Below are 69,262 nucleotides of genomic sequence, written 5' to 3'. Positions count from 1 at the left end.
ATGGCTGGGGCGTTGTCGGTGACGAGTTCAGTGATTGGACCCCATCTGCAAATTAGCTCTTCAAAGATAAATGATGCGACAATCTTCGCAGATTCCTTGCAGAGCATCTGCCATTCTGGATATGCAGTGAGCGCACAGCGAGCATGAATGATTTGGTCAAACGCGCCAGCCCTCGGCATCATCATAATGTCAATGTGTACCCTTCAGAATATTCCTCCGGGTATCGCAACTATCGGCAGGATGTGCAACTTCTGGGTCTGTTGGATCTGGCACTCGTGACAGCTCCTGTTATACCATTTGATGTCTTCAGTCATTAGCAGCCACCAAAATCTGAGAAGAAGACGGATTTGGATTGTAAATACTCCCTTGTGCCCAAGGTCATCATGTGCCTCTTTGAGTAGCTGATACCGCTTTGCTTTGGGGACAACAAGCTGATGCTTCCCCTGCATATGTTTCCTCCATAATCTGCTGTTGAAGATGAAATACTGTTGAGATGCACTGACGAAAGTCTTGAATTCTTCATCCGAGAGTTCTGAGGGTCGTTCTCGGTCCTCTATGAATTTCTGAATTTTCAAGATTCTCGCATCTTGTGCTTTAGCAATCTCAGAGCGCAGGATGCGGATATTGTCGGACCCATCTTTAGTGGTACCTAAAAATGCAGAAAGGACAGGGGGTGGGTTAGCGGGTTTGGTACGGACATGGTGTACGGGTAGTGCGGGTTGTCAGAGTCTATCTGTGCAACAGCATAAGTGCGGTCATTGAGAATTTCCATGGAAAATGAGTATGAGCAGTCAAGCTAGTCCTCATGATCGTCACTTTCATCCAAATATTTGGGTGCACGAGGTCTCCTTGAGAGTCCATTAACACCTGCATGCTTCGCTGCGGGAACATGAATTAGCAAGAATCAGAATAAGAGAATGCCAGCGTGGCAAATTCCTGGGTTCTCCGGAATAGTCTTGTATGAGCCATCAGCTCGCTGATGCCGGGTTTTTACCAATTTGGTGGGGACATTGTCAATAAACGGAGAAGTATATTCTGGTATCTTGTGCTGTAAAATGAACACTGTATCCCCTTGGTATACTTGGACTGTGTTAGTGTGGCCTTGTGGCAGCATAGTTAACCGATGGGGTCCGAGTGGGGTTCCGAAGGTTGTCAGGTCGTGCAAGTCTTCATGCAAGGCTCACTGATCATAACCTGAGTACAGATCTATCATACCATATACCGCGTATCCTGTGAAGGACTTGGCGAGGTGCTCAATAAATGGTGGGACTGAGGAGTCTCATATGGTTACCACATTGAGCAGCTGCAAGTTGTGAACTAGATGTAGGGACTTTCTGTCTTTCTTGACAACACAGAACCAGCGAGAACGGTATGTGGCAGTGGGCAGTTTGTAGACTCTGAAGTCAATTTTCTCCTTAATGATTCAGATAACTTCGCTGATGGTTGCGGGTGGAATAGGGATGTTGCACTGAGACCATGGGGTATGCGGAATTGTCGGAATTTTGTACGGCAGAAAGTAGGTTTTGTTGAGACGTCCATGTTTGCTCGCATCCCAAGTGAATGCCATTTCATGTACTCTAACGAGCCAATGCACAAGCTTCAGTTCTTCGGGCCATAACCAGTTTGCTGGGTCTAAGTCTAGGTTGTCGGATCTCTCTTGCGTGTAGTAGATGCCCAGAACAAAGTCGGGTGGAAAGAATGGCAGTGTAGGCATGCCAGCCAAAGGATCGTCGGGTAATTTTCTTATAACTCTATATTCGGGGTGCATAGCCGTTTGTACAGTTTGGACTTTCTTCGCGACTGGCTTATAGACCAGTGCGTGCTTGGTCTTGTCGAATAAATATACACTGTTGAAGGCACGGACAGATGAGCGGTTAATGACTGAACAGGTTGTTACAAGATAATTATAATGCGCCAAAGGGCATGCAATAAAAGGAATGTACGGGGTATCAGTGCTCCATGAGAGCGAGGTTTGCATGGATAGTGCAAGGCGGTGATTAGTTTCAGAACATAAATAATAAGGAATGATGGAAGATGCGACAGTTCGTAAGTCTCCCCGCGATAGCGGATCATCGGTTCTTAAAAACCCTTCGGACTCGGATGGTCCACACACAACATATTGTGCCTACACTTAGCGCACTTTCTAGCCCAAGGGTCCATAGGTATCCTGATAATTTTGCCAGTGTTTGGATCAGTGAGCATGACATCCTGATTGCCGTTAGGAAGGTCAGTTGTTAGACAACTGGTTAACGTGAAGAATGGTCTGCTGAGTAGTATGTCGAAATTGGCTGTTGGGACGATCTGAACCTGGAACATCATATCTCCCATTCTGAAAGCGATTGCCAAACTGCTTGCAGCATTACAATGACTTTGGCGCCTTGATTAAGGACACAGGAGAGTACCCAGCCCGCTCTCGTAGCACCTCAGATACATCGCAGGGCTTTAAAATGGTCAGCGATGATACGACTGTCATCGGCTTGCTTCATATGCTCGTCACAGTCCTTCAGGAATTGCTCCATCTGAGGAAGGCTACTGAGCTCGTTTACCAGTACTGCACCAACCGTGACTCATTTAGACATTGTAAGGTCTTTTATCGCCTTCTGGATATCCGGTGAAGCTGCGATGATGTCCTTTATCGGCAAACTTACGTCTGTATTCAGAATCTTATCAACAACCCTCTTTGCTGCATCCTTATCTTCTAGCGGGAATGCTTAGCAATATTGCGGTGCTTGCGATGATGATGTGGCGCGTACTCTTGGTTCGCTAGTCGGATCCTTTCTAAGTGTTCGAACTCTTTCTCATCTTCCGGTGGCTCGCTGCGGGCATACATGAATGTGGATGAGTCAATTTCTGCATCTATCTCAATGTCCGGAGCTGCACAGCAATATAGCCCAGCCTGGACCTGAATAGTGTTAGCTCCTGTTGCTGGCGATTGACTGGCGAACATGTCAATTCATTGCTTCATTGATCCATCCTCTCTTCTGCCGGAGATCCTACTACCATCTGGCATGAATACCTTACCGTCTGTCTCAATTATTCTTCTGCTTGTAATGTACTCTCAGCGATGACTGCAGTACCGAGCGATGTGGTTCTGACCACTGCAGAAATAACACTCGTATTGCACGTTCTGCAACTTATATTCCTGTTTCACAACAACACCACTGGAAGGCTGCGTCATCAGAACCATACTTGTGGACATGCGGGGAGCTTGGCTAGTTGTCCGAAGAGGTACACTGGTGGCGACTACTTCCACTTCATATACCTTATCCATTGGGTATGGTTTGTCGGGGTGATGCAAGGTCATCATAATTCCTAAGTGCCTGTGGATTTTAGTGCTTGCGGTATCGTGAATACCCTCTAGGAACAAGCGGTCTTGTTTGAGCTTGGCAAGCTTCTTCTTTACCATTAAGAACTTTGACACTTTTAGAAAGCTCCGGTAGTATGTACCGAATTTGTTGTGAGTCCGGATTGGAATATGAGCTTGTTCTGTGCTGTTTGCTGGTCCATCTCAAAAATGAACAGATGGTGTTCTATGACCCCAAGGATGATGCTGAGAAAGTCCTTGAGCGCGCAAAAGTGAAAGATACTTGCCTCACTGGATGGTTCAAAGCCAATGCCAATGAGAACTTGGTAGCAGCTGGAGCCCACGACAGCCTCTATCAGGATTTCCTCTCAAAATTTGTTTGGAGCAAAGGTACATGGAAGATATGGGAGTGAGGAATGGTGATTGGAAGAATGTACGCTGCTGTGCCCAGCTCTGGAGAGTGCTTCTATCTGAGATTGCTTTTGACTGTAGTGAAAGGTATGATGTCTAAGACAATTTTTATCAATCAAGCTCACCATAATTTCAAGGGGCTACCTCCTTTGAACACCTTCGGACACATGATGGGACTCTCTATGAGACTTTCAAGGAAGCGTGTCAGCACAGGGGTCTGCTTGATGACAATTATGAATGGATCCAGTGCTTGTGGGATGCCTCTCATATGTACACAGGAAATCTCATGCACAATCTCTTTGCCATCATCCTGCTGCACTGCAACCCTACCAGCCCTGATGATCTTTGGAACCACTTCAAGGAAAATCTCTGCAATGATCTGCGTCACTGCCTCACTCACGCACTGTTCAACATCCCTGACCCCACAGAGGAACAGGTACACGACTATGGTCTTCATCTCATTGATGGCATGCTCTGCAAAAATGGCAAGTCTTTGGAAGCAATTTCTCAAATGCCAGTAGCTCGAATGGCAGAAAGATGGAGGGCCATGGAGGGCAACCAGCTCATTGCTGAGCAGTGTCAGTATGACACACAGGAGCTTCAGCAGATAGTGGATGAAGGAGTCCCTTTGCTTAATGTCAAGCAGAGGGTGGTCTATAATGCTATGGTCAAGGATGCCATGAATTGTAATCAGCAAAGACCCGGACACACATACTTTGTCCATAGTGCAGGGAGATGCGGCAAGACGTATCTCTGCAAACTCATCACTTCAAAACTCTGTGCTGAAGGAAAGATTGTCCTCTGTGTGGCCTCCTCTGGAATTGCTTCCCTCCTCCTACCAGGCAGACGTATGGCTCATTTGTGATTCAAAATTCCCATTCCCATTAACGAGGACAGCACATCCAATATCAAAAAAGGAGATGTCATCCATGAGCTTCTCAAGGAAACCTCCCTCATCATCTGCGATGAAATTCCAATGCTCCACCATCATATTCTGGAGTGCCTTGACTGCACATTGCGTGATCTTCTAAACAAAGAGGCTTATTTTGGGGGAATAACCGTGCTCTTTGGTGGGGACTTTAGACAGACCTTGCTGGTGGTGACCCATAGATCCAGGGAGCAGATAGTGAGCGCTACCCTTTGCAGATTTTAACTCTGGCAAAAGCTTCGTATCTTCCACCTCAAGAGAAATATGCGGCTTGGTCAAGACCCCGCCTCTGATGAATTTGCAAGGTGGCTCCTTGAGATTGGAGCTGGCGAGGGCACAAATGAAGACGGAACTGTGACCCTCCCTATTCATATGTGCTGCCCCAACAATGATGTCCAGTCTCTCATCAATGCCCTATACTCTCCAGTTCTGCTCCCTGGGCAGCCTGCAGTGGATGATTCCTTCTTCCTAGAATGCGCCATCCTCTCCGCAAAGAACACTGATGTGGATGAGATCAACACTACCATTCTTGAATCATTCCCTAGAGATAAAGCGGTCTTCACCAGCGCAGACTCGGTTAGCGAGAGGGAATATGATTACATCCCCACAGAGTTCCTTCATACCCTCACCCCATCAGGCTTCCCTTTGCACAAATTGGAGGTCAAAAAAGGTGTTCCCCTGATGCTGTTGCGCAACTTGAACCCCTCCGAGGGCCTCTATAATGGAACTCACATGATCCTGCTGTCTTGGACCGTTCACATCCTCAAGTGTCGCATTCTTGGAGATGGAGTCAATGAAGCTTGCCAAGATGATCGGGACACGGTTCTAATCCCTCGCATGACCCTGGATGCCACATCTGAAGATAATCCCATTCCTCTCAAGTGTCGTCATTTCCCCGTTCGTGTCGCATTTGCTATGACCATCAACAAGGCGCAAGGTCAAAGCGTCAAGTGGGTTGGGCTTAATTTGTGGACTCCCGTGTTCAGCCATGGACAGCTCTATGTTGCATTATCTCGCTGCACTCACCCAGATAGAGTGTTTGCTATCTTTCCTGAGAATGAAGAGGGCTCAAAGACAACAAATGTAGTGTATACAGAAGTGCTTAGAAGAATTACGATTCATGTTGGATGATCGATGTACATATGATGTACTTTTATATAGAGAACCGACTTGGATGTGATGTATCATGTAGTTTTAGTTGTGTCGAAATGCTGCTCAAAAATGTCATTGTTTTTAAAATCCACTATGATCATTAGTAAGGCAAAGTGCTGCAGGCACCTCGCAAAGGAGCGTGAAGCGCTCCCTTGCCTTGCTGTGCCTTTGGCACAGCAAGTATTCAAGGTCAAGACTTAAGACACCCAAAGTAGGATGAAGCCAAAGACCAGGAAGCCACAAAAGAGTGCAAAGTGCTCTTTTTTTGCTTCCTGTGCCAAAGGCAGAATGGGTGTGTGCTAGTTACTGATCCCCTAATAGGACTCATCCCCCAGATTTTGTTCCAGGTATCTGTCTCACATAAGCATGAGCAGATAAGCTAAACTTTGATCCTGCAAATTGGCTATGGCCAGAGGAGGCTAAGCTAGTATGCTGGCTAGTCTGCACGCATGAACTCACATTTGCTTGGGAAGCATCAGAGCGTGGCTGCCTTGACGAAAGGTCTTTCCCACCTTACAAGATACCAACAGTTCTGCACGTGCCATGGTCGCAGCGCAATATACCAGTCCCGCCATTGACAAGGGACAAAGTCACGTGCATCATCAAAGAGAAGATCGCATCAGATGTATACGAGCACTCAACGGCCGCATATCACTTGCAATGGTTTTGCGATTCCAAAGCACATGCTACCATTTATCTACAACATCGCAGTAAAGTCCATTGAGACACAATACAAACTCGCAGATGGTACTTATGAGACCATCCCCGACAATCCCAGAATCCATTGCTTCATCTAAGAGCACCTCAAAGTTATAAACCACATCTTGCAATGGCTTCACAACGTCAGCATCACAGTTAGCGCAACATTTGTTCTCGCTGTGCCGAGTGCAGTTATCATCAGACATAAGTGTACCTTCGAGGGTCGCATACCTGAAGACACCAAAGTCCAGAAGATATGAGATTGGCCAGAGCCTACCAACCAGTCACAAGTCTGTGGTTTCTTGGGAACCTGTGGTGTTTTATGCATTCACTAACAAATCTCACCAGGAAAGATGTCCTTTTTGTCTTCAGACCAGAGGAGCATGAATCATATCAGACACTCAAGGACTCAGTATTAGAGTCTCCTGCTCTTCGTCGCCTCAATTACGAGAGTGAGTGCGAGGTCGTCCTTGCCATTGACACATTCAACATTGCGATTGGCTTCATTCTGTTGCAAGTAGGCACAGATGGCAAGTGATATCCTAATTGTTTCAGAAGCATAGTGCTGAACGAGGTGGAAAGCCGCTACTCACAAGCAAAGTTAGAGCTCTACGGACTCTTTCACACAGTTTGCATATTCATCTTTGGAGTCGAGAATCTCATTATTGAAGTCAACACTAAGTATATCAAAGGTATGATCAACAACCCTGATTTGCAGCCTAATGTGACCATCAATTGATGGATCACAGGTATTTTATTATTTTCATTTAAACTTGTTCATTTTTCTGTGACCAAGCATAAAGGCATTGATTGTCTCTCAAGGAGGCCACTTGCTGATGAGGATCCTCTCGAGGAGGACGATGACCATGAAGATTTGATTGATTGCACATACTCATTCGGAGTTGCGCTACTCAATGATAGAACCCATCATGTCGTGAGTAGTTGCATGGAACTTGTTCGCCGCATGCATCTTTAGACCTCACACAAGAAGAGCAACCAGACCTGATCATCCCTTGCTCAGAGGCCACACAAGTGCTTGACACATTGCTTGTCTTAACCAAAGAGTTTCTTATCTCACGCGAAAGACCCACTGACCTTTCAGATCACGAATTTGCAGTGTTCATAAATTATGCTGCACATTTCTTCATCCTCAAGGGCAATCTCTGGCGTAGAGAACCCCATGGAAAGCACCAGCTAGTAGCTCCACTGTGCAAGTGATATCACCTTCTTAAGGAAGCACACAATGATCTCAGCCATAAATGTGTCTATACCATGTGCATTGAAGATGAGGAATCTAAACTGTGAAGTAAGTTGGTGCTAAGCTAAGCAAACACAGCTAGTCCCGGGTGCAAGTGAAATCATTGACCCAAGGGCAGCTAACTGGTAAAGGGAAACCTCTCTTTGTAGAAAGAGGGACACCAAACAACTAATAGGGTACTACGACTATGGATGCACAAAGTGTGAGACTAAAACAATGCGATGAGCGAAAGGCGGAGACGTGCAATGATGTGCGAGTATGAAAGGTGAAGGGCGAGGTACACAATGCAAAGGTAATGCATGCGAGTGAAGGTGAGAGACTAGCGAGTGAGAGAAACAAAGGGAATACGAGGCGAGACTAATGTTAACACCCCAACTAAGGTTGGCTGATGCTAAGACGAAGGCGGAGAACCAAAGTGCGCGACTTTAGATAGTCACTTGCAAACAACGAGTAAAATTCCTTGTATCTAAGGACACAGAGAAAGTGGGCAGAAAATCAACCCAGTACATAAGTAATAGAGGGGTATAAGTAAAGTAGCTAAGCGGCGCTAGGCACACAGGTCCGATGTGACAAGCCAAACAAGTTATAAATAGTACGCGAAGTATGTAATAGGGTCTCAGTTACACGTGAAGTGCAGAGCTGAGTATTAGCGATGGAAACCAATTAGACGAAAAGGAAATATGATGGGAAAACACACCAATGAACTACTAAGGACATGGAATGGACAGGCGGACGGGTGCATGGACAATGTGAGTGCAGATATGCGAAATGCGCAAACCCATGAGGCTGCGCATGAAACCTGCGAAATAAAATATAAGTGCACTAATGCACTAGATGTATCCTATGGATTAGAGCTGGAGTTTGTAGGGAAAGTGGGAGAATTTGGAGGGAAGTGCCTGTGGAGACATGAGGCTCTACAGTGTGTGGTTGCTACTACACTTTTGGTGGCCACGCATTATCGAAGACATCAAGTGGTACACGTGAACATGCCACAAGTGTCAAGTCCACCAAATGCGAAAGCTCTATATCCTGCTGAAGTTGAGGAATCTAAACTGTGGTGAAAGTTGGTGCTAAGCTAAGCAAACACAGATAGACCCAGGCGTAGGGAACTGCGCGGGTATGGGTAACCTGCACGGGTCACGGGTAGGGGTACCGCTGGGGTACGGGTACGGGTCTGAGGTCATGATACCCCTACCCCTACCCATACCCGCGCTGCGGGTATCAGTCACAATGGGCGCCAAACGGATGCCAAACAGGTGCTAGTAAAATTCAACTACATAAATACGAAACTATACAGCTGCCAACTGTCAAACTCTAAAGACAAATATAAAATCATACCACGCCACCCGTGAACCTTCGTCACCCACTAGTGCTGCCCATCATGCAGCTCAACTTTGCAGCCACAGCGAAACACATCATCAAAATGACTGGAAAGGCGAGAGCTGCTCTAGAAGAAAAGAATTTAAAAATGTCATCAAAGAAGTGGAAAAACGATGCTGGTGGAGATAGCGTGAACACACACCTTAAGAAGGCAAAAAATAACCTGCAGGCTGGTAATACTCCCACCAGCAGTGTAGGGTCTGCAGATGAAGATGAGCTGGTCAAAAAAAATAGCTCACAGCTTCACAGACAGTGTCCATGTCTCCATGTCCAGACTCAGTCTCGAGTCGGCATGCCCTGGTGCACACCGAGGAGGAAGAGAACGCAATGAATGAAGACAAAACTGAGACCGGTAGCACTGTATCACAGGCTGAGGTGGAAGCCGACGAGACTGCGGAAGATGAGCTTGGTATGTGCAGAAGCCTTGATGTGAACATTACATTAATTGAGTACCAAACAGCACGCTCAATGAAGGACTGGAACTCACCAGTCTACGTGTTCTTCAATCCGACACCACAGATTACTGAACTTGATGGGCGCCATGCACATAACTTCAAGTGCCAAGCTAGGAATTGCAAGACCAAAGTGTGACGATACCTTGACAAAGGTGATGCATGCTCCACCAGTAACATGCGGAAGCATGTGCGTTCGTGCTGGGGCGATGAAGTGTTGAAAGCTGCGGATGAGGCCAACGATGCCAACGAGGTGCGCGAAAATATAGTTGGTAGTTTCCTGCGAAACAAATCGATCACTGCGTCATTCAAGCGTAAGGGTAAAGGGAAAGTTACATACTCACACCGTCAACATACACGTGCAGAAACACAGTACAAACAAAGTCTTATCTGAGTCTTGGACTGAAACATCTGCCTTCAGGGCCGAAATAGTGAGCTGGGTGTCCGAGAGCCTGCGTCCATTCGATATCGTCAAGGACCGTGCATTTCAGTCGCTGATGAAGACAGGGAGACTGGAATATTACATACCTTCTGCCTCCACTGTTTCGAGTGACGTGCAACAAGTATTTGTGCGAACTCGACAGCGTGTTGCTACAATGTTACAGGTAAGTATTTATCATTAATAAAAAAAATGAATATTCAAAACACACCAGGAATATGACAGTAAAATAAACTTTACTACTGATGGTTGGTCATCGCCCAACCATCGTGCGTTGGTCGCATTTTCAGCGCACTTTGAGCACGAGGGGGAACCACTAAGCATCCCATTAGACGTTGTTGAAGTGGGGAAGGTAAAAAAAACTCACCTATATAGATATATATGAGCTGAGAGCTTCATAGTCACATACCGGCGAGGAGCTTGTGGAGGTGTTTGCAAAAGTGCTAGAAGAATTCGGTATATCAGAAAAGCTATTGATCTGAAGAAAAATTGAACAAACTTACATGCAACTAAAACCGCATTGCACAGATCCTGAGCGTCACTTGCAATAATGCATCTAACAATGACACCATGATTCGTGAACTGAGCAGTAAGGTACTGGAATTCGGTGGACCAACCACTCACACTAGGTGTTTCCTGCACACTGTGAACCTGGTGGCCAAATCGTTGATCTGGGAATTTGATGTGAAGAAAGGAGAGGCCGACCAAGCATTGGCGCATAGTACTGACAGTACTGACATAGAGCTGGAAGAACTTAGCACAGATATGGAAGAGGACACAGGGACGATGTACGAGTCATTGTTTCCGGTGCCGACAGATACAGTTATTTTGTCACTTCCAAGTATTATGGGTACAAATGTTGCACTGAGCATGTCAGGTTCAGTAGCAATGATATCCTGAAAAGAATGTTCAATACAAGGAAGTAATATCCAATATAAAGACACATACCGCTTGCTGCCAGGCCCAGTCATCTGACATGAAGTCTTGGTAACAGTGTTCGTCTTTACTGACCAAATATTCATGGAAAGGGTGATAATCAAAATCATTCACATAGTCGGGGTTAGCAAGGATGTTGCATGCAACTTCACAAGGGTTGCGATAACAAACATCAAATTGTTGATTCATCCATGAAGGCACATCCGGTATATCAAGTTTCTCTCTGGAATACTGAATTTTGAAGGACTGCCAGTTGACACCACCAATTGGAATATTATTGATGGTCTTGTAGAGGTCCTTATGATCCACAAAAGGCAGCATATCGCCATGTTTGAGGAGTGACGTAGCCCAGAGATCAAGAAGAGTGTTTATATTGGGCACGGACATTTGTGCATGGCTGTACAGGAATTCAGCTGTCTCAAATTCAGTACGGTTCTGGAAGGGTGACCAGTCATCAGGTAACTGTTCTGTGAGAGGCAGTGGTGGAGTAGTGTTAGATGAGCTATAAGAATAAGGCATGCTCACCATTCAAACCAGTGTGATAGTTGTGGTACAAGTTCTTGTCCATGCCATAGAATTTGGTGTCTACTTCAGGAGCTGGTGGTACAGATAAATGGCAGGCATCTTCAGAAGGTGCTGTCAGATAAAACACACTGACATTGAGACTGAGACTCACCACCAATATCACCATCAACTTGCCCTGGTGGTGGTGGAGATGACAGGTGCAGTGTATCTTTAATAAGTAGTGTTAGAGCTGTTGTGGGTCGGGTATCACTGATGGGACTCACCAGCATTCGTGCCATAATCTTCTTCTTGTGCTGGCAGCACCAGAGATGAGCGATTTGAACCGTGATCTTGAGAAATCAGGGTCAGAATAAAGACATTAATCACTGAGTGAAACAGATGCTGGACTCTCCATCAATGTCTATGTCTTGTGACCCAGCTCCCTTTGTAGTATTTGCACTGCTCAGAATTGGGTGCATTGCAGTGTGGTGCCTTGTGTGTCCACTGAGGGATTTGAAGTACTTATTACATCCAGGACAGCCACAAGGAAATTGATATAAAATATGTTTCCTTCGAGTGTACTGAGTAGAGCATGGTGGCATGCTAGAGTGCAGAATGAAGAAAGAACATTAGTGGAGGACTGAATGCAAACCTTGCTCTTACAGTAACTTAATTAGGACTAGAGGTAGGGTAGTATCATCAAAAATTGAGCCGCTGCCTACAGAAGTTCGAGAATGTAAGAGAAATGTCAGCAAATGTGCGTTAATCCACGGGACCAGTACCTTGCAATTTTTTGTGCCCCAGTTATTTGCTCTACCTCGTCTATTCCTCTCATCAACTCCAATAGTCAACCATGGCGCCTAAAGCCTCACAAGAAGTGTCCACTCGTCGAACTCGTCCAGCAAATGCAAATACTCATCCTGGCAGGCCTGTTTTAGAGCTGAAGCTGAGGAGTGACTCCAGAATGCAAAGAGAAAACCACGTACCAAGAGCTCGAAGGTCACTGATGACCCACATGTGAATGAAAGCCCTGAAGAGAAGAGCACACAGATTCAGAAAGCTGCTGAACGAATTGCTGTTATTGAGGATACTATGGAGGCTCTTGAAGCCTAAGTGCAGGGAGGAATCAAGGCAAAGCCTGTTCATCCTCGTCCTGTAGGCAAAGGCAAGAAAACATCTAGCCCAGATATTACTAATGGTATGATGAACATTACATTGAGAATAGAAACTGATATTGACACTCACCAGATAAAACCACTTCTGTTGATCCAGAGGATACTCTACTGAGCGATGGAGAAAGTGAAGTTGTTGATGGGAAGAAAAAGAAAGAGAAGGTGCCAAAAACATTGCTGAAGGAAGCCATCAAGAATGCCTGCAAGACTGATCACTTTGATTCTGATGCACATGCCTTGAGTGATAAGAAAGGCAACAACATGCCTTTGTCGTGAGTCCATATTATTTATCAAAACAATGTTTTCACTCAGTGAATCAACACTTCTTTGTATAAATCAGGCGGTTTCAAGTACAACTAAAAAACTCTCTCTTGGTGGTCTTATCAACAGCTGGGCTAACGATGTACCAGCTGAACTGAAGTCCACTATATTAAGTTCCAGATTAAATACCTTTTCTGCTTCTCATGCTGCAACCACTCCACCCTCATTGGTATTATCTACTAGTACCAAGACCAGTTCCAGGGCCAAACCTGCGCACATCAATCAAAAGCAGTCAATTAGCACAACTGAGTCCAATGATGTCCTCATGGTCAGCGACAATAGTCTTGATGACCCTGAGGCTCTTGAACATCTTCCAGCTGTACTGTCTAGGAAGAAAGGGAAACAGCTGATTAAAGTAAGTCATTCTTCCCATCAGTTCAAGGACTCATTTAAATTTCAGAAGTCTACTCTAATTGTTCCCACCAGTGAGAGTGACTCTGAGCCTGAGCAGATCATGTTTTCTGCTCAGCCTGGTAGTATCAAGCGTAAGGCTGATAATGTTGGGGATTTTGTTGATGAGACTGCATCTGAGGCCACTGATGATTCTAGCTTTTCGGCTGATGATTCACAAGCAAGCCTCTTGCCCAAGGTTACATCAATTCCAGCCATTGAGAAGGGCCATGTTTCTCGCAAAACTACATCAGTACATGTATTTTTTTCATCTTGTGTGATGAACTGATTCACCATGTGTATCTCAGACATCTACTGTTGTATCTCAGGGTGCTACCCCTCCACCATCCAAAAAGTTGAAGAAAGAAAGCTTTGAGGTTACCAACTGCAGTGATCTTGTGCCTCTGCCCTCAACCCAAGTTCCAGCGGGTTATTACGACAATGACATACCTCCTCCCAACACCCAAGTCCCTCCGGCCTCACAGAAGGCTACTGTTACAATAACATTTACTCTGCTTATTCATCATCGCCGGATACGGCTATCTCACCTCTCCCAATTCCGACATCTAGAGCGTAGCTCTACAGATCCTCATCTCATGGCCGCCGCATCTGGAACCGGCCTAGACTTGCATCTAGAGGCATCTTGCCTCGTGTTTGATTATCATTGTGCACAGCACGATTCTCTTCTATTCTTTGATTGTATCTTGGACACCATCATGCGCAGCATGATTCCTTTATCTTCTATTGATTATCTTGATTGTTGCATCGTTACTATCAACATGCCAGAGCATGAACACTTACTTACTTAGATGCCTATCTCTGACTCATACTTATGGAAACCCGTCCTTGATAGATAGGCTTGCCCTGAACTACTCTTAGGATACATATAAATACCTTACATGTACCTAGATAGTTCTGCACTTTAATCTACTTGGTCTTACCTTGAAACCTGGTTCACTCTGAACACAGCTAGGTACCTTCGGGTACTTAGTTCCCCTTTTGGTGTATACACTAGTAATCCTCTCTAGTGTATAACCAAACTCTGAACCATTGTCGCCTAGACGGTTTACTGCCAACCTGCTTCCTTGACAGAAGAGGCTCCGCCAGTCGACTGTGGGACTAGTCTCGTTATCAGGCTAGCAGACGCGAAGCTCTCTACTTAGACATCCCTCATTATCAGGGATTAAAGAGGAGATCTATCCAAGTCATAACAGCTACTGCAAATTATATAGGACTTTTCTATATAGGTTGGGGTTATGAAGGGGTTATTTTAGGTCTTTTCATAATATATGCCTCCAATGGAACTGGTTTCATTGGAGGGACTAGGTATATTCGTATATCAACTAGTTGGCATGCCTCCAATGGAACTGGTTCCATTGGAGGGAGTAGGTATATTCATACATCAACTAGTTGGTATGCCTCCAATGGAACTGGTTCTATTGGAGGGACTAGGTATATTCATACATCAACTAGTTGGTATGCCTCCAATGGAACTGGTTCCATTGGAGGGAGTAGTTATATTTGTATATCAACTAGTTGGCATGCCTCCAATGGAACTGGTTCCATTGGAGGGAGTAGGTATATTCGTATATCAACTAGTTGTATGCCTCCAATGGAACTGGTTCCATTGGAGGGACTAGGTATATTCATACATCAACTAGTTGGCATGCCTCCAATGGAACTGGTTCCATTGGAGGGACTAGGTATATTCATAAATCAACTATTTGCATGCCTCCAATGAAACTGGTTCCATTGGAGGGAGTAGGTATATTCATAAATCAACTATTTGCATGCCTCCAATGGAACTGGTTCCATTGGAGGGAGTAGGTATATTCATAAGTTAGAGGTTGTGTGGTATCTACATACCTCAAATATACCTAACTGCCTCCAATAAAACCAGTTCCATTGGAGGTATGCAATGCAATTAGTTGATATATGAATAAACCTACTCCCTCCAATGGAATCAGTTCCATTGGAGGCATACCAACTAGTTGATATATGAATATACCTAGTCCCTCCAATGGAACTGGTTCCATTGGAGGCATACCAACTAGTTGATATACGAATATACCTACTCCCTCCAATGGAACCAGTTCCATTGGAGGCATACCAACTAGTTGATATACGAATATACCTAGTCCCTCCAATAGAACCAGTTCCATTGGAGGCATGCCAACTAGTTGATATACAAATATAACTACTCCCTCCAATGGAACCAGTTCCATTGGAGGCATACCAACTAGTTGATGTATGAATATACCTAGTCCCTCCAATAGAACCAGTTCCATTGGAGGCATGCCAACTAGTTGATATACGAATATACCTAGTCCCTCACTTCCTGCAATACCAACACACTCTTCCTCGACCACCCAGGAACAAGATCATCAAAAATAACAAAAATTAATAAAAACCGGGCTGACCCATGCATGAACATCTGGCGAGGAAGTATGTTGAGGAAATGCTGTTAAACAGCTGCTACTCTGCTTTGGCTTCCGCCGACACCTATTCACAAATCTAAAGTTGCTGGCGACACTGTCTACTAATTGTGGCGGTGCTTATGCTGTTACCTTTTCTGCATCAAACACCAGCTCAGCAAACTGGATTTTGCCGATTTCATAAAAGGGTGGGTAGGTCAAGACAATGAGCAGTACGCATGCCTCCTTACATCGATCCTCATGTCATCAATGTGGTATTTTATGTAACTGGGTTGCCGCCAGACATATAAGTACAATGACTAGTATGTTATATGGAAGCTATGATTCATATTCCTCCTGACTGGGCCTTGGCCACAACCCATATTGCTAGTGAATATGTCTCTCGCCAGTTCCTAGCACTGATCGGTGGACGGCCCAATGCTATTCCCCCACTCAAACTAGATTTTGTCATGCTCATGGCATGCTCAAAACTGGCTAGTACCCTCGCCGATGCCTATCGGAACCCTGGTATGACTCTTTTGGCAGCGCCTTATGTGATCTTTAATCTCATCAATATTAGTCACTATCAATTTAGATGTAGTCAGGTATGCAGATGTTCTGCACATGATGGAAAAAGGCATCAACCCTGCTCACGAAGACAGGCTTCTTGCCCGGATGTTCATGATTTTGTGGATATCCCACAAGCAGGCTACTCCAGGTACTGCTCCATGGTCAATACTTTGTAGAAGTAGTATGGAAATTGAATTCTGCTTAATAGAACCGGCACTTCACTGAAGGCTATGTGCAGAGCTGGCCAGGGCAGGCACCACCAAAATAAATGGACATGGCAGGCACTGCCGCAATGAATGGGAGAAGATTAGCAGGTGTTTCACTTCACTTCTACAACACCCCTCACCAGGTGATTCCTCACCAGATATTCTTATATGTAGGCTTTGGTAACTGATCACTGTATTGTGTAATCAGAGAAAAGGGGAAATTACAAGTATTCAGGTATCTACATTTCTTCACCAGGCTGTGCCTCTGCCTGGTCAACTTCATCCAACAAGGATTCCACCACAGGAAGAACCCTCTCATGAACCTGTGCAAGGTGATGCAGGCTAATTAGATCTTTGAAGATCCTTGTTAACACGTCTCTGCTTTCACAGAACGCCATGAGCATCATCCTATTGCTCTCCAACACTTCATCCGGCTTGGGATCCCAGACATCATCTCCTGGGCCCAAGGCGCTGCCAACCATCATCTGTGCCAGATGATCAACTAAGAGATATTAGCATGTGCCATGCTGTGTCAATGAAATACACTTACATTCTTCCCCACAAAGGCGATTCAGAACATCTATTGCTGCACGCTCGGCGTCACCGACCAAAGATTTCAGTGTGGGCCAGTCCAGATGCCCGCTGGTGTGGGGCAATACAAGAGATATGGATGGTCCTGGTGCTGCATCTGGGATTGCAGGCAGCGATCCAACACACAGCAAGGCAACATATGGTGAAGGTTGCGGTACACGAATGAGCTCTGATTGCCACTCCCCAATGGGGGAGGGAGGCTCACATTCAAACCGGAATGCTGTACAAGATGGTCAATACTAACTAAAAGGAGATTATGTTACTTACATCTATTATTGATATCATAACCAACATGCCTTGTATCTTCCTGGGCCGGCACCAGTCCTTGTGGTCGGCGGGGTGACTGCCATTGGGACATTGAAGCCAAGGTTGAATGGCTTTGTTGTTGGCGGTGACGGAGCTAGTGCCGGGGTACCCATGGACTGCACCAGAAGATTGAAGCCCAGATTGAATGGCTTGGGGGCTGGCTGTGCGGATAGAGGCAGGGCGAACCCCAAGTTAAATGGTTTCGGGGTGGGGAGCGCCGGGGATGAGGGCGGTATGGCGGCAGGAATGCTCAAGTTCATGCCAAAGTTGAACCATGGTGTAGGAGGTGCTGCAGATGGAGCTGCGCCAATATCAAGATCCATGCCAAAGTTAAATCTTGGCGCCATCGGTGGCTGTGCAATAGGCAGAGACATGCTGAAATTGAAACCTGAGGGTGTCAGGATGGTGCATTGCTGAAGTTGGGAAGATCAACTCACGTGGGCCACCGACATTCACCAGCATTCCAGCTTCACTGCTATAGGAAGATTCGTCCATTTCCATGGGTGATTCAAATTGTACTTTTGCTTGGTATGGGCGATTGGAAGGATGGGACATGTGATGTTTGACAAGAATGGAGAATTGGAGGGCTTTATCCAACTGATTATATATCTGATCTGGTTGTGGATCGCAGAAGTTGAAATTGTGGCACCTGAACAATGGATTGACTAACTGGCAACCCCCGGACCACGTGATTCTCAAACATGCTTGCTGTGTGTTCGGTGCTAAGAAGCGACTGACTTCAAATTTTGTATAGATATATATTATCAATGCCGTTCTCTCCCATCTTGCAATTATTTTCCACACCATGCCCACCGCTGAATTTTCTAACACTGCCATGGGCGATGCTGCAGAGCAGATTATGAAAGTTGTACAGAAGGCGGCAAAGCTGAGGGATGGTCATCCCGATTACCTCAAGCTGGCTGTGGAAATTGGATATCTGATGGTCAGTGTTCTTTTAATAGCAATGTAGGGTCATGTGTTGACTACAAGTAGTCTACGGTATTTGCCACCCATGGTATGTCTGCAACGACCATCCCGCTGATTGTCCTTTCAGCAGCCATGGAGATGCTGGAGCACCTGGATTCGGCGAAACAATCATTTGCCAGTGCACCTGTATGGGCCAAGATCCAAACTGATGATCCCCAAATCCAACAACATCCTTTGAGGGAGAAGGCACAAAGCATTACCGCTACCAGGCCGCAACCTAATGTGGTGGTGAAAGCAGCCACCGGCATTGCCGGTATGGCGGCCACGGTGAAGGTGAAGCCTAGGCCGAAGCCAGCAAAGCCAATGCCAAAGAAGACAAAAGTGGCGCATGGGTCCCATGAGTCTCAGGCAAATGACGCAGGCCATACTCAAGGGAAGTCACCGCCGGCATATACCTCCTCCCAGAAAGGCAACTTCCTTTGCATGTCTTGCCACTGCTGCAGAGGTGGTGGAAGATTGTATGATCTGACTGGTAAAAAGGTGGCGGCGGGTCAGCACCACATCATTGATTTAGGCAAGCACAAACCAATGCCGGAGGTGGTTGTTCTCTGTCCTTATTGCACATCACTACTTGCTCTCCATCATGAGAGAAAGACTGATCGTCCTCCCCTTCATCCAAGCTTTCCTCAAGGACAGCATGGGCCTTGCTGCGGCAACTGATCCAGTGGATGACTTGCTGATGACTCTTCACTGGCGGCACCCTGTGATGGTCGGATATTACTGCTTCTTCCCCATCATCAGATGATGGATACTCCTCCCTCTCATCCAAGCTTTTCTTACTCTCCAGTAAGTGTTTTGAGGCTTCCATGGCCTTTGGGGCATTATGAGCCTTGTTGTGGCGGCCGCTCAACTGGCGAATGACTTTCTGATAAGACTTGGCTGGCGGCTCCATATCGCCATCAGTATCTTTCCAAGCTTTGAAACAGAAGGTGGGACAAAGCTTCTTTTGCTGCTGACCATACCAGAAATTTAACAGAGTAGTAGCACTGGCTTTGTCCATCTTGGACGGTTCCACAACCTGTATGTCTGCCGGCCAGTAGGTGCCATTGAAGAAATCTGATTGATTCTTGATCAAATCACTCCAGGGCACTGCCGCCTTGACTTTCTCTGTTCCCATGCACATCCCTGTGAAACCTTTAGAATGGTCAATGTTAGGAATGGGATTTCCACCTACTGTAATGCCTGGTCAAGAATGACCGAATGACATGCTGCTTTTCGCCCCGTTTCAAACCCATAGTTTCAGGGAGCATAGGCAACCCATCATTGTCTTCCTCAAGGTCAAGGAGCTTACGAGGCACTCATTTCTTGGATGTGACGACCTGTGGAACATTATCATCTTGGACATCTGATAATTGCTCATTGTTAGGACAACAATGAGGACCAGAAGCAGGGCATCTCACCAAATTGTTCCCCAGCATATTGCTGCTATTCCGGCATAAATATCTCATCCCACTTCCTTGTCTTCATGAAGCTTTCGGCGCCGCCAAATTGATCATTGTGGTCATGTCTATGATCAGACATTAGACCTTCGGTCAACAAGAGTCCAAGATGACACTCATGCTCCTAACATCAGTTTGCCTTTGCTGTCCTGCCATGCTAACATCACAAAGACCCTCATCCTGGCCTGTTTGAACATTTCAGTTGCAAAATGCTCTATCATATCAGCACCTTTGGTTTCGCTCAGATTGTCCTGGACTTCAGGAGGAGCAGCTTCATTGTTCCACTTATCTGCAAGAACATTTGCCTCAGCCTTCTCCTCAGTCGACAGACTAGCGAGCACAGTCTTGGTAGCCTCTGGCCACTTGGCAATCATGGCCTCACTCACAGGCATCTCTCCAGTCTCCTCTTGGATACGAGCCTTGTTTTACTCAATTAAAACTTGGTGAACTGTCCATTTCTTGTCATATTTAATGAGAGGCTTTGGGGCTTTCCGATGACATTGGTTGTACAACCACTCCTTGTATGTCTATTGTAATAAATGAATAGCCAGCAAACAGATAGATCATACATTATTTCATACCTTTTTTCGAGCTTTCAATAAGGCTTTGTCCCAAGTGGGAGCTTGAAGGCAGGCTTCCTTGTGTATAGCCTTCAAAATGTGGTACCGTTGTTTACCTTTGACAGACCTCCAGTCCTCTAGGTGGGCCTGGAGGACTGCAATTTCTGCCTTGATCAGAGGGAGCTTGGTCTGCTGGGGCATGATGACAGGAGATTTACTCCTGGCCATGTTACAATGAAATGGATGGTCAGAGAGTTGAAAATTGTCAGTCCTAGACCCTTACTCGGCTCTTTCAGTGCCTTCATGTTATGTACATCTAGCTACGTGATCCACCTGCATACAGACCTGTATTTGTTCTTCTTGTGCAGCATATGATTGAAGTTTTCATAAAGTTTTTAAGCAACACATTACATTAGCTGGGCACCAGAGTAGGATAATCCTGGATGGAGGAGCTAGCATGAACAAGCACTGGGTAGTTTTTACTGGCATGTTTCATATTGTATACTATATATGTTACAATGCATCAATTTCCATAATGTCCAGCTAAAGTTGTTGGTGTTTGTCTTAATCTAGTAGTGAACAAATCCCTAGCTTCAATCATACTCATCTTCAAAATCATGAGGTCCTTGGTAACTTTTTTCTGGACAACCTGGAATGTGGGACTTCATCAATGAATTATTATAATGAGCTCAGGAGGATGACCACATCTGTCTTTCTTCATCTTGTGCTGGTGAGACCATTCATTGTTTGGCGGCGGTGTGTTGATATTTTGGCAGGACCAGTTACCGGGAGTTAATGAGGGTGGCTAGGCAGTGGCGGCAGCTCAAGCTATTGAAATGGAATGGTTTCGGCCATGAGTCCAAAGATAAGAAACCTGGAGATCTTGCTCTTTTCTGTCCAGCATGTCCCCAGCCAGGCATCAATGTCACATTGCCCCCTGAGGACTAGCAAGATGAAACCAACTCTAAATCTGACCTCCCAAAGCCTAGTTGGCTCTATTCCAGATTCCTGGTCATGGATGGCAACTTCAAAGCGGAGCACCTGTACGCGGCGAATCCCATGGATGAAGTCGCCCTCATGGATGGTTGTGCCTTCATAGTTAGCGATGGAACCTACAAGGCGCATCTCACACAGGCAAAGGATGCCATTCAACAGTCCGAATGCAACAATAATTGTGTTGTAAATCAAGCAAATGCCTCCCGGCACAGACTAGAAGCAACTGGGATCGGTGGTTGTGCATGTGCAAGGCATGGTTGCTTTGTTCCACATGCAATGGTCGATTTTCAGAAGGGAGAAAGGTATGCACATTGACCTTGCCATTGAGACACTGGCAAACAAAGACCAGGCACATGAACATGGACTATGCTTTGTGCGAGGCATTGAAACACAATGCCAGCAGCATTCGGCGTGCACTAACATTCTATGATGTTAACTGCCAGTATCACAAGTATCTCAGAGATCGGGTATCTGACAGCCCATTCTTAGAGCTTGACAAAGCACTGGAAATTGTGCCGGAGATAGGTCTCTGGCATGTGCATGGCCACCAAGATACCTGCTATGTATGATATGCCTCCAACTTTATCACCGGCGCCGCACAAATTGACGGCGAGATCATGGAGACATTGTGGGCTCCATTGAATATCATCTCTTCTTTGGCGAGGGGAATGGGCACACCTCACCAGAAGGAATGCCTGGACTATCAAATGAATGATTGCAATTTCATGAAGATAATCAGGATGAGTGGGTGTCTTATGTCTGGCAATCATAATGGACTCACTGACAAAGTGCAGGCAAGACCCTTTGCCGAAAATTCAGGCAAGCCTTGAAAGGAGTTGCTGAGACACCACCACATTCCAGAAGCTCAATGAGAGCACTGATGCGGCAAAAGTGACACAGTGGGAAGACCAGGACAGACATGCACAGCAAAGCCGCATTGTCAATCCAAAGGCTATGGACATATATGAGGTCCAACTACAAAGAGGTATACAGCAATATTTACTATTTACTTATTTTCATAACACTGACTGCCAGCTAGCACCAACACGAAAGGAACAAGAACTGTAGTTGTTAGTAGCTAATGGTCGGCGTCCTGGGGCGGCATCCCACCGAAAGCCAGCAGTTGGATATTGCTCGCCGATGGGAGAGACTCCAGGGAGAAATTAATCGGTGGTTGGCACAGTGTCTCAGGTTCCTTGGTGATGGGATAGGGGATGGCAATATCCAGGTGATGGAGGATGAGCTGTTCATGCTTGAGGAAGAAGAAATTGATGAGACGGCAGATAAATTCAGATTATTCGAGCCCAAAAAGACCGTCCTACCCATGCCATCGATCCTTGGCCCAGCACGGTGCTCTGAACTTGGTGCCGCAGATATGATTCATCAAGAACTGGCACTTTGGGAGGGACAGGAAAATGATGCCCTGCACAATATCAGAGTGCATCTGGCAGACTAAGTGGTTATCTTCCATACCACCATCAGAATGGCGAAGTCCCAAGCCATGTCTACCAGAGCTTGGGCTCAAGTGCATTCAGTTGACAGGGCAGTGAGTATCAATGCAAGCATTTACTCAAAGTGCTGGACACATCTGGCTAACCTCAGCGCTGCCGATGAATTATTGGAGAGATATCGCCCACTGCTAAAGGAGCATCTGAAGGTTATCACAGTAGTAGCTGATCCAAATGCAAGAGGACAGAGAAATAAGACATTGGCCTGGTTCTGGTCAATGGATGTGGAGGGGGATTCTGGTAACAGTAATTGGCTTAATGAATGTGAGTTAATTGTGCAGTTGGAATGCACAGTGCTGACATTATACAAAGTTTACCGTGTACATTGGCTTCGTGCCAAGGCATTAAAAGACTGGTAGGAGGAAGAGCACCTCCTAGTGCAGCATGAGATGAATTGGACATGTGATTTCATTATGCATAAATCAGAGGAGTGGAGACGGTTGGGTGACCTCACCAAGGACAAAGTTGGACACCAAGTGTATGCGGCACAGCAGTGCAAAATGTATAAACATTTGTATCAGGATGCCATGGATGCATTCAACAAATCAAAAGATCCTACCAACATAAAGGCAATGTTATCCAAGGTAGAATAGCTGTAGAATAGTTATTACTGTATGATCTTGTACTATACAATCACACTGTCATCACCGGCACAATGTGTACCGCCGCACCCTTGGTAGCACTGGATAGTAAGTCTGGTGCTGGCTTTCTAATTACTACAATACATGGTAATTGGGGGCACTTTATAGGGCTTACTCTCCCTCCTTCTTCAAGCATTTTACCAGCCGCTGTCTTAATAACAGAGGGTCTTATATAAAGTCGTGTAAATGTAATGACACCACAATTACACTTTGGATAAGACTGCTTGCCAGTCCTCGATTAACACGGTCTATGACTTTTCCTATTTCGTGGTAGATAACGTGTGAGTTCTTGGGAGGCTCGCTAAACTAATCTTTTTATAAAGATCAACCTAGCCGGAGCTTTACTTTTCTTTATTGAAACTCAAATCTCTTGTCTAGGAATAAGCTTCTAGACACGTAATTTGGTTTCTGGAATGTATTTGCCTAGGAAATCTCCTTCTAGGCTCTGGACTTGGATACTGGAACTAGTGAGACATGGTCTCAAATATACGAAATATGACCAAGATCGCTTGGTCTATGGACACCTGACTGTGAGACAATGGCCTCAAATATACGATATATGTTCAAGATCGCTTGAACAAAGGGGACTATAACTTGACCAAGATCGCTTGGTCTATGAGACTACTAGTGAGACGTGGTCTCAACAATATGATAGATGACTAAGATTGCTTAGTCAAAGGGCACAGAGCAATGAGACAAAGGGGTCTCAAAGACAATATATATGACCAAGAACGCTTGGTCTATGGCACTAATAAGTTTCTAAGGTAAGAAACTTATAATCTCAAGGGAATTCTTTTCCCTGCACTTGTCTCACTTCAAAGGGACTAACTTTGCAAGTGAAATATCTGAGAGGCAGATTGCTACAAATGGGAGATCATATTTTTTTGGGGGAGAATGGGCTCTCCTTATATACATTTTGTGTGGGAAAGTAACCTAGGTTCACAAACAATAAAAAATAAGGAGGACCAATCAAAATATTGGGTCAAACCCAATAAAAGAATAAAATACAAGTGAAAGATGGAGCTATGACATCATTGTGGAGCAGAACATTCTGGAATGTGGAGTAATGACATCATAATGACATCAAGCGTGACATCATTGTGGAGCAAAAGATTCCAGAACCTTCCATGAGTGAGTCAGAGTGAGTCATTGTGGAGCAGAATATTCTAGAAGGAAATGACATCATGGATGATGTCATTGTGGAGTAGAATAATCTAGAGCTTGATGACATAATATCTTTCAACAGAATACCTGCAGGAGTATCTGTGGAGTCTTATGACATCATAATGACATCATACCCTATGGGTACAATTTTATGAAGTGTCAGGTGAGTCAAAGCATCCTAATGAAAAAGTAAAGTAAAGAAACACTAGAGAAAAGTAGGTAGCAAAAAATAAGACAGTTGGCAGGAATTGAAACGCAGTCAAAATAATACAGTTGGCAGGAATTGAAACACGGTCTTTTTGGATAGGTTTTTTTATAGGCTTTGTACTTTTCTCTATGGTTTTCTCTAGCCAAAGTGAATAAGCCAAAGGCAAGGCTATACCTTAACCTTCATTTCCCTTCTCACATCAACTAGGTCTGAATGTGATTCCCATCTCACATTAGACTTTTTCCGTCAAAACATATTTAGATCATGAAACTTGGGGAAAACTGGAAATATGGACCATGGTTTGAAACCAAGGTATGGGTTGACTAGTCTGAGGACTAAGCTAACAGACTTTATCTTTTGAGGGTCACCTAGTATTCATGTCCATGCATGATTCCCACATCATGCAGGACACCGCTCTGTTGCGGCGATGGCAGCGCGTACATCCTGACCCAATGCAGTCTCCATCCTCATCAATGATGCCGCAACCAGCCGCGCCTCAACAACCTTATTTTCTAACAGTGCCACTATGTGCTCCCCTTCTTGTCTCATGCCAGCCTGGATGTTGGCCAACTGCTGTGCGACCGGTGTTGACCTTGAATCCACCAATGTTGCCGGTGTCACAAGCAACTGGCCCTCTGGCTGCATTGAAATTGTGAGATTTTCTAAGGATGAGCAGAAACAAAACTTACCAATTGTTCAAAGTGGGAATTGACCATTGCCCTAATCTGACAGAAGTTGGGGAGGTTCGTTGTAAAAGTATTGTAGTCGGTGGTGTGAAATTCTTTGGTCCACCATGTGTTACGACTTGGATGGTATCTGTTGGCGATGCTCAAACAGAGCGTGTGTCGTCAACGGTCGAGGACGTCCTTGGGCTAGCCCAAGATTAGGGGTCTTACTTGGCGACGTGTCGGCAAGTAAGATTTGACGCCTATGTCTGAATCGGGTAGCTTACGTCAAGCAGATGCTAGACGATGAGCTGTATCTGCCAAGACTTACGACACCCAAAGGTTAATCGTAAGGATCGTCGTTAATTAGAAGGACAGAAGTCCGACTAGTTAACAGGGGCTTTGCTTGTCGACGAGGTCGATGAGCAAAGATCGAGACTATAGGCTTATCCGTGATGAGCAGATAAGAAGATAGAATATAGACTGCTGGCTAGGCAGAAAGGATCACTCTGGTGAGAGTAGGAGGTCAAGAACCAAGTAGATTCAAGTTAGGGGATATGGTACATGGTAGCGAGTTTATATAGAGGACAGGAGACATATTAGTGGGTGATAACTCGTACTACCGGGAGAGGCAATCGGTAAAGGGTATAACCATAACAGGAAGGCACATTCGGTTGAGGTAGAATGTGCTAGATAAGAAAATGAGTCAGAGATTGAAAATAAGAAGTGAAACGCGCAGGGGCACGATCGTGCAACTGCGGATCTAAGTATAAGTCGCATGTGCGACTGTGCACCGAGTCAGAGATCAAGAAAGGAAAAAGGGGATGCGTCGTGCATCAGATCATAAGTTACCGTCCGGACGGTAAGGGCAAAGGGACTGTCCACAGGATCAGTCAGGTGGTGGAACGGAGCATGGGTATGCTTCGTCAGCGAAAGGATCCGGCCAGATGTACTGGCTCTGCTGGAGCGACAAGTAGAGTGCGAACGGGAATGCAAGGATGACGAGGATAACGAGGGTGAGGTCGGGATAAGGGTATGATGCGAGGGCTGATACGAGGAGGATGAGGAGAAAAATGGTAGGGGCCCAAGCGTCTAGATGTTCTTGTAACACCATGCCAGTGGATATGTGTTGACGACACAGCCAGATACCCATGTGCCGGCAGCTTCATGAATGTATCGTAGAACTCTTGATAGGTCAGGAGCTCCACCTGGCTCATGCCCAGCATGCCTATGAAAAACCAGAGGTTCCTGGAGAGCAGTGGGCTGATGCCCATGCCTTCACAATAGTTTACCCAAGGTGAAATAAACACCTGTTTGGTCAATTATCAGTATGTCATTGTCCAGCGAAAGAACTTACATCTCCTTTCTACATGAGATACTTTGTCACAATGTATCGCACTTTGGACGATGTGACAAGGTTGCTTTGGCCGAGGGTTATGCGAATGGCGAGCAATCGGGATGCGGCGAATTCAAAGATGTTACAAGAACATCTAGACACTTGGGCCCCTACCATTTTTCTCCTAATCCTCCTCGTATCAGCCCTCGCGTCATACCCTTACCCCGACCTTACCCTTGTCATCCTTGTCATTCTCGCATTCCCTTTCGCTCTCTACCTGTCGCTTCAGCAAAGCCAGTACATCTGGCCGGATCCTTTCGCTGACGAAGCATACCCATGCATGCTCCGTTCCACCACCTGACTGATCCTGTGGACAGTCCCTTTGCCCTTACCGTCCGGACGGTAACTTATGATCTGATGCACGACGCATCCCCTTTTTCCTTTCTTGATCTCTGACTCAGTGCGCAGTCGCACATGCGACTTATACTTAGATCCGCAGTTGCACGATAGACTGTGGCCGCCAACTGGAGCATGGAAAGCGTCCTCGACGCACCATGAGTGCAAGGAGCTCAAGCACCGCTCCCAAACCCAAGCACCAATGCGCTAAATCCAAATCCAAGACCATCATCAGTAGTGATGATGACATGGAATTGGACAATGCAGCAGGGGCAGTGCCACAGCCAGCACCAGCACCAGCAAAGGTGAGTTGTTTCTTTTCTCTTGAGCTTTTCTGAAGCTTTCATCAGCCGATCAAAGGTGTCCTCAAGAAGACAAGGGAATGTGTTTCCACCCTGTCTCTAAAAAAGGCGAAAGCTACCTGGAGGTAGATGAACTGGAGGAGCCCATGAGTGCAGCTCCGGCGCCAAAGATGGGGACACCATATGTCCAGATCCCGGTGAGTCAAAAACAATTGTTATTTTTCACCATCTGATTTTGTACAGCCTGCTGCAAAGGGCAGTGGCAAGGCTACCGGTCCAGCCAGTGGACTTCAAGAGGATGTCAACGCTGACTCCACCTCGCCGGTCTGGTTGCCTGGTTGTGGCAGCTGTGTTCAGCGGGTGCTGATCTGCCACCAAGGCTACAACACTAACCATGACCCGCTGGCGGTGTGTGCCCACTGCCACCAACAAAGAGCAGGAGACCTGCTGCAAGGTCTAAGTCACGCCGCAGGACATCCATGGTGAATGTCACTGTTGTCACTGATGGTAAGTTCTTTTTTCATCTTTTGTGAATCAACTGACTTGTATAGATGAAGCTGGTACCTCAGGCAATGTTGCTGCCACTACCGCCGAGCCCACCGCCGTCGCCGCCCCTTCCACCACCACCGCCCCCGCCCCTACCGCCACCCCTGCCATTACCACCGCCACTCCTACCATCACACATGTTCCTGTGCCAGACAGCCAAACTGTGCTGGCGCTCAAAGAGGAACTGGCGGTGTTGCAAACAATGGTGGTCTCTTTGGTGGAAAGGGTGAGTACCGGCGAGAAGCTGCTTGAGGTGGCCAACCGTCGCCTGGCTGAGCAGGAGGTCAATGCCAAGCTGCTTGCCGACCAGGTGGCTGCACTCCAGCAGGAGGTGAATCCTGCTGCTAAGTCCCTGACAGCAGAGCCTCTGCCTGTTGTCATCAGGACAGATGCTGCAGAGGCGCCGGCTGCTGCCACCGCCCAGCCGGAGGATCAGTTGACAGCCGTTGCCATTGCCATGGATGAGGTGCTGGCAAATGTAGATTTCCACAGTGAGGCACCACCACAAGATGCTGGCGCTGGACATGAATGATTGTTGGTAGCATGGACTAAATTTTTCTGTTTTGGTATGGACTAATTACTGTATTTGTAGGATATGTAGTTGTAAAAATAAATAGTCACCTTGTAGTTGGCCGATACCATATTGTTTATTCAAGTTCATTGTAAGACATTTACTCAATACATCATTTGCCCCACTGGGTGTTGCAGTAGCATTTCAGCATTAGTGCCAAGGTTGTATAGCATTCTGCAGTGATGTTCAGATGACCACCACTTCGGTGGGAAATGCACGTGATTGTCATCCTGCGCCGGTATGCACCACCATGTATGGTAAGCACTATTGTGGCGTTCATATTGTATGGCATGGTTAATTACCATCCTGCTTTGGCATTCAGAAAACAATGCATGTGGAGGAACAAGATGTCTGGTGTGATGGCGGCAAAATTGAGTAGAATGTACACTAAAAATCTGTCCGGCATGACTGGCAGTACATTTGCTGAAGGGTATGCTATTGGCATTACATTTGCGGAAGGCTATGTTGTATTAATGTGAGCATAGGCGGTGAATTCTCCCTATAAATACCAGGGGAATACCATCAGGCAAGCATATTTGGCAGGATACAATGCCCAATGTCAATGTACCACAACCAGTGGATTCCTGATATCATTTGCCAAACCTATTTGTTCAGGATACAACTGCCAATGCTGATAAATGTCGCCGGTACTCATTGCTAATATTCACCCATCCAGCCCACATCCTTGTAGATACTTGCCGGAGAGAAAATGTCCTGCCCCTAACCCATTTTCCGGTATTGATTTCCTAGCATCCACTCACTGATCCAACCATGGGCCATATGGGCCCAGCCCTAACTGGTGGGTACAACACATCTATGGGCCCACCGATGGACTTAGGTGACATTCTAAAGTGGGTCCATAGTGGGTTGGCCCTATACGTAGGGAGCATTGTCAACCTGAGCTGTTCTATAGTATAGGGTAAAGTCACTGAAGGGGCTCTCCAATGGAACCTGTTCCATTGGAGGCACTAGGTATGTTAGTACATTCACAGGTTGCTAACTAACCAATGGAACCAGTTCCATTGGAGGGGGGGACTAGGTTAGTTGGTGCATTCACAAGTTGCATGCCTCCAATGGAACCTGTTCCATTGGAGGGGGGCACTAGGTTAGTTGGTACATTCACAAGTTGCATGCCTCCAATGGAACATGTTCCATTGGAGGCACTAGGTATATTAGTACATTCACAAGTTGCTAACTAACTAATGGAACCACTTCCATTGGAGGCACTAGGTTTATTGGTATATTAATAAGTTGTATGCCTTCAATGGAAACAAGTTCTATTGGAGGCACCAGATATATATTATATTAGACAGGTGGGCTGAGAGTGTTCTATAATATAGATAGTTGGGCCTGAGTGAATGATCATTGTAGACATGACAGGCAAGAACATATAGTACCAACTACTGAGTAGCTAATTCAAGTGAATCTTAATGAGTTCCTGCAGTAGCAGGTGCTCTCTTGACATGAACTTTAATTGCACTAGAGTTGTCTTGCAAAATGTGGAAACCGGCATGCGAAGCTTCTGTTGCCCTATGAGAAGCCAGGTTCTGACTACCAAAATTGTCGACAAACAAATATCTGATATCCAGCACACCTCCAGGGATCTGGTCTGATCCTCACTATCTCTACCCCCTTTAACACCAATATCTGGGCATTCAGTATTAGCTTCTGATTTCCCAAGATCAACTTCATCATATGAATAGTTCTTCTCCTTCTCTATGTGTAGGGCCAACCCACTGTGGGCCCATCTTAGAATATCAGCCTAAGTCCATGGATGGGCCCATAGATGTATTGTACTCACCTGTTAGGGCCGGGCCCATTTTTTATTAGCCTCTATGTTTAGGAGGAGGCCTAGTTAGGGTTAGTTAGGGTTAGTTAGTTGACTGAATTGAAGGATGGACCCATGGTTAATAAGAATCACATCAGGAAACCTACAATTCTGCTGAATATCCTGATTTTTCTGTATTACTTCAGTACCAATCAGCACACATCAGTTGTGCAGATATATCAGATTAGTAGACCAACAAAATTACAGAGTGTCCAGGGATGTCAGACTTCAAAAGAAAGTTATGCAGTCATTCAATTCAGAACATCAGCTTTTCTGATATCAGTAACAATCAGTAACAATCAGCACATATCAGTTGTGCAGACACATCAGATTATCAGACCAAAAAAATTACAGAACATCCAGGGATGTCAGACTTTCAGAAAAAAAAGTTAGTCAGTTATTCAGCAATATCAGCTTGACTAGCCTCTAGATTATCAGAAGGCACAGATATACAATTCTGCAGTGTATACAATTTCCTATCACTTAGTACTCAGTAGATCTCAGTGACTGACCAGTGCCAGAAATTTCAGGTTGTCTAAATTAAGAATCAATGAATGACAGTTTGCAGACCAAATGACACCATATATAGTATGTCAGGCGCAAGCACAGACGTCTGCACTAGCACCCTATTGCCTAATTAGAAAATGCCCGCTCACCACACACTACAATCAGCTCAACATTTAACATGTTTGTTAGTTATCTGATGGTGTACAATACTGATTCTTGAATAGTTATATTAGATATATATATATATTAAAATAAGCTCTATTGTATTGGGTTATATGCATACAATATATATACTACATTATTACACTAATGTGGATGTACCATAGTGTTGCAGGGACTTAGTGAAATTTTGCATTTTTGATGATATAAGCAGTCATGTGATGTTGGTTGAAGTTAGGTGGGAAAGCTTATGTAATCAAAAATGTGTTCAATGGTTCAAGTCTTTTGACATTGTTCAAGTCTTCTTGCCTTCTTCTCTTTCTCTTCTTTCAATTTTTTTCTTTCCCCACCCTTACTCTTAGGCTCTGTACAGACACAGTATTCAATATTCAACATTCACTGTCATGTGACAGCACCTTATTCATCCAGATGATCCCAGATTTTTGCCTCAATGACCAAGATAGTGCACAGTCCGACAAGCATCATTGACAATGGACTGTGGCTAGCAACAGATGGATGATCTCCATCGTCATCAGTTTCTTTTGCTTATTCCTTGCCTCGTTGCTCAAATATTAGCTCTATACTACCAACTCTTTCTCACTCCATGCACCAGTGTCCCATACCATACATCCGCCTTGACAGGTCATGCATGAGTTCTTGAGCTCCTCACAGGCCATCCAGACAGGATTAGACACAGTCTAGGGGTGAACCTAGAAGTATATGAAGAACTACTGCAAGTTGTATAGGCTAATGGATTTGTTCAATCTTGCAATGACATTTCAGTCGAAAAACAACAGGCCATTTTTATATATATGTGTGTGACTGGTCTCTCAACCTGGCATGTTGGTGAGCATTTCCAACGGTCCTCTGACACAATCTCAAGGTAAAATCTTCCTCTCAAAGACTCTGATTCAATCAGTATATACTAATTTTTATTATATATGTAGATACTTCAAGTGTATGCTGATGTTTTTCTCAGAAGACCCTTTCTACTCCTCCCAAGTTAAATTTCCGATGATAAATTCCCCCATCCCTTTGTCAATACAAAATGACCCTCACTTTCACTTTTTTGACAAATGTACTGGTGCAGTCAATGGTACACACATTCAGGCATTTACAACATCTACTGACCAAGTCTTCATGCATAACTGGAAGGGTTTTATATCTCAGAATTGTTTGTTTATATGTGATTTTGATTCTTTGTTCATTTATTCACTTTGTGGCTGTGATGGCTCGTCCACTGATGTGGCACTTTGGAACGATGCATGCCAACATGACCTATGGATACCAGGAGGAAGATACCTGCTTGCAGATGCAGGGTTTGGTACTTGTGACACATTATTGGTTCCATATTGTGGTGCGCACTATCACCTCAAAGAATGGCGTCAGGCATCTCTCACATTAGTTCTTTCTTTCATTTTTGATATTGCATTTGACGTGTATTCAAGCCCACAGAATGCTAAAAAACTTTTCAACCTTCGCCATGCTTCACTGTGCAACATAATTGAACACATATTTGAGGTGGTGAAACATCAGTGGCACATCTTACAACTCCCTCCGGAGTACAGCATGGACATTTAGGCGTGCTTACCATTGGCCCTGTGTGCCTTGCACAATTTCATCTGTTGCCGCAACCCCAATTTTGGTCAAGATATCAACTTAGATGGTGAGATGTTAGATATTACTAGTGATGATGATATGAATGATGGTGTGCACTGGATGCCTGAGGAATTGCAGGGGAATCCGGCTGATGGGCCAGCAGATGGTAGAGAGATGGGAAGAGCTGATCAGTGTCGTAATGAAATACCGGCTGCCATGTGGGTAGATTACTTAGAAGAATGAGCTTGGCATGGACTTAAATTAATTGCATGTCCAAGGTCAGTGGAGGAAGGATGGTCTGATACAGCAGTATGGATGCTAGGCTCGGAGGGTGTGGTAAGATTGTTAATTATACAAGGTAAGACATCTGCAATTGACATCAGCACTGCGCTACCCTCCTGCTGGGCCAGTGGAGATGCTTGATGAATGTTGATCTCATCAGTAGCAGAAACGAGTTGCATTAAACTCATGGTATTGGGAATGTGACTTGGAAGATTCGGCGGAGGGGGCATCATGAGAGTGTTGGAAGATGGCTCAGAGGGTACAACAGAGGCCATCAGGCTGGCCTGTGGCTGACACTTAACAAATTTTCCTCCTGCAGTACTTGGCCTATGGGGCATGATCTGGTCAATTATATTAAAGTGTAAGAACCCATTTGTTTTGAATGGTTTCACAGAGAGACTGTTCTGGTATTGCAGGTACTTTAATGGGAGTTCTATAGTTAAAAATTGGTGACTTACCTTGACATATTTCTCCCAAATGTTCTCATGTGCATCTGTAATTCCTGCTCCAAGCTCATCACTCCATGAAAAGGCTGATGTTTTCTTGATGTTAATAACAGCATTGTAAGAACTCTTTAACTATCAAGACATCAGTAAGCTGCAGCCAGAAATGGATGATTGTGATAGTGCTTACATTGGTCTACTTTGTCTTGCAAACACTTGCAGTCTTTGCCCCTCCACGTTGATTGGGAAATGCTTCATTCATATCGTCAACGGCTTCTTGAAAGGTCATTTTTTGAAGCTCATAGTGTCACCAGCCTGAGCCTTATGGGTGAGGAGGTACTGTAGAAATCTTGCTTTTTCTTCGTGAGTCCAATGTGCAGGGGCTTTATGAGTTCTTTCTGATCTTGATAATACATCTTTCTCATTGACAGGTTCCTGCAATTGGAGGGAATGAGTAGACGATACAGAGGCACCACTGATAGACATGGTGGTATGTTTCAATGTAGTAAATCTGCCAGTGGTACAATTTGATGTAACGGCCTTTCGAGTCGATCTACCCATACATTTTCCCTGTGTGCCCCCATTGAGGCTGATCGATAGTGATAGGTATTAAGGAATCTGGGATCATCCAGATAAACAAGGTGCTGTCACATGACAGTAAATGTTGAATATTGAATATTGAATACTGTGTCCTTATAGAGCCTTAGGTCAGGCTTCTGGATATTCAAGTTGGGATATATTGGTGTTGATGTGAGTGTTGGTGTGGATGGGACTTTGTAATTGGTGCAGTGGTGAGTCACTTATCCCCTCTCCTATTCTCTCCTCTAAAGACTGACCCTGTTCACTTCTAGCCTATATATTTTCGCATTTTTGGTTCTTTTGGTGAATCACTTATTTCCTCTCCTCTCCTCTCCTCTAAAGACTGACTTTCTGCTCACTTCTAGCCTATATATTTTCGCATTTTTGGTGTTTTTGGTGAGTCTCTCCTCTCCTCTCCTCTCCTTCAAAGACTGACTCCCTGCTCATTTCTAGCCTATCTATTTTCGCATTTTTTAGTCTTTTCAGTATGTCTCTTCTATCTCTAACCTCTTTTTGGCCTCTATTTTCGCATTTTTATCTATTTTAGTGTCTCTCTTAGTCAGTAGTATAGATGCCAATGTAGTAGTTACTTTGAATATGATTTTTGTATTTTTGATATTTTTGATATTTTGACCATATGTGCAATGTCCTGATGTTATGTGATGTGCTGTGGGGCTGTTATACAAACTAAACTACATATCTGATGTATTTCAACTGCTGTGTGGTGGCAGCAGTTTTACCCTTGAGGTGAGCAATGTTCATCTGGAGGCTGGCAGCAAGGTCTTGAAGAGTGACATTCCTGGCAATCAAATGCACTGAGTCTTGCATCACCTCAAATGTCATTCCCTCCAGCACCTATCACCTGAATTGCCAATGTCCATTGGTTGCTGAGGAGCAGTGGAAAAAGGCGATGAACTCCGGATTTGTCAATGATGACCATGTTGTTTTCTTTAGGCTGGAACTCTGTTCCCGACACAGATGGTAGATCTTTAGGCTTAAGCTGGTCCGCGGGTTCATCTCCTTTAAACAGATCCCACCTATCTGCAAGTGCAGTACATTTTGCCATCATGGAGCCCCTTCAGTGACAAATTCTGTATTATACGGATCACCCGACCTACATAATATCCCATATAAGACGGGCCAGCGGACTATGGGCCGATGTTATGTATATCCCCGATGTTGACGGATGGGCCAGGAGGAATATTATTTCCAATGGAGATGGGTGGGCCCATCTATGCTGATATTATATATATCCTCGAAGATGTCGGATGGGCCAATGTAATGGTTCATTGTATAGATGGGTGGGCCGAGGGAGTGGTGGAATATGTATTATATAGACGGGTGGGCCAATGTAAGGGTTTATTGTATAGATGGGTGGGCCGACATACTGGAATTATTTTGTAGACGGATGGGCCGAGGGAGTGGTGGAATATTCATTATATAGACGGGTGGGCCAATAGAGGGGGATGTTATATAGACAGGTGGGCCGAGGTAGTGAGATATCTGTCTGACATTCATGGATTACCGAGTTTCAGATAAAAACCAAATCCCATTGTGCAACATCCATTCTGGACACCCGAACACCCCAAGCTCAAGACTGGAAACTGGAAACTGGTAAAAATGTGTGAAATTTCTATTTCCTTACACCAAACACATGAACACCTGAACACCCAAAGCCTGAGGCTTAAAAGTCCAGTTATCAAATCACTGAGTGCCGAGTCCTGATAGACCCGAAGCCAGAGACCCAAAATCCGAAGCCCAGAACCCAAAAACATGTATGCAAAATGTCCATTTTTCATTCATTGCACAAATCACTGAGTGTCAAGTGACAAAACCTGAAACTCGAGACCCAGTACACAAATCACCAAGTACCAAGTGCCGAGGGCCAAACAGCAAAGTCTGAAACTTAAAAACATGTATATAACATATCCATGTTTCAGTCATTGCACAAATCACCGAGTGTCGAGTGCCAAAACCCAAAACTCGACACCCAGTACACAAATCACCAAGTGCTGAGTGCTGAGTGCTGAGTGCCAAGGCCTGAACCCTGATGTCCGAAGCCCAAAACCCGAAAATATGTATATAACATATCAATATTTTTCTCACTGCACCAATCACAAAGTGTCAAGTACTGAAACCTGAAACTCGACACCCAGTACACAAATCACCAAGTGCCGAGTGCCAAGTGCCGAGGCCCAAGGCCCAATGTCTGAAGGCCGAAACCCGAAGCCTGAAACCTGAAAATATGTATCCAAATTATCAATATTTCACTCATTGCACAAATCACCGAGTGTCGAGTGCGAAAACACAAAACTTGAGACCCGGTACACAAATCACCAAGTGCCGAGTGCTGAGGCCTGAGCCCCAATGTCCGAAGCCCAAAACCTGAAGCATGACACCCGAAAATATGTATATAACATATCCATATTTCCCTCACTGCACAAATCACCGAGTGTCGAGTACCGAAACCCGAAACTCAACACCTGGTACACGTGACTACAACTGGACATGAATTCTGTATTTGTATGTATTATCCATTGATGTAGGGTTCAATGTTATTCTTGTGAATTGGGGATTATTTGAAGACTACGTTAAATGTTGGTCAGTGTCGAGTATGATAATGAATGTATAGTCATACCTCAGTCTGAGAACAAATAGACTGAGGTAGGATGATGCAGGTATGAGGATTATATATTTGTCTGGCATGTTAGCAATGATGTAAAGATGAGGTGTGCATTTGTACATGTGTGCAGTAAGTGAGCATAAAGATAAAAGAATGAATATTAATAGCGAGACTTGCACATTATGTTGAGATATCCAACATGACAAGCCTGTGATGGGATCAGAGACCTGGAATAACACCCATATATGTCCATTATAATAGCCCTAATAGTTTAGAAAGATACATGAAGGATTGATGTAATGACAGGCATATGTGTGAAATGTGACAATAGACATATTTTTACAAAGTCACATTTATAGATGATTCAGGCCAAAGATTTCATTAAAAATATGTAGGATAGATTGTAAACTACCTAAGGAACCCATACTGCCTACTGCCTTGAGGGTAGGGGTGGGTGGAAGGGATATAGTGAAAACATGAGTTGACTCAGCATTAAAGTCCTATTATTGCTTCACTGACCATTTTCGATGCTTTGGGTCTTTGAAGTTCCCACACTCCATTTCTTATCTATTTCACTTCCTCAGTACTCAATTCTTGGTGGATTTGTCTGTAAATTTATGTCTATGATACTTATTATATTTTAAATGTACTCCAGGTTTCTGATCATGAAGATTCAATGTTTTGAAGGTATGGGCCCCTTATCAGGAGAAATGGCAAGTATGCACACTAGCTCACAAACTCCAGCCTATTGTGAGCTGATCTTGGTCATAAGAGGCAATAATATAAGCTATGCTCATTATATATTAAAAGGTTGGATCATGGATGCAAGGGCAAGATACTGAAAATCATGAAAAATGTCAAAAGTGCAATGGTCTATGCTTACATGTAATAACGCTGTCTGTAATATTCAATAATGCGAAAACGAGTAAATATGCACTAGTGGGGATAGATGCGACTAGACAGGACATAGGAAGGATGAGTCCGATGCAAAAATGTTGGGTCCAAAACTTTCAGGCCGGGGTCGGGCGTCGGGATCAGGATTGGAATGTCAGAGATGTGTCAGACAAATACTGTTTAATGTGAGTATCAAAAACACGGGTTTTGAGCCCAGTGCCGCAACTATCATTACACCAGGTACTGAGTATTAGAACCAAGTACTGAGTACTGATTTCTAAGTACCGAGTACCAAGTAATGAAATAACCAATTGACAAGAAAAGACTACCAATACACTCACCTTGACTTGGACTACAACTTTCATTTTTCATTCTCACCAATGTTTCAGATTTCTTTAGCTTATATCTTGGTCAAATGATAACCAATGGACAAGAAAAGACTACCAATACACTCACCTAGACTCGGACAACAACTTCCATGTTTTCATTATCTTTGCGTATTGCACACCGGGTTTTGAGTTTCGGGTTTTGGCACTCAACACTCGGTGATTTGTGCAATGAGTAAAAAATGGAAATATTGCATACATGTTTTTGGGTTTTGGGCTTCGGAATTTGGGCTTCAGATGTCGGGTTTTGGGCCTTGGCACTTGGCACTCTGCACTTGGTGATTTGTGTACCGGGTCTCAAGTTTCGGGTTTTGGTACTCGACACTCAGTGAGTTGTGCAATGAGGGAAAAATGGATATGTTGCATACATATTATCAGGTTTCAGGCTTTGGGTTTGGGGCTTTGGACATCAGATTTTGGGCCTTGGACATTGGAGCTCAGGCCTCAGCACTCAGCACTTGGTGATTTGTGTACCGGGTGTCGAGTTTCGGGTTTTGGTACTCAACACTCGGTGATTTGTGCAATGAGTGAAATATGGATATGTTGTACACATATTTTCGGGTTTCGGGCTTTGGACATCAGGGTTCGGGCCTTGGTGCTTGGCACTTGGTGATGGGTGTACTGGGTGTTGAGTTTCGGGTTTCAGTACTTGACACTTGGTGATTGGTGCAGTGAGGGAAATATAGATATGTTATATACATATTTTTGGGTTTTGGGCATCGGGTTTTGGGCTTCGGACATCGGGCCTTGGCACTTGGCACTTGGTGATTTTTGTACTGTGCTTTGAGTTTCAGGTTTTGGCACTCGACACTCGGTGATTTGTGCAGTGAGGGAAATATGGATATGTTATATACATATTTTCAGGTGTCATGCTTTGGGTTTCGGGCTTTGGACGTTGGGCCTCGGCACTCGGCACTCAGCACTTGGTGATTTGTGTACTGGGTGTCGAGTTTTGGGTTTCAGTACTTGACACTTGGTCATTGGTGCAGTGAGCAAAATATTGATATGTTATATACATATTTTCGGGCTTCGGGTTTCGGGCTTCAGATATTGGAGTTCGGGCCTTGGCACTTAGTGATTTTTGTACCGTGCTTTGAGTTTCGGGTTTTGGCACTCGACACTCGGTGATTTGTGCAATGAGTGAAATATTGATATGTTGTATACATATTTTTGGGTTTCGGGGTTCGGACATTGGGGTGCGGGCCTCGGCACTCGGCACTTGGTGATTTGTGTACCAGGTGTCAAGTTTCGGGTTTCGGTACTTGACACCTGGTGATTTGTGCAGTGAGGGAAATATGGATAGGTTGTATACATATTTTCGGATTTCGGGCTTCAGGTTTCGGGCTTCGGACATCGGGGCGCGGGCCTCGGCACTCGGCACTTGGTGGGGTGTTCGGGTGTCCAGAATGGATGTTGCACAATGGGATTTGGTTTTTGGGCATCTGGGACTCGGTAATCCGTGAATGTCAGACAGATATCTCACTACCTCGGCCCACCTGTCTATATAACATCCCCCTCTATTGGCCCACCCATCTATATAATGAATATTCCACCACTCCCTCGGCCCATCCGTCTACAAAATAATTCCAGTATGTCGGCCCACCCGTCTATACAATAAACCCTTACATTGGCCCACCCGTCTATATAATACATATTCCACCACTCCCTCGGCCCACCCATGTACAAAATACTTCCTGTACGTCGGCCCACCCATCTATACAATGAACCATTACATCGGCCCACCCGACATCTTCGAGGATATATATAATATCAGCATAGATGGGCCCACCCATCTCCATTGGAAATAATATTCCTCCTGGCCCATCCGTCAACATCGGGGATATACATAACATCGGCCCATAGTCCGCTGGCCCGTCTTATATGGGATATTATGTAGGTCGGGTGATCCGTATAATACAGAATTTGTCACTGAAGGGGCTCTAGGCTTTCCAAGTAGGTGGTACCTGAACAGGCTGAAGTGTTGATGATTCTGGAGGAGAGTTAGGCATGGACCTGTAGGTTATGCAATATTGGTTGTTCATTACAAATTTATTTCCATTAATGGCATCATGTCTGATATGGGTTGATTAACCAACTGTTAGGCTTTGCTCAAAGTTCAACTTTGAACCATTATTAATTCTACCTTGCTTATCCTCAGCACATTCTGCAATCTGAGTCACCATGGCAAGATCAGGTCATTCCACTCCCTCAACTTCTGAAAGGGCATGTCAACCCTAGACACAGAAGCTCATGGAAACCAAAATTTCAGAACTGAAGAACTACCTCCCTGAGTGGACTTCTGCCAAGGATCAAGGACAAGTCCAGGGCAAAGCCAGGAGATCCTGGTATGTTCAAGTATTATCAGGTGGCTGTGAAGGGAGTCATGGCTGAATTGTCCAACAACAAGTTGGAGAAGATGAAAGAAATGGCATAAGAATGGTTCAACAATTTTCCTCCTCCTGAGATACAAGCACAGATTGCCTGTAAGAAGGGACCTGCATATATGGAGCACTTTTTGAAGGAGATGTGGAGGCAATGTGGGTTGAAAGTGTTTGTCTTGTCAGCCTGGAAGAAGAAACAGGGAGAGGTGCTGTTTGGGATATGAGTAAATTTTACCTGTTATCACAGATCTTTCAACCCAATATATTTCATGCAGGTACAATGATAACGAGGCATTAGGAGATGGAGACAGCTTCATAAAGACAAAGAACTGGGAGGACATCGAGCCAGTGTGGCAGGAGTATGTGCAGGAACAGTTTGGCGAGTGTTTAAACTATAGATACCCAGAGAATGTGTTGATGGTCTTGATGATAGGTGCTGGGGCATGGGTTGGAGGCCAACAGGTAAAGGGAGGTCGCAAAGGAATCAGAAAACTAGTCTTTGAGCTCAAAACTGACGAGAATGGGATGCTATTGCTTCCAGACATCGTCCAAATAAAACTCGAGGAGAAGAAGAAGGCCATAGTGAGGGCTTTTCTCATATCACACTATCATGAGTCTATCCTTGCTACATCCGAGATGTTGTTGAGGCTCATTCTTGCACTTACCAAGCTCTTTGCACTTTGATACATTGTGGTCACTTTGGAGCAACAGGATCCTTACAATCAAACATGCGAGCACATGGAGATGACAGACATTAGTAACATGACCTTTGTCATGAACCTCTTGAAGGCAAATCCTGCTTACAAGTTGAAGATGGATATGGAGATCTTGAAGTCACACAACAGGATCATCAAAGTGTATAATTTTTACCTTCAATTAAAAGGCTGGCCTCAAGATCCTCCTGTGGAGCAAATTCTCTCTGCCAAATTGTTGTTTTGTTTATCTAATACCAAATGCAGCGAGTATCGATTACTTAATCATGCTGGTACATACTAAGAGTATTTTGGACTTACTGACACCTTAGTCCATTACACGACAAGTACAAGACTGAGTATACATTCTTTTATCTAATTCCTTTTTTTCCACATGTCACTGCAACAAACAAAACCAATGGGAAGTTCCACGTGAAACACTGTGTCTTCACAAAGTCACTATGTTCTTCACAGGTAGAATTAAAGACATCTAGTAAGAGACATAGAGTTGGGGATAATTAGCCATACAGGCATATTGCCTTGCATTTGGTTCGGTGGCTGTCTCAATTACCTTGTGTTGTTTTTAGCCTTATGATACTTTTTGAATACTCGCTCTGTTGCATTGCATATCAATCTTGATTCATGACTCACATACACAACATTGATTACTGCAATAGTAAGGCACATATAAGTAACAGCTTGAATAGGAAAATTGGATGTCTCTTGCCCCAAATGTGCCCACTTATACCCACTTGGATAACTTAAAAGCATTCATATAAGGTCACCATGTTCGCAATATTATTGCACTATGCAATGCATCCCAGACAGATCACAATAATACGGACTGGTATTTAAACAAGTGAGTGAGTTTGCCATTTTTACAGGATGGTGCTGATTATATAAATTGGATACTACATTGTGGCTATTCTTCATAGGCCTCATCCTGTCATGGGTATCAAGATCTCATTGCATATCACTCAATAGCTAATTGGTCTGCAGGAGCACATTCCTTTGAAGCGAAAGGCTATAGATCACTTTCTTGACAGTTGTGAGCGGCCCACTCACAAGAGACATACACCTGCCTTCTAGAATGGAAAAAATGTATCTTTGCAGGATCCAATCCACTCAGATCTTCAACAGGCTCAGACATTATTGTTTGTACATGACTTTTCCAAAATTGATCTAAGGATGTCCAGTAAATTGATAAGGTATAATAAATGTTGAACATACCTGTTGATATCTGGGACATGGTTGATTCATCCACATCCATTGAGTTATATTCAGTGACTGGAGGGTCATTGAATCTAACTATTGCAGGAGAGTTCATGTTCTGTGAGGAACTGATCAACTGATTCACTGATTATTGATCACTTCAAAGTTGAACACAAGGTGCCAGCAATTGCCGAAAGTTGAACCACAACCAAACAAAGACAAATAATCAATGAAATTTTACATTGTGAATCACTGATCTTATTTCTACTGAAACATCAGCCTTGTGATAACTGATTTGAACCTGAATACAACTTGATTTCCACCTGATCTCATCCTTTTCAACATTTTCAACTCAAACACCATATCTAATCCAGTTGACACCCCTTTGACCGGCCTCAAGGCAATTACTGCCAAGATCATCATCATCATCACCAGTGCTCGGCAGCTTCCTCCGGGACCCAGCCACTATTCTCTGGTATACTAAGTCAGTTCATTTGTGGTATGTAGCATTGTCTTTTTTTTCCTATATTTTTTACATCATCCAGGCAGGCTGAGGCGGTCAAGGAGTATGGGCATGGACCCCACCTTCCTGGCCTTTTGTTATCATGCTCAAAGGAGTTAATGCAAGTTCAGAGAATGACTCCTCAGGTCTGGCCGAACTGGCACAGCATTGGGTATGATGATACCTGTTTGTTGATGCCTGCCTGGTGCAGCAAGATTGTTGCATGGGAGGCTTTAGGTAACTACACCTTTGACCTCCTGGTTGTGGCCGGGCTTCAGTAGGTCCAATTCCAGTGGACCTTCCACCCTCACCTGTCATGGCCAGGCCTTTCACCAACCCTACCTCCAAGTCCTGGGAGAAGGGAAAAGGTAAGGCAGTTGTCCCAGACCTGGAGCCAGAAGTGGAAGGGAGTTGGAAGAGGAAGTCTCCCATGATTCTGGCACTTCCCTCCAAACCACCAAAGTCCACTATGAAGACTTGGAAGCAGATGAAGACAATTGGCCTTGCCAAGTTCAAGGTGTTTGTTGAGTCGGAAGATGATAAGGACTCAGTCACTCAGGTATGTCCTCTGGCTTGTTTTCTTATTGTTTTATTTATTTTGTAGCTGATTTCGCGTGGAGTGGTGGAGGTCGTCCTTCCCCAGCTCTCCACAGATGTTGCAAGGACATCCAGATCCCCTCAGTCACCCCAGAGCCCCAAGAAGAAGAAACCTTTTGGGCCTGCTACGGTAAGTTGTATTTTTGCATCCGGCACTCGGGTGGGTGCTTACAATGTGCCAGGCAATTCAGACCATTCAGTCACTTGACACGTAGAATGAGTACCCTGGTCATCAAAAATGGCCGTAGAATGTGTCTCACCCAGTATCGGCTGGCTGGCATAGACATGCGCCTGGCCGGTGGGTATCAGTTGCCAGGACCGCACCAGCCCCATTGGCCACAAAGCAGGCAGGCTGTGCATGTAGACCTAGTGCTGGCCAGATATGCCTGCATCATGCCACTGACTGGCATGGCATCTACACACACATACGGGCCAGCTGGCCTTATGTGTGGCATCAGTGCTGGCCAGGCATTCCTTGACCATGCTACTGGCCAGCATGGCATCTATGCACACATACAGGCCAGCTGGCCTCATGTGTGGAATCAGTGCTGGCTGGGCATGCCTTGACCATGTTACCGGCCAGCATAACATCTACATACATGTATGGGCCAGCTGGCCTACATGTGGCAGCAGTACTTGCCGTGTATGCCTCAACCATGTAACCGGCCAGCATGGCATTTATGCACATGTATGAGCCAGCTGGCCGTACGTGTGGCAGCAGTACCAGCCAAGTATGCCTAGACCATGCAACTGGCCAGCATGGTATTTATGCACATGTACGAGCCAGCTGGCCTTATATGTGACATCAATGCCAGCCAGGCATGCCTCGATCATGCAACTGGCCAGCATGACATCTACGCTCATGTATAGGCCAGCTGGCCTTATATGTGGTGGCATTAGTATGCCTTGACCATGCTATGGGCCAGCATGGCTTCTACACACCTGTACGAGCCAGCTGGTCATATATGGGGTAGCGGTATTGGCCAGGTATGCCTAGACCATGCAACCCGCCAGCATGGCATCTATGTACACGTACAGACCAGCTGGCCTTATGTGTGGCATCAGTGCCAGCCGGACATGCCTTAACCATGTAGGCCAGCATGGCTTCTATGCATACCTATGAGCCAGCTGGCTCTTGGTGTAGTTCAAAGGCTTGTGAGGCTGGCTTCAGTTCTGTACTTTTCCTCCACTCAGTAATAGAAACATGAACAATGTATTGCAGACACATGATGTGATATAACATACTATTCTGAATCAAATTCTCAAGGCCTTCTTGGAGGGAAGTCTAGCTCTGGAAGATCAGCAAATATTGTCAGTGCTGGACTTCTTGGAACCAGTTGCTGATGCCCCCAACTTGCGTCTTTTCTTCCCTCTCTGTTTGGCCTCCACCTCCTGCTCCTGCTCACCTGCCTGTGATTCCTTCTCCCCCTCCTACTCTGAAACATGCTGTTCTTCACGGTCGCTCACCTTTTGAGTCTCATCAGCATCATCCCCCTGGTGTGCCATGATTTCTTTCTCAAGCCTGTGGGTCTCCTCCTGAAGCTGTCTCCTCTTCTCCTGGGAGCCCCTTCAGTGACAAATTCTGTATTATACGGGTCACCCGACCTACATAATATCCCATATAAGATGGGCCAGCGGACTATGGGCCAATGTGATGTATATCCCCGATGTTGACGGATGGGCCGGGGGGAATATTATTTCCGATGGAGATGGGTGCCTATCTATGCCAATGTTATATATATGCTTGATGATGTCGGATGGGCCGGGATGAATATTTTTACCGATGGAGATGGGTGGACCCATCTGGGGAATATGTACAGTAGGATGGACATGTATATTATAGACAGCTAGGCTGAAGGGAGATCAGAGGCAATCATTATTATATAGATGTGTGGGCTGATGTAAAGGTACATGGTATAGCCAGGTGGGCCAACGTACAGGAATAATTTTGTAGACGGGTGGGCCAAGAAAGGGTGGAATATTTATTATATAGACGGGTGGGCCGAGCGAGCGGTAAAACATTTATTATATCGACGGGTGGGCCGAGAGTGCAGGAAATTATTTATGATATAGACTGGTGGGCCGATGGAGGGGAATGTAATATAGATGGATGGGCCGAGGTAGGGAGATATTGTGTAGACGTATAGGCCAAGGTATTGGTTTACTATATAGATATATAAAGCACTTGTCTGACATGCATGGATCGCCGAGTCCCAACACCCGAAAATTGAATCCCATGGTACAACATCCATTTTTCAACGAGAAATCACTGTCTCGAATTCCAGACGCCCAATGATCGGAAGCTCCAGACTGGACACTAGATACTTGCAGGACAGGTCTCGGGTCTTGGCACTCGGTGAATCAATAAGTCAATGATAACAAAGGTAACATTGATTGAAAACATTGCATATACATCTATGACTATTTACAGCTGATTGCAATATTATGCGGAAACGCACAAGTTGAATTTGCATCTTGGAAACACCCGAAGTAAGACCCCGTAAGTGTTTGGCTTACTGCATCTCATTCAACGACGCACTCACCATGCCGCCACACACAGTTTCACCAGATCTAAAGGCTCGCATACCTGTTTTGCACTGACATGGGTATTCCGTCACACGAATTTGCCATTTACTTGGTATCAAGAAGACTCTCGTCTACAAAACCATCAAATTGACTGGCACCTCATCTCAACATGCAAACCATGGGATTCGTGGCCACCATCGCAACCTCAGTATAGACGATATTGCCTTTCTGACTACTATCCTTCATCGAAATCCCACTATGTACCTCAATGAACTACAACACGAGTTGCGGGCTCGCCGTGGTGTTTTTGTATCTGTACACACACTGTTCCACACCTTGCACAGGCTACATTACAGCCACAAGAATATCTCGGCTCGTGCTCTTGAACGAGATGAGGAACGACGTGGTATATTTATGAACAATATTGCCGAGATCGCACCAGACCCTGAAATGTTGATGTTTGGTGATGAAGCTGCGAAAGATGAAAGGACATTGATTCGTAAATTTGGACACTCGAAAATTGGAACAAGGTTTGCTTTGTTTACAGATCAGTATCAGTTTTGGCTAATTCATACCAGGTGTATCCAGAGGAAATGTTTCGTGCAAGGCAAACGGTACTCCATTTTGCCCATCCTCACACTTGACGGAATCATTGCCTATGATATCATCAAATGGCCTGTGACAAGTGAGAGATTCGTGCAGTTCTTACAAGAACATGTGGTATGGCTTGTAATAATTTTGTGATTCTCGCGGATTGATTTATGAATAGCTGCCCTTGACCAACCCCTACCCTGGTCCTCGTAGTGTTCTCGTATTGGACAATTGTCATATCCACCACAGCGAAGAAGTCCGACGTGTTGTAGAGGATGAGGCTATGTGTAAACTCGTGTTTCTATCCTCCGTACTCACCAGACTATAACCCCATTGAGCAGGCTTTTTCTTCTATCAAGTCTTACTTACGTCGTCCTTTTCTCGATAAGTCCTTGACTGTTATTGTACAAGCATGCCAAAACATTACACCTGATAAAGCAGAAGGGTATTTCCGTGCTTCTGGTTATATTGCCTAAATATTTCTGATGTATTTCTACCTGAATGTATCTTCATCTTCGCGACTACCTTCTGCATCAAATGTATACCCTGGTGGAAAGGGAACCCACTCTCGTCTGTTGCCGCAAAAGTGATAAAGATCATAATCAAGATCAGGACACTCCCCTAAATCTCGTGAGTCCAGATTGCATGACAATCATACCATCAAACTCACCAGGTGGCCGCTCTTCGATTCTCATTCTACTCCCATTGATGCGTGCTCGTCCTCCATCATGGTATCTTTTTTCATACTGGTATCTCCGGTCCTCAGGAATCTCGGAATTGGTAGTATCACTACGTTTATGTTTTGTACTCTCCATTAGCTCATTCTTTGCAAGAGGGCCATTCCACCAAGTGACGCTTTCTTTTTTCAAACGAATGATGTCACCTGGGGTGAGCCCAATGCGAGCGAGTTCTTGGTCAGCAATCTCGACAAGGATGTCTGGACCAGCTCCAATACTACACAATGATGATTCATACATCATTGCCTGGCTAACACCAAGTTCCTGCTCAGCATACTCCAGGAAGTGAGTAAGTTTCGATGGTGTCAATATGGCAGGTGACTGAGTAAGCACAGAAGCACGGACTATAGCTGTTGAAGGAATTGTAGTGTGGTCTTGGTTACGGGCAAGATCTTGAACTGTCCGCAACAGAAGCATTGAAGTGGGTGAGCTAATGTCATTGGCATTTACAGCGGGAGGTGCCATAGATGTGGCTGATGCAGTGCGGCACATTGGGTGCAGCACAGGCTCGCGTTTTGCAGGATCGAATGATGGGATATTTGGTGGCATCGAAGTCGTGGCTTCACCATCATACTGAGAAAACACAAGGTTCAACTAGAGACACATAAAGTCGCTACAAATCAATTACCATTGCACGAGCCCAGTCTTTCACCATGGCTGGGGTACAAGGAATCTCCATACCACTCGTGTGAATGTACATAATCGAGTTGTCATAGTCATTACCCCACTTCTTGATAATGAGTCGTTGATAATGAGCAATTTCACGCTCGAGCTCTGAAGCACCAGTCTACAAGAAGCATCATTAAACAGCCGAAATTGCGAGATCTGTCTTTGCAGTCGAAATACCTCAACAACAAGCACAGTTTCCTCATCCTCAGATTCTCCACTCTCATTGGTAGCAGCATTTCCTAAAGAACTCTATTTCTTTGTTAGTTGAGGTATTACAAAGTTTTCGAGGCTTGCCTCATGGGTAGAAACAGGCAGTTTCTCGACATTCTTCATGTCAATGAAAATCTTGATATTTTTGAGTTTCTCAGAAATGATCTTCTTTGCCATCTTGGCATAATCATTCTTGTTGTCGACATCCATGGCTTCCATGCGGCTATAATTGATCACCTGAGTAAGTGATATCCCATCGTTGCCGTGGCATGAGTCAGATGATCTAAGGACCGACATACCTGCGAGAAGCACCAGGAAGGTATTTAAAAGTGTACCTTTTCTTCTTGGTAACCTTATAAAGTGATTTGTCGTGCTTTGCAAGCATAGTTGTGAGGAATTTGAGGTAATTGGGTGCGGAGACATGAAAAACAACTTCTTTGACCTTGGTAGACTTCACCTCCTTGACTTTGGTTTTTCCATTGTTTTCTGTCGAGTTCTTTGCATATGTGTCAAGATTTACAACAAAAACAGTTTCAAACCGAGGTATTTCTGGCTCAGGGGATGCGGAAGGTGAAGCCATCACTGGTCTAGGCGGCACTGTATACTGACTGCGGATCACTCGCAGTGTGCTCAGACTGTGCTTACGGGAGCTTACTTCGGGTGTTTCCAAGACACAAATTCAACTTGTGCGTTTCCACATAATATTGCAATCAGCTGTAATTATGTAGTCATGTCAACATCCTCACCAGAAGGTTCACCCTTCACTTGAACATCCATCTCTTCAACTGAATCATACTCTGGGAAAAGATTGCCCGGATCATCCGGTTTCACAATTTTGCCAGGCGTCTGTGAAACCTCAGGATGAATTTGGTTGAGCTCAAATATGAGTCCGTCAATGGCAGACTCATCCTGGAGGTTGGGGGGGTTGGGCTGCATCCCTTCCATAGACAGGTCAATGAGAGGAGGAAGTGCGGATGCTGGGGTTGACATGGCCGGAGGGACAGGTTGATGAAGCAAAAATGATGTTGCATCACCTTGGGAATCCAGAAGTGGAAATGTTAGGTGCTGGAGGATGATTTCACATTGAAGGCCTTCATGAAGGCATTGCAGGGTGTCAATATTAGCATCCTGCTCAACAACATGCTCCTCGAGAGCGGCAATTTGAGCTGCACCCTCCCAAATTGCCATTGCCATGGCATGCAAATCCAGCATTGGCACATCGAGTGCTGAACGAGGAACTCCGGAAGTTGAAGATGGGACTGCTACAGGTGGAACATTATGTCAGATGGACATAGAAAATTTGGCTGACTTACGAGCTGGTGCAGGTGTAGGTTCCTTGGCAGCAGTGACAGTCTTGCTGCGACCACATGTTTGTGCCTTTGGTGTTTGGGCACGAGATGGACCGGGAGTGACGGAAGAGACCCGAGATTGACTCCACATCCGGCTGTTACAAGAACATCTAGATGCTTGGGCCCCTACCATTTTTCTCCTAATCCTCCTCGTATCAGCCCTCGCATCATACCCTTACCCTGACCTTACCCTGGTCAACCTTGTCATCCTCGCATTCCCTTTTGCTCTCTACCTGTCGCTGCAGCAAAGCCAGTACATCTGGCCGGACCCTTTCGCTGACGAAGCATATCCATGCTCCGTTCCTCCACCTGACTGATCCTGTGGATAGTCCCCTTTACCCTTACTGTCCGGACGGTAACCTATGATACGATGCACGATGCATCCCCTCTGCCCTATTTCCTTTCCTGATCTCTGACTCGGTGCGCAGTCGCACATGCAACTTATACTTAGATCCGCAGTTGCACGATCGTGCCCCTGCACGTTTCACTTCTCATTTTCGATCGTTGACTCACTTTCTTATCAAGCACGTTCTACCTCAACCGAACGTGCCTTCCTGTTATAGTTATACCCTTTATCAATTGCCTCTCCTGGTAGTACGAGTTATCACCCACTAATACGTCTCCTGTCCTCTATATAAACTCGCTACCATGTACTATATTCCCTAACTTGAATCTACTTGGTTCTTGACCTCCTACTCTCACCAGAGTGATCCCTCTGCCTCGCCAGCAGTCTATATTCTATCTTCTTATCTGCTCCTCGCGGATCAGCCTATAGTCTCGACCTTTACTCATCGACTTCGTCGACGAGCAAAGCCCCTGTTAACTAGTCAGACTTCCGTCCTTCTAATTAACGACGATCTTACGATTAACCTTCGGGTGTCGTAAGCCTAGGCCGATATAGCTTATCGTCTTGCACCCGCGTGACATAAGCTACCCGATTTGGACATAGGCGTCAAATCGTACTTGCCGAAGACACGCCAAGTACGACCCCTAACCTTGGGCTAGCCCAGGGACGTCCTCGACTGTTGACGACACAAGCTCTGTTTGAGCATCGCCAACAGATACCATCCAAGTCGTAACACCGGCTGGTGGTTTGTGAGGCGGCTGGAGCTTTGGAGGGAGCTTTGGAAGGGGTCTTGGATCTGGTCCTCCTGGTGGTCCGGGTGACGGATTGACCTCGAACACATTTCGGCAGGGTTCCCATACTCACGGAGATGCACTTGATCTTCTTGGTGGTGCAGTAGACACAGGACATGCATGGGGTGCCGGTCCTCTTGTCAAACCGAGTTGCGCAGGGCCATTCCATCTTGTGGCAAGCCTGGCAAGGGTTATTCTGTGCAAGGCATCAGTTCATAGACACACCAAGTCTCAATGGTGTACTTACGGGTCCAGGAATGAGTATATCACTTGCGTCGATGACTGGGGGTGCCTCTACCGGAGGTTCGGGAGTTGCCTGAGGGGGCTCGATGACCTCCGGACATTTTCCGGCAATTGCCTAGCACATTGTAAGGACTCATCCGAGTGCCGGATGCAAAAGTGCGACTTACCATAGCAGGCCCAAAGGGTTTTCGCCCACTTCCAAGTCTTCATAGCGGACTTCGGGGGTTGGGAGGGAAGTGCCGGAATCATTGGAGACTTCCTCTTCCGACTCCCTTCCATTTCCTGTTCCGGGTCTGGGACAACTGCCTTACCTTTTCCCTTCTCCCAGGACTTGGAGGCAGGGTTGGTAGAAGGCCCGGCGATGACAGGCGAGGGTGGAAGATCCACAGGAATTGGACCTTCTGAAGGACCAGACATGACCGGGAGATCAAAGGTGGGATCACCTAACTCCTCCCAGGCAAGAACCTTGCTGCGCCAGGGGTGCGTCAACAAATGGGTATCGTCATACCCGATGCTGTGCCAGTTGGGCCAGGCCTGAGGAGTCATGCCCCGAACACGAATTAACTCCCTCGAGCACAAACACACGAGACCTGGAAGGTAGGGACCACTCCCATATTGCTGGACCGCATCGGCCTACCCGGATGATGAAAAAAATGAAGTGGAGAAAATATGACAATGCTACATACCACAAGTGTACTGACCTGGGTTGTCAGAGAAAAGTGGCTGTGGCCCGAGGAAGCTGCCGAGCACCGGTGATGATGGCCATGATCTTGGCAGTGATTTCCTTGATGCTGGTCAAAGAGGTGTCAACTGGAGTAGACATGGTATTTCAATTGAAAGTGTTGAAAGTGTTGAGATCAGGTTGAAATCAGTTATCACAAGGATGATGTTTCAGTAAAAACAAGATCAGTGATTAACAATGTAAAATTTCATTGATTGTTTGTCCTTGTTTGGTTGTGGTTCAACTTTCGTCAATTGCCGGCGCCTTGTGTTCAACTTCGAAGTTATCAATAATCAGTTCATCAGTTCATCAGTTCATCACAGAACATGAACTCCCCTGCTACAGTTAGATTCAATGACCCTCCGGTCACTGAATATAACTCAATGGATGTGGATGAATCAACCGTGTCCCGGATGTCAACAGGTATGTTCAACATCCATCATACCTTATCAATTTACCGGACATCCTCAGATCAATTAAGTCTTGGGCCGGCTGATGACCCAGAATCATGTTCTGTGTCATCCAATGGTCCGGAGGTCTTTTCTTCAATTTCCGGTCAGTTTATCAATTGATATGATGACAATCTAATCATCCATGGTCACTCAAATCTCACAGATCATTCACCTCTGGCTCAATGTGATCAACCAGGCCTCCTGGTTTACCCAGACCTATACCTCGGGCCTGAGGATGACCTAATGGCTGGGATGCATGGTGAGTATTATTTAAATGATCTAACAATGCATGTTGACACAAAAATCTTGCAGATCAGTCACTTCCGGCCCAACCTGATATGCCAGGTCTAGCCATCCACCTGGATCTCTACCTTGGGCCTGATGAAGATATTATGACTGAGATCCTGGGTATGTCCATCAATTGAAATGAAAAGTCCGGTCATCCCTGGTTACTAAAGCCTGACAGATCCATCACCTCCAGCCCAACCTTATCACCCAGATGTACCCATCCACCCTGACCTGTACCTCGGGCCTGATAAAGATTTTATGCCAGAATTCCCCAGTCTGTCAATCAAAACATCTCACCATCCTTGTTCACTAAACCCTTACAGATAAATCTCTTCCAGCCCAACCTGATCAACCAAATTCCCCCATTCACCCAGACATGTACTTAGGCCCTGAAGATGATCTGATCAACTGTGAGGTGAAGCAGGAGCATGCTGATTTGGATGGTGAGGTCTCAGGTGCGCCGGTAGTATCGAGGGCATGTAGGTTTCTCCCTACCATCCAGGTTTCCTTACTTAATTCATCTCCCAAGTGATGGCAAAATCTCCCAAACGTGATTTGCCACACCCGGATGTCACTTATGAAGAATTGCTTGCCATGGTCCGGGATCTCCGGCCATTTGAGTCTTACAATCACATGGGCAGTGAGTATCTGATATAATCTTTCTGCTAATTTGTCTCTTAGTTCAATCCATTCAAGATCGGGTCTGGGATTACAAACAGCGACACAGACATATTCCCGACCCATCCATCCAACAACTACTCGAGGCTGAGAGACCATTCCAAACTGCCTGGGCAGAAACATCTGACAAACTCAGAAGAGCTGATGAAGACCTCCGGAGGCTGCAATGAGCTGAATGTTTGACTTCCGAAAGGCTCAAGGTATTAGATTCCCTCATTCTTAGGTTTGAAGATCAAATTCAAATGTAAATTACACAATTTCTGTTAGTAGACAAATTACCTGTGAACTTTTGAATGTTTATGAACCCACTCACGTCATGTAAACTACTTAATTATGGATGTATGGAACTCCCATTTCTGATTTATTCACTATCCGAGGACTACCGAGGCCTGAGTATCGATCACCGGGTCAATGTTTCGAGTCCGGCGCACCAATAACCTACTTCCCATTGCATGACATGGATATGTACATAAGGGGAGACAGTGTGGAATAAGTACATCACTTCCTTCCCCTTGCTCTTGTCACCCGAGGAGTACTGTCTAATGGCTTTGGCATCAACTTACTCCGGGTGGTCCTCGCCGATGGCTCAATCACCACTTTCTTTCCCCACATCCTTTTTGGAGCTGGCAATGTTTTCCTCCCTTCCATTGCAACATCATCGTCAACCTCACCAATGTTGCCATTGGTTAACCCTGCCAGGAGGTCTCCCATTCGTGATGTCAGCAGTGCACCATGTTTCGCCGGCTTGACGGGGCAAGGCTTCGGAATTGACAGTGGGATTGCCGTCTCTGCATGTGATGATGAAGGACCTTCTCCGGTTCTGGTTCTCTTTTTCGGTGATCGACCATCAGCCGAGTCATTATCATCATCATCATCATCATCATCATCATCTGTATGATGAGTGTCATTCCCGAAATCACTGTCAGGCTCGGAGGATGAATCCCTAGGGCTTCAGATGATTACCCTTGGCGTGTTTTTGACTTTACCTGTCTGATGGGAAGGCGACCCGCCTGATACGACCAATGCTACCATGTCGCCATCTTTGTTCTTCCACTGCTTTGAATGTGAATGTTGATCCTTCGCCTTTCTCCTGCCGAGTATACCAGAAATTGAGGAGGGCTGTCGTGTCCCAATTTTGCAACTTGGAAGGCTCCTTCAAGTCGACATCCGCCAGAAGATATCTTTGTGACACAAAGTCATCCTGCATTGAAGGATGGCGCTCCATGGCACTACTGCCTTGTCAATCCCCAAACAAATCCCTATGTCGATGCATTCAACAAAGTCCCGGATGTAGCAAGGATTGACTCACAATAGTGCGATGTGAGAAAAGCCCTGACTATGGCCTTCTTCTCCTCAAGTTTTGTTTTGGTGATGTCCGGAAGCAATGGCATCCCATCCTCGTCAGTGTCGAGCTCGAAGGCTGGTTTTCGGATTCTCTTGCGACCTCCCTTCATCTGTCGGCCACCTTCCCGTGCTCCGGCACCTATCACAGAGACCCCCAACACATCCCTTCCAGTATCAACAGTTTAAACACTCACCGAACTGTTCCTGCACATACTCCTGCCACACCGGCTCGATGTCCTCCCAGTCCTTTGTCTTCATGAAGCTGTCCCCATCTTCTAATGCCTCATTATCATCGTGCCTGCGTGAAATATCTTGGGTTGAAAGATCTGCGATGACAGGTAAAATTCACTCACATCCCGAACAGCACCTCGCCCTGTTCATTCTTCCAAGCTGACAACACAAACACTCTCATCCCACATTGCCTCCACATCTCCTTCAAAAAGTGCTCCATATATGTAGGTCCCTTCTTACGGGCAACCTGTGCTTGTATCTTGGGAGGAGGACAGTTGTTGGACCATTCTTTGGTGGTTTCTTTCGCCTTCTCCAACTCGTTGTCGGACAATTCAGCCATGACTCTCTTCACAGCCGCCTGATAATGCGTGAACATACCAGGATCTCCTGGCTTTGCCCCGGACTCATCCTCGATCCTCTTCAGCACCTCTTCCCGATTCTCCTGGTAGATCACCATCCTAGGCGTCCATTTCCTCCCATACTTTATCATATCCTTCCTTTCCTTCTTTTTCTTGTTGTTGAACAACCAAGTCTTGTACATCTGAGCATTGAAGGAAGTGTAAGACATTAAAAATTTTGTTTCTCATCGCAACAAGGATGTATCACCTGCTTCCTCTTTTTCCATTGTCCTTGGTCCACCTTTTGTTAGAAGAACTGAGAGTTCAAAGTCAATGCACATGATATTATTGTGTAAATAAGTAAAGTACTATACCTGAGAGTTCAAAGTCAATGCACGAAGCATGTAAGACTTGTGAACTCTGCACTATGGGCGAGTCTATGTAAACAAATATAAACAATTCCTAGTATGGTATGTGTCCCCGAAGTGTCTTAGAGGTCTGTCCTTGAAGTGTCCTCAAAGTCCTCAAAGTCCTCAAAGTTATCTACTAATATAGTAATGTCCTTGAAGTGTCCTCAAAGTCCTTGAAGTTATCTACTAATATAGTAATGTCCTTGAAGTGTCCTTCAAGTCTTCGAAGTCTTAGAAGTCTTCGACCTATCTAGTATGAAGTCACCACACAACTAACACCTTTGGCGCAAACAACCTGGCAGCCCTGGCAATTGCAGTGAAAACTGCCCACTTCTTGCTCCTTTTCGCAGAAGTCCACTCAGGAAGGTAGTTCTTCAGCTTGGAAATTTTGGTTTCCGTGAGCTTCTGTGTCTGGGGTTGACGTGCCCTATGTCTTCCAGGAGACAAGCAAGTGGAATGACCTGATCTTGCCATGGTGACTCTGATTGGTGAATGTGCTGAGAGTAAGCAAGGCGTAACTAATATTGGTTCAAAGTTCAACTTTGACCAAAGCCTAACAGTTGGTTAATCAACCCATATCGGACATGATGCCATTAATGGAAATAAATTTGTAATGAACAACCAATCTTCCTGAGCTAATGGTGTTCTTGCAACATTCGAAAATAAGATGAAGATAGGTCTATGCACCCCGCTGCAAAAATCCCACAGGGTAGAAGCAAGGGGCAGAAAAGGTAGGAAAACTTGGGTCAAGGTCCTGCTTGCAAGTGCAAAACGACATGCCTATAGGTCCATGCCTAACTCTCCCCCGGAATCACCAACACTTCAGCCTGTTCCGGCACCACCTACTTGGGAAGACTGTCCTGATAATACTTATGAGCAAGACCAAGGCTCATTCGAGCCTTTGCAGCTTCCAAAAACAATGGCAAGTGAATGTAAACCATTGGAGTGTCGTTCAAACATTGCTAAGTATAACACATGCAGAGCCAGAATGACTACCTGAGGTAATGGCTCCCAAAGCAGGAATCATATCTGCATCACCTCCTGGATCAAGAAGCTCCTCCAGAAGATAGGAGATGCGTTGTCTGCAACCAGGATGGGGTCTACAAATGTCAAGATTGTCTTGGGGAGCCACTCTATTGCACGGGATGTTGCAGGAGTCAACATTGTCGCAATCCTTTCCACTGGATCAGTTAATGGAATGGTCAGTTCTTCGAGTAAAGTTGTCTCGCTCATGTCGGACTCGTCATACGCCTTGGTCATGATGGCAAAGAATGTCCTGCACTCGCAAATAGGGGATTTGTTCAAAGGAGATGAACCCGAGGACCAGCTTGAGCCTGAAGATCTACCATCCGTGTCGGGACCAGAGTTCCAGCCTAAGGAAAACACCATGGTCATCGTTGACAAGTCCAGAGTTCATCGCCTCAAGGTTCGATGATGCGATTGTCCAAACACCATGAGTCCAGACATTCAAATGTTTCAACATGGATTTTTCCCTGCATCATTCAACAAACTGAAGACTGTGTTCACCTTCAGAGTGCTCAACAATTTTCTATTGGACAACCTAGAATGCGGCACCTCCACAATGAACTATTACAGCAAGCTCCGGCGAATGACCTCCAGCATGTTTCCTCACCTTGTTCCAGTAATTATATATCTCCTTCATCTAAAGGACATTATATTGACAAGGCACTTGGCAAGGACTGATACAGAGAGCTCATGAGAGTCGCTTGACAGTGGAGGCAGTTGAAGACCATGAAATGGCATGGCTTCGGTCATCGTTTCAATGCCCCGAATGCCAGAGATCTCGCATTGTTTTGCCTAACATGTCCTCCGCCTGGGATCAACATATCCTTGTCAGGGAATGAAACACTTGATGAGTGAGTCTAGTTTCATACTTAAGTGACCTAAGTGATGATAAGAACTCCAAGCTGGAAATATACCCGGTCATTTGTGATGGACAGTAATTTCAAAGCCAAACACTTGCATCCCATCAAGCCATTTGATGAAGTATGGCTTGCAGATGGGCTGGGGTTCATGGTGGGAAAGGACAGGTATAAAGTGCATCTTGCAGAGGCTGCTGACACTTTGGAAAAATCTAGCTGCAACAATCACTGGGCAGTAAATCAAGCAAATGCGACTCGGCACAAGCTGGAGTCGACAGGTATCGGGGGAGTTGCTTGTGCCTGCCATGGCTGCTTTGTGCCTTATGTGATGGTCAATTTCCAGAAAGGCAAAAGGCAAGCCGAACATGAAGTTCTACATTCACAAGTTGATCATGCATCGTTTGCAGACAAATGAACATGGATTATGCCCTTTGCGAGGCTGCCCAGCACAACATGGAAGGCATTACCAGGGCTGTCACCTTTTATGACATCAACTGTCAATACAACAAGCACCTTCGGGTTCAGGTGGATCAAAGCCGATTTCTTGAAATGGTACTGGAATTGACCATCATTCCCAGCATCGGTTTGTGGCACGTGCATGGACATCAAGACAGCTGCTATGTCCGATATGCGTCGAATTTCATTGAAGGCATTGGCCGGATAGATGGGGAGATCATGGAGACTCTCTGGGCACATCTGAACCTAATTTCCCCCACTGCTCAGGGAATGTCGTCCCCTCATCGACAGGAATGTCTTGATTTTCAGATGAATGATTCCAACTTCTGCAAGATGATCCACATGAAAAGGACCCTTTGCCGTAAATACAAGCAGGGAAAAAATTGCATTGCTAAAAGTGAAAAGGCTTTCGACTGTTACGACTTGGATGGTATCTGTTGGCGACGCTCAAACAGAGCTTGTGTCGTCAACGGTCTGTGGACGTCCTTGGGCTAGCCCAAGGTTAGGGGTCGTACTTGGCGTGTCTTCGGCAAGTACGATTTAACGCCTATGTCCAAATCGGGTAGCTTATGTCACGCGGGTGCAAGACGATAAGCTATATCGGCCTAGGCTTACGACACCCGAAGGTTAATCGTAAGGATCGTCGTTAATTAGAAGGACAGAAGTCCGACTAGTTAACAGGGGCTTTGCTCGTCGACGAAGTCGATGAGTAAAGGTCGAGACTATAGGCTTATCCGCGATGAGCAGATAAGAAGATAGAATATAGACTGCTGGCGAGGCAGAAAGGATCACTCAGTTAAGAGTAGGAGGTCAAGAACCAAGTAGATTCAAGTTAGGGAATATAGTACATGGTAGCGAGTTTATATAGAGGACAGGAGACGTATTAGCGGGTGATAACTCGTACTACCGGGAGAGGCAATCGGTAAAGGGTATAACTATAATGGGAAGGCACGTTCGATCGAGGTAGAACGTGCTAGATAAGAAAGTGAGTCAAAGATTGAAATAAGAAGTGAAACATGCAGGGGCACGATCGTGCAGCTGCGGATCTAAGTATAAGTCGCATGTGCGACTGCGCACCGAGTCAGAGATCAAGAAAGGGAATAGGGCAAAGGGGATGCGTCGTGCATCGTATCATAGGTTACCGTCCAGACGGTAAGGGCAAGGGGGACTGTCCACAGGATCAGTCAGGTGGTGAAACGGAGCATGGGTATGCTTCGTCAGCGAAAGGGTCCGGCCAGATGTACTGGCTTTGCTGAAGCGACAGGTAGAGGGCGAAAGGGAATGCGAGGATGACAAGGATGACAAGGGTAAGGTCGGGGTAAGGGTATGACGCGAGGGCTGATACGAGGAGTATTAGGAGAAAAATGGTAGGGGCCCAAGCGTCTAGATGTTCTTGTAACATCGACAGACTCGATGAAGCAGCACCCGCCAATTTGAAGACAGAATGGTTGGCCAACAAGATGATCGCTCAATCCAGCAGAATAAATGATCCTGCGGCAATGGATGTTTACAAGATAAATATCAAGAAGGGTAAGCTGACCATGTCTCCATAGAAGTCCGAATTAATTTCGCACTCAGCACCGAGCAAAAAGGAGATCAAACTTGGACTGCTAGAGCAGGGTAATGCCCATAATGCAGCACCATCTCGGAGATCTGTGGCGACATCGATATCTATGGGGTTGGCAATCAAGGAGGCTCAAATTGCATTGCTCATTGAGGTCCAAAGAATCGGAAAACGAACTATGGAGACACAGAGATTAGACCTTGCCTGGCAACGAGATTGTCTCCAAGGCCAGATAGATGGATTCACACATTCTGCTGTCACGATCTCGGAGAGGGATTCGATGGAGATGACGATCATGACAACTTGAACGTAGACATCCTAGATGATCTCGATGATGACCCAGAAGATTTTACTGAGACATCTGATACATGGATGAACTCGCCCAAGCTCATTGCGATCCCATTGCCATCAAACCTCGGGGTAGATTGATGCAGACACTTGATGGCATAGGATCTCATTCTGCTGGAGATCTCCCTTCGCGAAGGGCAGGCAAATGATGCACTTCACAACCTCCGCATTCACTTGTGCAACGAGGCAGTCCTATTCCGAACGACGGTCAGGCAAGCCAAATCTCAAGCCCTGAAAACTCGAGCCTGGTCGCAGGTGACGTTAGTGCAGCAGGCTGTCTCCCTGCATGCGAGTATATATACCAAGACCAGAACACAAATGATGAAACTTGACACGAGGCATGGCCAACTTCAGAAGTACAAACCCCTGCTTTGTGAGCAGCTCAAAGTCAGCACTGCCGTGGGTGATCCGAATGCCCGTGGTCAATGAAATGAATCCCTCATGTGGTTCTGGTCCATCGAGGTCGACATGCATGGTCCGGATCAATCATGGAATGAGGAATGTGAGTTCCCTAATGCTCGACACGTCTGACATTGAGCTGACCGGACAAATATGAAGTTTACCAAGTTCACTGGCTCCAGGCAAAGGCACTACAGGATCGATGGAAGGAAGAGCTGATGTTGGTCCAATTCGAGATGGATTGGACATGTAACTTTTTCTTGTGGAAAGCAACCCAATGGGGCGACCAGATGCAGGAATCATTCACGAAACGACTTCCGGGTCATGCATGCTACTCCGGAAGGCAACCCTGAATGTATTCATTGCTGGCGCAGGACGCCCAGGCAGCGTTTCAACACCTGCAGACTGTTTTGATAGATTCCCAAGATGAATGAATGGTTTATTGCCGATGGGATATAACAATCATTTCGATATACAAATTTAGTCCCGGGAATTGGCCGGATCAGCCCATGTCAGAGTTTGAAAAATTTATCCATCCATCAGTGGATGATATCTTCACATCTGAACCAACTGTCATTGTCATTGCCAGTGTGATACTCCTGCATCAGCCATGCCTGAATTATATCCTTCTCCTGCATCCACTTCTGACAATCAGAATTCCCTCAATGAGTACTGGCCCCTCACTCTCACTCCTGCAGACATTTCAGCTACTATGTTGATGTCTGCATCGCACATTCACGCATCCATCTCCCAATATCAGGCAGAGGCTGCAAACAACAATCTTCCCCCTTTGGCTCGGATCAGGCACTTCAAAGCTGGGCTGCAATGGGAGATCACTGTAAGACCCTGACGACACTGGTGGTTAATGCTGACATCTTCCACAGACTTTTGTCATGCCCATCCTCCAGTACTCAGCTGTCAGGAACATCATTTCGGTCGTTCCCAGCCCTATTGCTCATATTCTTCATTTGATTCCCGGTCACACCTGGAACACGGTTCCGGATCACATCTTTTCCTATCACATCTGTTTGTTTCATGACATTGCAGATCCCAGAGATCCATCCTGGATTGTATCCGGCTATGATACCCCATGGTGGATGGGAGAAACTGAAATCCCGAACGAACCATGGCAATGGGATCGGGTGATGACTTGCTGTATCTTTCACTACCAGCATTGGCTAGTAAGATTCTTATTCCATTTCCTTGATTCATGACTGATCTGCTCTAGGATGGCATTGAGAATGATGGTCTGACAATTCCGGAGCAGGTGGATCATACCTCAGTTCCATCACTGATGGGACTGAGGTGGATTAGAGAATGCCTCCTGACATTACTTGAAGAGCAACGTGAGGGCATCCGTGACAAGATGGCAGAGATACAAATCTACACTGCCATGCTGGACAGATTGAAGAGAGGCAGAGGAGAGTAGCTCTAGTCACTCAGTTGGAAATGTTGAAGTGCAAGTCGCATATGTGTTTTATGAGTACTGAAAATTGCTTGTAAACATTGCAATATCTAACATGATGTTATATGGCGAGTCCCGAAATAAATGGTGCAGATGTGCATCACCATGTCCTGACCACCGAGGTCCAGATATCGGGTCCTGATTACCGGGACCCCATTACCGAACTCCGAATATCCAGTTTCGAGTTCTGAACGTTGAGTACCGAGTGTTGAGTACCGAATGCTGACTGCTGAATATCAAACTCCGAGTTCCGGATCTCCATTACCAATTTCCGACTCCCAGAATTTAACTACCGAGGTCCAAATATCGAGACCTGAGTGCTGAGACCCGATTTCCGAACTCCGAATATCAAGTGTCGAGTTCTGAATATTGATTACCGAGTTCTGGATATCGAGTCCCGATTACCGAGTTCCAAAATGTCGGGTACCGAGCATCGACTACCGAATGTTTACTGCCGAATATCAAACTCCAAGTTCCGGATCTCCATTACCAATTCCTGACTCCCAGAACGTAACTACCGAGGTCCAAGTATCGAGACCCAAGTGCCGAGACCCAATTACCGAGCTCCAAATATCAAACTCCGAGTTCCAGATTCTCCATTACCAATTCCCAACTTTCGGAATTTACCTACCAAGGTCTGAATATTGAGACCCGAGTGCCGAGACCCACTTACCGAACTCCGAATATCGAGTGTCGAGTTCCAGATATCGAGTCCCGATTACCGAGTGCCGGATATCAAGTCCTGATGACCGAGTTCCAAAATGTTGGGTACCGAGTGTCAAGTACCGAATGTTTACTGCCGAATATCGAACTCTGAGTTCCAGATTCTCCATTACCAATTCCTGACTCCTGGAACATAACTACCGAGTGTCGAGTGCCGAATGTTGACTGCTGAATATCGAACTTCAAGTTCCAGATCTCCATTATCGATTCCCGACTCCTGGCAGTTAACTACCGAGGTCCAAATATCAAGACCCGAGTGCCAAGACCCGGTTACCGAGCTCCTGGCCTTGATGACTGTCAATAGGATCTGAGTCTAAATACAATGATAGCCATCGCCCCAGTACCATTTTCAAATTTGTACAGCAGCATTCATACTTACATTTCTTTGCTTCTCTGTGCCCTTTTGACTTGTAGGTTCCTTTTGCAACAGACCGTTCTTCTTAGCATTGCCTAGGGTAAGGTCGATGATATCTTCTGTGCTACTCCAACCCAGGGCCGGCCTTTTGTAACTGCGCCCCACAACTGAACCCCCACTCTCTCGTGCTGAATGTGTTGGTGCTCGAGTATCATCAAGAGACACGGAAGGCTCTGGACAGTTATTGTATGCATCTGCTATGGATTTCGGACCTCGAGTGTCATCAAGAGAGACAGTTCATACTTGGTAGTCGAAAGCAGGTACTGATGCGGGTAATTACACTTTCTACTTGTTTCATCTTCCACATGGTGGTAGGGTTTGTCAATCCACCCTAGCCCATCCGCATGAGGGAACCCTGGCATAAATATGAACAGAGTCCCTCATATACCATGCCCACCCAACCCTATCCCCCTCCACCTCATGAACCCCATGTCTGACAATCCTTCCGGAAAATCCAATCATACGATATGGGGTTTGACGATTGGAAATGATGGATAGCGTGTTAAACACGGATGCCCAGTACTGGAGGATCTTGGACATTCTTGGCAGTTCCTTGCTTTCTGCCTTTTCTCCGAGGCTTGAAAATGTTTGTAACCCTGCCCAGTACTGCTCCGGATGCATGATCCTGAGCGCCGCTGATGCGATGGCTGCCAGCCTTGCAATGGCATTTAGGATTCCCTTGGACAATGGTCCCTTTAATGATGCAGATACCTCCGTGTCTGCTAGATTCTATGGGATTGGTGTGCTCAACTACCAAAATCATCATCCTATCAAATCCTATCTTATGCCCCTGTTGAAACCATGCCAGAGATAAATTAATGCACCCGGCAGGTAGGCCAACATCTTCCGAGCAGCATTTGAACCACTCCGGATTGGTTCGCCAATTCCCATCAACCTTCATACTTCTTTCCAAACTCGGAGGGTGGCTGCCAAAATTTCCTTCTGTGGTTACCATTGGGTATTTAATATATATTGAGTAACAATCTATATCACACACCTGTGTTTTGGCTGTCAGGGCGTCTGGGAGGTACCATGTGATGATGGTGCTGGACACATCTAGAATGATGGCGGGTATGTCCACAAACCTTGTCCCCTTATGGCCGGGAGGACATCTCTTAAGCAACTTCTCCTCTTTCTCCTCATTGTGCATGGTGTTCTTCGGGGAGATCAATCTGCTATATCTTCCAATGTTGATGTTCATCTGAACTGTGATGAAGGAATTTGAATGATCAAATGAATTTTCCAAATCTGCAGGAAGACCCACTCGGATTTTTACATGCCTTTATGAGGCGATCTACCAATTGATTGCAGGCCATCACTAGATCAGTGTTTAGGTTAGGAGAAGGTATCACCGGGTCTCCTCCTGTCTTCTCTGCATTGAATTTCTGTGCAGTATATTCACATGCCTCGTGAGTGACTGTCAGGGCCCAAGTGCGCCAGAGGCTTATTTCAATTGCAGAAGTGGAAGAACCATTCATGATGAAGTCAATATTGGGAAATCAGAAGCTGAATTCTGGACCAGAGGTTGGTGTTAAAGGGGGTGGAGATAGTCAGGATCAGATAAGGGAGCCGAAATACCAGATCATTGGAAGTGTGCTGGATATCAGATATTTGTTTGTCGACTCCCGGGGCTCGGATCTTGGCATGCTTCACTCAAATTTCGGTAGTCGGAACTTGGCATTTGGTGTTCGGTAGGTGGTGAACATGAGATTCTGATAAGAGAACCTTCCATGATGTTGGCTGTCGAAGATATATTACCACCCATTGCTCAATGAAATACCCGATCATTGGAAGTGTGCTGGATATCAGATATTTGTTTATTGACACCTGGGTCTCAGAACTCAGTACACTTCACTCAAATTTCGGTAGTCAGAACCTTGCTTCTCATACAGCAATGCAATAGTAATGAACATGCAGCTGCAGGAACTCATTACGCTTCACCCGAATTAGCTACTCAGCAATCGGTACTGCATTTTTTTACAATTATCATTCACCTGTGCCCACCTGTCTATATTATATACCGCCCTCGGCCCACCCGTCTAATATAATATATTCCTAGGCCCACCTGTGTATGTGATAACAAGTACCCTCGGCTGGCCCACCCGTCTATCTGATACCCACCTTCCTTGACACTCGGCCCACCCATCTAAGATAATATATATCTGGGCCCACCCGTGTATGTGACACAATGTACCCTCGGCCGGCCCACCCATCTAATATAGTATATATCTGGGCCCACTTGTGTATGTGATGACAAGTACCCTCGGCATACCTGTCTCTCTGATACCCACCTACCTTGGTACACCCATCTACATAATATCCAACTACCTCGGCCCATCTGTCTATAGAATATTCATGTCCAATGGCCCACTCATCTACTCTACATATTCCACACATGGGCCCACCTGCCTCCATCAGAAATAATATCCCTCCCAGCCCATCCGTCAACATTGAGGGTATACATTACATCAGTCCATCATCCGCTGGCCTGTCTTATATGGGATATTATGTAGGTCGGGTGACCCGTATAATATGGAAATATGTCACTGTAATATGTGCGTCACCTACCACCTTGCTCACCCCATACCTCATTTTTCTTGCTTCTCATAGAAAGACAACCTTTTACATTGCGCAAGGCAGGGCGATTCGTCATATTGTTGTGCTTTATACCAATTTGGAAGATTTGATCGCCAAAAACAACCACAGGTATGAGGAGCAAGAAGAAAGCACTAGAGAGTATGTCTTCTTTTTCATTCCATGGTGCATTCAATTTTGCCATTTAGACAGGACCGCTTACAATATGGCTACATCTTACTCACGCAGGTTTTGCCTTGGCTGCATGAGAAGCTTGCAGAACTTGACGTCGATGATTGCGAAGACATGAAAAAAAAGGTGGGTACTATCAATTTCAAGACTTTTCGCCCTGTACATTGACAACATTATAGCTTAAGAGAGGTGCAGATGCAGCACGCGGTGATGACACCTCCACTCTCAAGGACCTAGTCGCTACATGGCTCAATGAAGACTTTCACCCTTCCCAGCTACTTTGATCTGATGACAAGCAGTCGTGCAGCTTCCTACACGACGTTTCTGGGAAGTTGCTATGCCCTTCTGAATGGGATTAGGATAATAATCTGTGAGCAATAACCTCCATTGATTACTGTACAATGTTAATGCTTGGACAGCGTGAAGGCTGGCATTCGCAATAGAACATCAGACTATATCGTGTCGGAAAACTCATGGCCACTTTTCCTGTATGAAGGTTACAAAGTCAATGGCAGCAACCTCGAGCAAGGCCTCTTTGAGTCCAAAATTCTGGTTCAGGTCAGCTGTTTGCGGCCTCAGCTTATGTGTGAGGTTTTTCTAGTTTTATGAGTGAGAGTGAGTTATGTACTGTATTAGACAACTTTGAGAGTAGCAATGTGAACCACCATTGAATACCTACTACTCGTCCATCCCATCGAAGTCAAGGAATGCGAGTGCATCATCTTTCAAATCAGTAGTGATCTTCTTGATGTGCATGAGGTCCCTGCCAGCACAAGACTTGGGGTGAATTAAGATGGCCAGAGAAAGAAATTGTACATACTGTATTGTAGCAAAAATGTCCGCCATGAGTTTGTGGAATTTGTGTGGGGCATTTGTCTTCATGCCCTTGAGAAATTGCACATGGAGAACATAGACTTCGCTAAACTGGTTCCCCGTGAAGTTGAACTTAGGAGGAGACCCCTGGGCCTTCCAAAAGAGCACTGCATACACCTACAAAATTTCGATTAAGACATAACACCACTAAATCAGAACACATTACCGAAGTACTAGTCAAAGCGACCATAGGAATGGGGACCTCAGGCCAATTGTCTCAGTTCTTTGTGATATCAACAAATTTATGTGCAAACACAGTGCCGATCGACTTCGGTCCGTTGAAATAGCAACCCTTCATCAGGTGCACCAAGAGATCACCGAGGTAAGGTTTGTGTTGCACTGGTTTTGGGACATCGTTATTCTGTGATGTGTTGGTAGGTGGGTTAGTATTGATACACACACACGAGGCCACAAAACTTACATTGAACTGCATGTAATAGTGGTAGCTGTGGTCACACCTTTCAGTCTTATAGTACTGCATAACTTGTTGATAGGACATGTACATTGGCCTGCAAAACCAGGTGTACAGGACACCGGCCGGTGTCCGCACTGCCTGTGTAGGCCGGCCATGCAGAACCTTGCAGGCCAATGTCTATGATATCTCTGCACTGCCTGTATAGGCCGGCCATGCAGAACCTTGCAGGCCGATGCCTAAGACAGAACATGATATCTCTGCACTGTCTGTATAGGCCGGTCATGCAGAACCCCCCCATAAGTAGAAAAGATATATTTCGCTGATGATGTAGGACCCCTGCAGGTTCATGCCTCATATAGAGAATGATATTTCTATGCTACTTATATAGGTGAAACCAGCATATCAAAGTACAGTTATCAATCAGTACTTGAGATGTGAAATTGAAAAATGAAGTACTGTGCTTTTACAACACTTTATACAAACTTGGTTGTATTTTTCCCAGCAAGTAGTATATGTCAAAATTGCATATCTGAAGTTTCAGAGAAAAATATAAAACTGTTCATGGACAACACTCAAACAGTGAAGCGACCTTTTTTTTGCTCATTATCACTCCATGAGACATGTGACTCATTAGCAAAATCATTATCAGTTGCCAAATAGCAGTTCAGAGGTATCATTGAGGCCATAAAGTGAATTGTGGATGTGTGAGATGCATTTTGTATCCTGGAGTGATAGTGTCTCATGGACCAATTGATAACTGTAGATCTGGCCAACCTTGCACCCTGAATATTTATGCAGGCTGTCCTAAATTCTCTAATATAAAATGAGATTCCATACAGGAGTAAGTCTAGCCAACCTCACTCATGTAACCAAAGATGTATCTCATATGGGATAATATAAATGGTGACTGAATAAAAAATAAAAATACAGTCTACCTACACTCCTTACATGGTGACTAGGGAGGCTGGCTTAATGGGCCAATATGTTATTCAGAGGCCGGCCGGCCATAGTCTACATACTGCACAGACTGGCTGGCCCAATGGGCCAATATGTTATCAGTAGCCCGGCCGGCCATGTTCTACATATTGTACAGACTGGCTGGCCCAATGGGCCAAACAGTGTTCAGTGTCGGCCGCCCCTGCCCTGCATACAGCATAGGGTAGCTGGCCCACTGGGCCAATATAATATCAGGAGGGCGGCCGACCATGGCCTACATGCTGTACAGACTGGCTGGCCAATAGGCCAATAAGGTATCAGTGGGTTGGTCATTTCCTCTGTGTATACTCTGCTAACATCAATGTTACTCAAAATATACATGAAAATCGAGGTGTATATGACAACAAACTGCAAGAAGGGAATTCTAAGGTATTGTGCTAATGATAATGTCTCAGTTCTTATACTTCTTTGAAGCTACTTTGTCTCTGGCAGAGCGACGAGGAGGATTAGGAGGAGCAGATGTCTTCACCTTTTTCATGACTGAATCATCCACATCTGTTGCTGGGCATTTACCCTTCCCTTTTCCCCCAGTGTTAGTACTGCTTGCCTTCTTTGATGTGGCAGCCCTCTCCTCAGTGATCCGAGACGTCTCAGCAACCCTCTTCTCCTCAGCAACCCTCTTCTCCTCAGCAACCCTCTTCTCCTCAGCAGCCTTCTTCTCCTGAGCAACACAAGCCTCCTCAACAACCCAAGCCTCCTCAGCCACTCTCTTTTCCTCTGCCACCCTTGCCTGCTCCACCTCCCTCCTCTCTTTCACCTGCCTTTTGTTCTCCAGACGCCTCATATGAACTTCTTCCCCCACTGTCATCTGCTTCTCATTACCATCTGGAAGCATTGCATCCACCTTCACCTGGATTCTGGTAATTGCCTCTTCAACCTTATCTCCTACCTCTATGCCAAGGATGGAGTCGCCCAAATATTGAGGCACATCATCTCCAGCCTCATCTGCCTCATACTCCTGAGCGCAGCGACACTCACGAAGGAGGAGTCCAAGGCCCAGGACAACAATCATACCCCAACCACGGGATTTGATGATATAGTTGCCTAGTTCCTCCAAAGCCACAATGGACGCCTGAATATTATTGTGCATATTTTGAGGTAGATAGGGCTCAGACCACGTCCAAGATGCCCAGACAGGCAGATGTTGCTTTCTAGCCTTGCCCTTAGGATCTGGAGTTTACTTTTAAAAAGAGTCAAATTTAATGCTGTATCACAAAAGTAGTGAATTATACATACTGTGTTGGAAAGTTTTTGAACTGTGGCCAACAGATGATGGTATGATGGGAGGTTAGAGAGGGATTGAAGATAACTGACTGTGTCACCACCCATATGGAATTTTGGGCAGGAATTAGAAAGAGATGGGGTGTGACGTTCCAAGTCTTCCTCTTTGTCAGAAGCAAGATTGGCTTGGGGGGTCTTCTTCAGTACCTCGTCCTCATCCGATGATACCTCGACATATTTTCCCTTCTTCCTTGATTTTTTACTTACATCCCCCTTCTTAGCCAGTGAATCATAGAAGTCGCCTTCCTTATACCCAACAAACCGTACAATTGGTTCATTATGGTTAGCACGATATTTCCAAAGTGAAAAAATCATACT

General features: G+C 45.5%; 19 protein-coding genes across 19 annotated transcripts; 11 read left to right on the top strand and 8 right to left on the bottom strand.

Moving 5' to 3' along the window:
- Positions 1-10,643: 10,643 nt before the first annotated feature.
- On the bottom strand, positions 10,644-11,478 carry EDB93DRAFT_1095793 (uncharacterized protein; the record flags this gene model as incomplete). Its single annotated transcript, XM_041446729.1, has 2 exons — positions 10,644-10,919; positions 10,972-11,478. The coding sequence occupies 2 exons, from the start codon at positions 11,476-11,478 to the stop codon at positions 10,644-10,646; spliced, it is 783 nt and encodes a 260-aa protein (XP_041301509.1).
- Positions 11,479-12,316: 838 nt separating this feature from the next.
- On the top strand, positions 12,317-14,155 carry EDB93DRAFT_1256510 (uncharacterized protein; the record flags this gene model as incomplete). Its single annotated transcript, XM_041453958.1, has 6 exons — positions 12,317-12,445; positions 12,583-12,661; positions 12,712-12,907; positions 12,948-13,311; positions 13,357-13,599; positions 13,655-14,155. 6 exons carry the CDS (start codon positions 12,317-12,319, stop codon positions 14,153-14,155), a joined length of 1,512 nt encoding a protein of 503 aa, XP_041301508.1.
- Positions 14,156-16,101: 1,946 nt separating this feature from the next.
- On the top strand, positions 16,102-16,555 carry EDB93DRAFT_1256509 (uncharacterized protein; the record flags this gene model as incomplete). Its single annotated transcript, XM_041453957.1, has 3 exons — positions 16,102-16,288; positions 16,341-16,478; positions 16,539-16,555. 3 exons carry the CDS (start codon positions 16,102-16,104, stop codon positions 16,553-16,555), a joined length of 342 nt encoding a protein of 113 aa, XP_041301507.1.
- A 220-nt stretch (positions 16,556-16,775) lies between these two features.
- On the bottom strand, positions 16,776-17,988 carry EDB93DRAFT_1108877 (uncharacterized protein; the record flags this gene model as incomplete). Its single annotated transcript, XM_041447896.1, has 4 exons — positions 16,776-17,038; positions 17,087-17,347; positions 17,420-17,821; positions 17,871-17,988. The coding sequence occupies 4 exons, from the start codon at positions 17,986-17,988 to the stop codon at positions 16,776-16,778; spliced, it is 1,044 nt and encodes a 347-aa protein (XP_041301506.1).
- An 810-nt stretch (positions 17,989-18,798) lies between these two features.
- EDB93DRAFT_1256506 (uncharacterized protein) lies at positions 18,799-20,620 on the bottom strand (the record flags this gene model as incomplete). The annotated part of the gene is made up of 7 exons (XM_041453956.1): positions 18,799-18,885; positions 18,947-19,545; positions 19,595-19,706; positions 20,022-20,044; positions 20,089-20,278; positions 20,309-20,386; positions 20,441-20,620. 7 exons carry the CDS (start codon positions 20,618-20,620, stop codon positions 18,799-18,801), a joined length of 1,269 nt encoding a protein of 422 aa, XP_041301505.1.
- Positions 20,621-40,302: 19,682 nt separating this feature from the next.
- On the top strand, positions 40,303-41,117 carry EDB93DRAFT_1108875 (uncharacterized protein; the record flags this gene model as incomplete). The annotated part of the gene is made up of 2 exons (XM_041447895.1): positions 40,303-40,397; positions 40,709-41,117. 2 exons carry the CDS (start codon positions 40,303-40,305, stop codon positions 41,115-41,117), a joined length of 504 nt encoding a protein of 167 aa, XP_041301504.1.
- A 1,196-nt stretch (positions 41,118-42,313) lies between these two features.
- On the top strand, positions 42,314-44,003 carry EDB93DRAFT_1108874 (uncharacterized protein; the record flags this gene model as incomplete). Its single annotated transcript, XM_041447894.1, has 6 exons — positions 42,314-42,333; positions 42,738-42,821; positions 42,883-43,116; positions 43,164-43,398; positions 43,444-43,566; positions 43,701-44,003. The coding sequence occupies 6 exons, from the start codon at positions 42,314-42,316 to the stop codon at positions 44,001-44,003; spliced, it is 999 nt and encodes a 332-aa protein (XP_041301503.1).
- Positions 44,004-46,870: 2,867 nt separating this feature from the next.
- EDB93DRAFT_1267254 (uncharacterized protein) lies at positions 46,871-48,749 on the bottom strand (the record flags this gene model as incomplete). The annotated part of the gene is made up of 6 exons (XM_041454266.1): positions 46,871-47,174; positions 47,224-47,863; positions 47,919-48,077; positions 48,137-48,208; positions 48,236-48,392; positions 48,469-48,749. The coding sequence occupies 6 exons, from the start codon at positions 48,747-48,749 to the stop codon at positions 47,047-47,049; spliced, it is 1,437 nt and encodes a 478-aa protein (XP_041301502.1). The 3' UTR covers positions 46,871-47,046.
- Positions 48,750-51,945: 3,196 nt separating this feature from the next.
- On the top strand, positions 51,946-53,207 carry EDB93DRAFT_1256496 (uncharacterized protein; the record flags this gene model as incomplete). The annotated part of the gene is made up of 8 exons (XM_041453955.1): positions 51,946-52,042; positions 52,091-52,174; positions 52,235-52,330; positions 52,384-52,479; positions 52,538-52,633; positions 52,683-52,838; positions 52,889-52,999; positions 53,041-53,207. 8 exons carry the CDS (start codon positions 51,946-51,948, stop codon positions 53,205-53,207), a joined length of 903 nt encoding a protein of 300 aa, XP_041301501.1.
- Positions 53,208-54,730: 1,523 nt separating this feature from the next.
- Positions 54,731-55,153, bottom strand: EDB93DRAFT_1095792 (uncharacterized protein; the record flags this gene model as incomplete). Its single annotated transcript, XM_041446728.1, has 1 exon — positions 54,731-55,153. The coding sequence occupies one exon, from the start codon at positions 55,151-55,153 to the stop codon at positions 54,731-54,733; it is 423 nt and encodes a 140-aa protein (XP_041301500.1).
- Positions 55,154-56,747: 1,594 nt separating this feature from the next.
- On the top strand, positions 56,748-57,658 carry EDB93DRAFT_1243511 (uncharacterized protein; the record flags this gene model as incomplete). The annotated part of the gene is made up of 4 exons (XM_041452155.1): positions 56,748-56,764; positions 56,819-57,002; positions 57,095-57,237; positions 57,289-57,658. 4 exons carry the CDS (start codon positions 56,748-56,750, stop codon positions 57,656-57,658), a joined length of 714 nt encoding a protein of 237 aa, XP_041301499.1.
- Positions 57,659-58,008: 350 nt separating this feature from the next.
- EDB93DRAFT_1095780 (uncharacterized protein) lies at positions 58,009-59,570 on the top strand (the record flags this gene model as incomplete). The annotated part of the gene is made up of 3 exons (XM_041446724.1): positions 58,009-58,129; positions 59,122-59,229; positions 59,278-59,570. 3 exons carry the CDS (start codon positions 58,009-58,011, stop codon positions 59,568-59,570), a joined length of 522 nt encoding a protein of 173 aa, XP_041301498.1.
- Positions 59,571-60,168: 598 nt separating this feature from the next.
- EDB93DRAFT_1095783 (uncharacterized protein) lies at positions 60,169-60,363 on the top strand (the record flags this gene model as incomplete). Its single annotated transcript, XM_041446725.1, has 1 exon — positions 60,169-60,363. A coding segment is annotated over one exon (195 nt), but the record flags the coding sequence as incomplete, so codon positions are not given.
- Positions 60,364-60,620: 257 nt separating this feature from the next.
- Positions 60,621-61,439, top strand: EDB93DRAFT_1256492 (uncharacterized protein; the record flags this gene model as incomplete). The annotated part of the gene is made up of 3 exons (XM_041453954.1): positions 60,621-60,848; positions 60,895-61,191; positions 61,239-61,439. 3 exons carry the CDS (start codon positions 60,621-60,623, stop codon positions 61,437-61,439), a joined length of 726 nt encoding a protein of 241 aa, XP_041301496.1.
- Positions 61,440-62,307: 868 nt separating this feature from the next.
- EDB93DRAFT_1108866 (uncharacterized protein) lies at positions 62,308-64,091 on the bottom strand (the record flags this gene model as incomplete). Its single annotated transcript, XM_041447893.1, has 9 exons — positions 62,308-62,511; positions 62,578-62,784; positions 62,826-62,968; positions 63,002-63,055; positions 63,078-63,342; positions 63,368-63,555; positions 63,611-63,669; positions 63,699-63,819; positions 63,878-64,091. The coding sequence occupies 9 exons, from the start codon at positions 64,089-64,091 to the stop codon at positions 62,308-62,310; spliced, it is 1,455 nt and encodes a 484-aa protein (XP_041301495.1).
- An 884-nt stretch (positions 64,092-64,975) lies between these two features.
- Positions 64,976-65,663, top strand: EDB93DRAFT_1256491 (uncharacterized protein; the record flags this gene model as incomplete). The annotated part of the gene is made up of 3 exons (XM_041453953.1): positions 64,976-65,349; positions 65,397-65,505; positions 65,559-65,663. 3 exons carry the CDS (start codon positions 64,976-64,978, stop codon positions 65,661-65,663), a joined length of 588 nt encoding a protein of 195 aa, XP_041301494.1.
- Positions 65,664-65,793: 130 nt separating this feature from the next.
- Positions 65,794-65,988, top strand: EDB93DRAFT_1095789 (uncharacterized protein; the record flags this gene model as incomplete). The annotated part of the gene is made up of 1 exon (XM_041446727.1): positions 65,794-65,988. A coding segment is annotated over one exon (195 nt), but the record flags the coding sequence as incomplete, so codon positions are not given.
- A 69-nt stretch (positions 65,989-66,057) lies between these two features.
- On the bottom strand, positions 66,058-66,881 carry EDB93DRAFT_1108865 (uncharacterized protein; the record flags this gene model as incomplete). Its single annotated transcript, XM_041447892.1, has 5 exons — positions 66,058-66,142; positions 66,200-66,369; positions 66,509-66,613; positions 66,674-66,727; positions 66,756-66,881. The coding sequence occupies 5 exons, from the start codon at positions 66,879-66,881 to the stop codon at positions 66,058-66,060; spliced, it is 540 nt and encodes a 179-aa protein (XP_041301492.1).
- Positions 66,882-68,054: 1,173 nt separating this feature from the next.
- Positions 68,055-69,222, bottom strand: EDB93DRAFT_1108864 (uncharacterized protein; the record flags this gene model as incomplete). The annotated part of the gene is made up of 3 exons (XM_041447891.1): positions 68,055-68,833; positions 68,900-68,919; positions 69,152-69,222. 3 exons carry the CDS (start codon positions 69,220-69,222, stop codon positions 68,055-68,057), a joined length of 870 nt encoding a protein of 289 aa, XP_041301491.1.
- Positions 69,223-69,262: the final 40 nt, after the last annotated feature.

Source organism: Suillus bovinus, assembly GCF_016758785.1.
Source record: "Suillus bovinus strain UH-Sbo-P2 chromosome Unknown EDB93scaffold_125, whole genome shotgun sequence".
In the NCBI taxonomy this organism is placed as follows: Eukaryota; Fungi; Basidiomycota; class Agaricomycetes; order Boletales; family Suillaceae; genus Suillus; species Suillus bovinus.
This window is presented reverse-complemented; position numbering and strand designations above follow the sequence as displayed.